At 46.0% G+C, this 72,089-nt stretch overlaps 1 protein-coding gene across 1 annotated transcript; it reads left to right on the top strand.

Annotated features, from left to right (window-relative positions):
• Positions 1–22,521: 22,521 nt before the first annotated feature.
• Positions 22,522–63,828, top strand: AHCY (adenosylhomocysteinase). Its single transcript, XM_063960229.1, has 8 exons — positions 22,522–22,604; positions 23,235–23,387; positions 24,113–24,225; positions 25,285–25,492; positions 29,648–29,735; positions 31,017–31,134; positions 60,845–61,039; positions 63,391–63,828. Exons 2-8 carry the CDS (start codon positions 23,321–23,323, stop codon positions 63,520–63,522), a joined length of 921 nt encoding a protein of 306 aa, XP_063816299.1. The 5' UTR covers positions 22,522–22,604; positions 23,235–23,320; the 3' UTR covers positions 63,523–63,828.
• The last annotated feature ends 8,261 nt before the right edge of the window (positions 63,829–72,089 follow it).

Below are 72,089 nucleotides of genomic sequence, written 5' to 3'. Positions count from 1 at the left end.
CACAGGAACCAAAGTCCTCCCCGGCTGCTCCAAAACCCACAGCATGACGCTGGGGCTCCCCTGAGGGAGTCGGCACCGGTGGGGGCACGTCTTCGACTTTTCAGTCGGGCCTGGGTCAGTTCTGACCTGAATCCCTGGGTGTTGGAAATAGTTTCCCAGGGTTACGAATTGGAATTCGAGGAGGTGCCCCCGCGCCGATTTTTCAAATCGGCCCTACCAGCTTCCACGTCGGAAAGGGATATAGTGTTAGCTGCAATTCAAACGCTGTGTATACAGCAAGTGATAATCAAGGTTCCCCTGCACCAGCAGGGAAGAGGTTACTATTCAACCCTATTTGTGGTCCCGAAACCGGACGGTTCGGTCAGACCTATTTTGAATCTGAAATCCCTAAACCTGTACATAAGAAGATTCAAATTCAAAATGGAATCTCTCAGAGCGATAATAGCCAACATGGAGGAGGGAGTTTATGGTGTCTCTGGACATAAAGGATGCGTACCTTCATGACCCCATATATGCCCCCCATCAGGAATACCTGAGATTCGCTGTACAGGATTGTCATTTTAATTTCAGACGTTGCCGTTTGGACTCTCCACGGCCCCGAGGATTTTCACCAAGATAATGGCGGAAATGATGGTGGTCCTGCGCAAGCATGGAGTCACAATTATCCCATACTTGGACGATCTCATGATAAAAGCGAGATCAAGGGAGAAATTGCTGAACAGTGTGGCGCTCTCGTTGAGAGTGCTCCAGCAACACGGTTGGATTCTAAATCTACCGAAGTCACAGTTGATTCCGACAACTCGACTACCGTTCCTAGGTATTATACTGGATACGGAACAAATGAAGGTCTTCCTCCCAATAGAGAGAGCCCAAGACATACAGAATATGGTCAGAGACCTGCTAAAACCGAAAAGGGTGTAAGTTCACCAATGCACTCGAGTTCTGGGGAAAATGGTGGCGACCTACGAGGCCATTCCCTTCAGCAGGTTCCATGCAAGGACTTTTCAATGGGACCTTCTGGACAAGTGGTCCGGGTCCCATCTGCACTTACATCGGAAAATAACTCTGTCCCCAGGGACCAGAGTGTCCCTCCTGTGGTGGTTGCAAAGTGCTCACCTCCTGGAGGTTCGGAATTCAGGATTGGACCCTGGTTACCACGGACGCGAGCCTCCGAGGATGGGGAGCGGTCACACAGGGAAAACATTTTCAGGGTCTTTGGTCAGACCAGGAGTCCTGTCTACACATCATTGTGTTGGAACTCGGGGCCATTTACAACGGCCTTCGACAAGCGGAGAGTTTTCTTCGAAACCTACCGGTTCTGATTCAATCAGACAATGTCACAGCAGTGGCTCATGTGAACTGCCAAGGCGGGACAAAAAGCAGGGTCGCGATGGCGGAAGCCACAAGGATCCTTTGCTGGGCGGAAAATCATGTAAGCGCTCTGTCGGCTGTCTTCATTCCGGGAGTGGACAACTGGGAAGCAGACTTCCTCAGCAGACACGATCTCCATCCAGGAGAGTGGGGACTTCATCAAGAAGTCTTTGCAGACGTAACACGTCTTTGGGGAACTCCTCAAATAGACATGATGGCGTCACGCCTCAACACAAAACTTCAGAGGTACTGCGCCAGGTCTCGGGACCCTCAGGCAATAGCAGTGGACGCTCTGGTAACACCGTGGGTGTTCAAATCGGTCTACGTGTTTCCTCCTCATCACAAAAGTGTTGAGGATCATAAGACGAAGAAGAGTACGAACGATACTCGTTGTCCCAGACTGGCCTCGAAGGGCCTGGTATTCGGATCTACAAGAGATGCTCACAGGAGATCCCTGGCCTCTTCCTCTGAGGGAAGACCTGTTGCAGCAGGGGCCCTGTGTATTGCAAGACTTACCGCGGTTACGTTTGACGTCATGGCGGTTGAACGCCGAATCCTAGCGAAAAAGGGGATTCCTGGAGAGGTCATCCCTACGTTAATAAAGGCTAGGAAGGAGGTGACGATAAAACATTATCACCGTATCTGGCGAAAGTATGTGTCTTGGTGTGAGACCAAGAATGCACCTACGGAAGATTTTTATCTGGGTCGTCTTCTACACTTCCTACAGACAGGAGTGGATATAGGCCTGAAATTGGGCTCTGTTAAGGTACAGATTTCGGCCCTCTCGATTTTCTTTCAGAAGGAATTGGCTTATCTTCCAGAAGTCCAGTCGTTTGTAAAGGGAGTGCTGCACATCCAGCCCCCTTTTGTGCCTCCAGTGGCACCATGGGACCTGAACGTGGTGTTGCAGTTCCTAAAATCACACTTTGAACCGCTTAACAAGGTTGAGTTGAAATTTCTTACCTGGAAGGTGGTCATGTTGTTGGCCTTATCAGCAAGGCGAGTGTCAGAATTGGAGGCTTTGTCACACAAGAGCCCCTACTTGATTTTTCATGTGGATCGAGCTGAATTGAGGACAAGTCCGCAATTTTTGCCTAAAGTGGTTTCTTCGTTCCATATGAATCAACCTATTGTGGTGCCTGTGGCTACAAGTGACCTGGAGGATTCCAGATCCCTGGACGTAGTCGGGGCCTTAAAAATTTATGTAGCCAGGACGGCTAGAATTAGGAAAACAGAGGCTCTGTTTGTCCTGTTCTGCGGCCAATAAGATTGGCGCTCCTGCTTCGAAGCAGACTATTGCTCGCTGGATCTGTAATACGATTCAACAGGCTCACTCTACGGCTGGATTGCCGGTACCAAATTCGGTTAAGGCCCATTCCACTAGGAAGGTGGGCTCTTCTTGGGCGGCTGCCCGAGGCGTCTGCATTACAATTTTGTCGAGCGGCGACTTGGTCGGGGTCAAACACTTTTTTGCTAAATTCTACAAGTTTGATACCCTGGCTGATGAGGACCTAGCGTTTGCTCAGTCGGTGCTGCAGAGTCATACGCACTCTCCCGCCTGATTGGATGCTTTGGTATAAACCCCATGGTCCTTACGGAGTCCCCAGCATTCTCTAGGACGTAAGAGAAAATAAGATTTTAAACCTACCGGTAAATCTATTTCTCCTAGTCCGTAGAGGATGCTGGGCGCCCGTCCCAGTGCGGAAACTCTGCAAGACTTGTATATAGTTGTTGCTTACCTAAGGGTTATGTTACAGTTGACATCGGTCTTGGACCGTTACTGTAGTTTGTTCATACTGTTAACTGGTTATGTATGTTCCAGGTTACATGGTATGATTGGTGTGGGCTGGTATGAATCTTGCCCTTGGATTGCTGAATCCTGCCTTGTATTGTCCATCTCCTCTGGGCACAGTTCTCTAACTGAGGTCTGGAGGAGGGGCATAGAGGGAGGAGCCAGTGCACACCCATAGTCAAAGTTCTTTTTAGGTGCCCTATCTCCTGCGGAGCCCGTCTATACCCCATGGTCCTTACGGAGTCCCCAGCATCCTCTACGGACTAGGAGAATTAGATTTACTGGTAGGTTTAAAATCTTTTATTTTTCGGGGGTTTTATCGCATTTTCGTATGTACACCCGGCCGCCACGTTTTCGCCCATGAGGGTGGCGATAGCCTATATAAACCTGTGGGCTTCTTATCGCCAGACGCTAACTAAATATTCTACGAAATACTAAAATGAATAAATTCCACTTATTTAAAGGTATTTTTTAAAGTTATTTTAGTTTTCAGTTTTGCTTACTGTAATAAACCCAGCCGATAATATGCCGCTTCAGATATGCCCTTTTATATGCCGGCCACAGACCCCCTCAGTCATAACCCTCTATATGCCTCGGAGTACTTAAATGCAACCTTGAAGCATTTACATTTAGAAGGGTGGAATGCAGTTTGGCTGCCCCTGCTGTATGCTTTCAACAATCTATAGAATCTGTACCCCTACACTCTGCTACCTCTTGGGCATAATTCCCAGAATAACCCCTGAGATGCGTTCAACACTAGTGGTGTTCCATAAAGTTTCTGCAGCATCGTACAACGAATATACATAGTAACAGTGTAATTTCACATCTCATCGTTACCATGTAATGTAAAGGTACATATCGTTTAACAATATAAAATGACAGACTAAGTAGGACGCGGATAAGGAGAGAGGGTAGGGCAAGTGGGTGAGGCATTCGGCACAAGGTAAGGGTGAGCGTTCAGTATCATGGTTAAAATGCAATCTGCTTATAGGATTATCAGAGCACTAGCCTGCAGTTTCCTGTATGTATGTATGTATGTATGTATGTATGTATGTATGTATGTATGTATGTATGTTCAATAGCTTGATTTTACACAACATACATTTAAACCATAACTCCCATTTCTCTGACGTCCTAGTGGATGCTGGGAACTCCGTAAGGACCATGGGGAATAGCGGCTCCGCAGGAGACTGGGCACAACTAAAGAAAGCTTTAGGACTACCTGGTGTGCACTGGCTCCTCCCACTATGACCCTCCTCCAGACCTCAGTTAGAATCTTGTGCCCGGCTGAGCTGGATGCACACTAGGGGCTCTCCTGAGCTCCTAGAAAAGAAAGTATATTTTAGGTTTTTGATTTTCAGTGAGATCTGCTGGCAACAGACTCACTGCTACGAGGGACTAAGGGGAGAAGAAGCGAACCTACCTGACTGGAGATAGTTTGGGCTTCTTAGGCTACTGGACACCATTAGCTCCAGAGGGATCGAACACAGGACCCGACCTCGATCGTTCGGTCCCGGAGCCGCGCCGCCGTCCCCCTTACAGAGCCAGAAGCATGAAGATGGTCCTGGAAATTGGCGGCAGAAGACTTCGGTCTTCAACAAGGTAGCGCACAGCACTGCAACTGTGCGCCATTGCTCCTCATGCACACCTCACACTCCGGTCACTGATGGGTGCAGGGCGCTGGGGGGGGGGGGGGGGCGCGCCCGCGCCCTGAGCAGCAATATGAATACCTTGGCTGGCAAAAAAATCATAATATATAGTCCCAGAGGCTATATATGTGATAAATACCCCTGCCAGAATCCATAAAAAAAGCGGGAGAAAAGTCTGCCGAAAAAGGGGCGGGGCTATCTCCCTCAGCACACTGGCGCCATTTTTTCTTCACAGTGCAGCTGGAAGACAGCTCCCCAGGCTCTCCCCTGTAGTTTTTAGGCTCAAAGGGTTAAAAAGAGAGGGGGGGCACTAAATTTAGGCGCAATATTGTGTATACAAGCAGCTATTGGGGGAAAAATAACTCTCAGTTATAGTGTTAATCCCTGCATTATATAGTGCTCTGGTGTGTGCTGGCATACTCTCTCTCTGTCTCCCCAAAGGACTTTGTGGGATCCTGTCCTCAGTCAGAGCATTCCCTGTGTGTGTGTGTGTGGTGTGTCGGTACGGCTGTGTCGACATGTTTGAGGAGGATATGTGGAGGCGGAGCAGATGCCGATAAATGTGATGTCGCCCCCTGTGGGGCCGACACCAGAGTGGATGGATAAGTGGAAGGTATTAACCGACAGTGTCAACTCCTTATGTAAAGGGCTGGATGACGTAACGGCTATGGGACAGCCGGCTTCTCAGCCTGTGCCTGCCCAGGCGTCTCAAAGGCCATCAGGGGCTCAAAAACGCCCGCTACCTCAGATGGCAGATACAGATGTCGATACGGAGTCTGACTCCAGTGTCGACGAGGTTGAGACACATACACAATCCACTAGGAACATCCGTTGCACTCTGCAATGAAAAATGTGTTACACATTTCTGACATTAACCCAAGTACCACAAAAAAAGAAAAAAAAAGAAGGGGTTTTATGTTTGGGGAGAAAAAGCAGCCAGTGTTTAGTTCCCCCATCAGATGAGTGAATGAAGCGTGGGTTCCCCCGATAAACTGGTAATTTCTAAAAAGTTACTGATGGCGTACCCTTTCCCGCCAGAGGATAGGTCACGTTGGGAGATATCCCCTAGGGTGGATAAGGCGCTCACACGTTTGTCAAAAAAGGTGGCACTGCCGTCTTAGGATACGGCCACTTTGAAGGAACCTGCTGATAAAAAGCAGGAGGCTATCCTGAAGTCTGTATATACACACTCAGGTACTATACTGAGACCTGCAATTGCCTCAGCATGGATGGTGCTGCTGCAGCGTGGTCTGATACCCTGTCAGATAATATTGATACCTTAGACAGGGATACTATTTTGCTAACTATAGAGCATATTAAAGACGTCGTCTTATATATGAGGGATGCACAGAGGGATATTTGCCGGCTGGCATTCAAAGTTAATGCAAAGTCCATTCTGCCAGGAGGGTATTAGGGACCCGGCAGTGGACAGGTGATGCTGACTTTAAAAGGCACATGGAGATTCTGCCTTATGAGGGTGAGGAATTGTTTGGGGATGGTCTCTGGGACCTCGTATCCACAGCAACAGCTGGGAAGAAAATATTTTACCTCAGGTTCCTCACAGCCTAAGAAAGCACCGTATTATCAGGTACAGTCCTTTCGGCTTCAGAAAAGCGAGCGGGTCAAAGGCGCTTCCTTTCTGCACAGAGACGAGGGAAGAGGGAAAAAGCTGCACCAGACAGCCAGTTCCCAGGATCAACAATCTTCCCCCGCTTCCTCTGAGTCCACCGCATGACGCTGGGGCTCCACAGGTGGAGCCAGGTGCGGTGGGGGCGCGTCTCGGGAACTTCAGCGACCAGTGGGCTCGCTCACAGGTGGTTCCCTGGGTTCTGCAAGTAGTATCACAGGGATACAAGCTGGAGTTTCGGGGCGACTCCCCCTCGCCGTTACCTCAAATCAGTCTTACCTACTGCCCTCGAGGATAGGTAGTACTGGCGGCAATTCACAAGCTGTACTTCCAGCAGGTGATAATCACGGTACCCCTCCTTCAACAATGCCAGGGTTACTAGTCCACAATGTTTGTGGTACCGAAACCAGACGGTTCGGTGAGACCCATTCTAAAATTGAGATTCTTGAACACTTTTATATACGAAGGTTCAAGTTCAAAATGGAATCGCTCAGGGCGGTTATTGCAAGCCTGGACGAATGGGATTACATGGTATCACTGGACATCAAGGATGCTTACCTGCATGTCCCCATTTACCCTCCTCACCAGGAGTACCTCAAAATTGTGGTACAGGACTGTCATTACCAATTCCAGACGTTGCCGTTGGTCTGTCCCCGGCACTGAGGGTTTTTACCAAGGTAATGGCCGAAGTGATGATACTCCTTCGAAAAAAGGGAGTTATAATTATCCCGTACTTGGACGATCTCCTTATAAAGGCGAGGTCCAGGGAGCAGTTGTTCGTCGGTGTAGCACTATCTCGGGAAGTGCTACAACAGCACGGATGGATTCTGAATAGTCCAAAGTCGCAGCTGGTTCCTACGACGCGTCTACTGTTCCTGGGTATGGTTCTGGACACAGAACAGGAAAAAGGGTTTCTCCCGGAGGAGAAGGCCAAGGAGTTGTTATCTCTAGTCAGAGACCTCCTAATACAAATACAGGGTCGGTGCATCAATGCACGCGAGTCCTGGAAAAGATGGTAGCTTCTTACGAAGAAATTCCATTCGGTAGGTTCCATGCAATGGGATCTGTTGGACAAGAGGTCCGGGTCGCATCTTCAGATGCATCGGCTGATAACCCTGTCTCCAAGGGCCAGGGTGTCGCTGTTGTGGTGGCTGCAGAGTGCTCATCTTCTAGAGGGCCGCAGATTCAGCATACAGGACTGGGTCCTGGTGACCACAGATGCCAGCCTTCGAAGCTGGGGGGCAGTCACACAGGGAAGAAACTTCCATGGACTATGGTCAAGTCAGGAGACTTCCCTACACATAAATATTCTGGGACTAAGGGCCATTCACAATACCCTAAGTCAGGCTAGATCCCTGCTTCAACACCAGCCGGTGCTGATCCAGTCAGACAACATCACGGCGGTCGCCCATGTAGACCAGCAGGGCGGCACAAGAAGCAGGATGGTGATGGCAGAAGCCACAAGGATTTTCCGATGGGCGGAAAATCATATGTTAGCACTGTCAGCAGTGTTCATTCCCGGAGTGGACAACTGGGAAGCAGACTTTCTCAGCAGGCACGACCTCCACCCGGGAGAGTGGGGACTTCATCCAGAAGTCTTCAAAATGATTGTACACCGTTGGGAAAGGCCACAGGTGACGTGATGGCGTCACGCCTCAACAAAAAGCTAAAAAGATATTGCGCCAGGTCAAGGGACCCTCAGGCGATAGCTGTGGACGCTCTGGTAACACCGTGGGTGTACCAGTCGGTGTATGTGTTCCTTCCTTTGCCTCTCATACCCAAGGTATTGAGAATACTAAGAAGGAGAGGAGTAAGAACTATACTCGTGGTTCCGGATTGGCCAAGAAGAGCTTGGTACCCAGAACTTCAAGAAATGATCTGAGGACCCATGGCCTCTGCCGCTCAGACAGGACCTGCTGCAGCAGGGGCCCTGCCTGTTCCAAGACTTACCACGGCTGTGTTTGACGGCATGGCGGTTGAACACCGGATCCTAAAGGAAAAAGGCATTCCGGAGGAGGTCATTCCTACGCTGAAAAAATTAAGGCTAGGAAAGATGTGATCGCAAAAGATTATCACCGCATATGGCAAAAATATGTTGCTTGGTGTGAGGCCAGGAAGGCCCCAACGGAGGAATTTCAACTGGGTCGATTTCTGCACTTCCTACAGTCAGGAGTGACTACGGGCCTAAAATTGGGTTACGTTAAGGTCCAGATTTCGGCTCTGTACATTTTTCTTCCAAAAAGAACTGGCTTCACTGCCTGAAGTTCAGTCTTTTGTTAAGGGAGTGCTGCATATTCAGCCCCCGTTTGTGCCTCTAGTGGTACCGTGGGATCTCAACGTGGTGTTGGATTTCCTGAAGTCGCATTGGGTTAAGCCACTTAAATCCGTAGAGCTAAAATGCCTCACGTGGAAAGTGGTCATGCGATTGGCCTTGGCGTCGGCCAGGCGTGTATCAGAATTGGCGGTTTTGTCATGCAAAAGCCCTTATCTGATTTTCATATGGATAGGGCGGAATTGAGGACTCGTTCTCAATTCCTTCCTAAGGTGGTATCAGCTTTTCATGTGAACCAACCTATTTTGGTGCCTGCGGCTACGTGGGACTTGGAGGACTCCAAGTTACTGGACGTAGTCAGGGCCCTGAAAATAGATGTTTCCAGGACGGCTGGAGTCAGGAAAACTCTCTCGCTATTTATCCTGTATGCACCCAACAAGCTGGGTGCTCCTGCTTCTAAGCAGACTATTGCTCGCTGGATCTGTAGCACGATTCAACTTGCACATTCTGCGGCTGGACTGCCGCACCCTAAATCTGTAAAAGCCCATTCCACGAGGAAAGTGGGCTGCTCTTGGGCGGCTGCCCGAGGGGTCTCGGCTTTACAACTTTGCCGAGCTGTTACTTGGTCAGGTTCAAACAATTTTGAAAAAGTCTGCAAGTTTGATACCCTGGCTGAGGAGGACCTTGAGTTTGCTCATTCGGTGCTGCAGAGTCATCCGCACTCTCCCGCCCGTTTGGGAGCTTTGGTATAATTCCCATGGTCCTTACGGAGTTCCCAGCATCCACTAGGACGTTAGAGAAAATAAGATTTTACTCACCGGTAAATCTATTTCTCGTAGTCCGTAGTGGATGCTGGGCGCCCATCCCAAGTGCGGATTGTCTGCAATACTTGTGTATATAGTTATTGCCTAACTAAAGGGTTATTGTTATGAGCCATCTGTTAGTGAGGCTGTTATATTTCATACTGTTAACTGGGTATAATATCACGAGTTATATGGTGTGGCTGGTATGAGTCTTACCCGGGATTCAAAATCCTTCCTTATTGTGTCAGCTCTTCCGGGCACAGTATCCTAACTGAGGTCTGGAGGAGGGTCATAGTGGGAGGAGCCAGTGCACACCAGGTAGTCCTAATGCTTTCTTTAGTTGTGCCCAGTCTCCTGCGGAGCCGCTATTCCCCATGGTCCTTACGGAGTTCCCAGCATCCACTACGGACTACGAGAAATAGATTTACCGGTGAGTAAAATCTTATTTTTATACAATAAAAGAACACCACATATGTTAATTGTAATGTAAATGTTACAATAAAGAACTGAAAAGTAAACCGCATACAGTGTCATCGTCTTGTGAGCACGACCTTGAAAGATACATACATAGGTCCCTGACAGAACCTTATAATATAACAAAAGCGCCATTACGCTAGTACAGAGCCGATAACCAAATGGAAACTAAATCAGGGATTGCTAGTTCTGCATAAATGGCAAATCCAACCATCTTACAAATTTTGTAATTTATCTCCGCCTGCCTAGAGATATACACACACTTTTCATGTTTAACCACTTCGTTGGTTATTTTAATCCATTCTGCAATCCTAGGGCCTTTCGCAGTCTACCATTATCTGGCCAGACAAACATTTACCCACGTACACAGGTTAACAATGTATCTTTGAGTGGATTTATCCAGAATGTCATCCTCAAATGCAGCTAACAAGCACACTGACTGGGTACACGCATCTCATGGAATTCCAGTGGAGACAATGATCCGTATGGATTCAGACCATAATGAAGCAACTACTGGGCATGCCCATAATAAATGCCAGGACGTACCTTCCGAAGAGTTGCATTTTGGACATTGAGTCCTCCCTAACCCCCAATCTTAAGCAGTCATTCAGCCATCAGGTACACTCTATGAAGGGTAAATAGTTGGATTTGTTGAAACCTGGTGCAAGTGGAGGATATATGGGGACCAGTTAAGGCAGAGTCCCAGGTGTCCTGGGATAAAGAACCAAAGTTGGCCTCCCATTGAGCCCGCAGGTGTGGCATGTCATCATTATGGGGTGCAGCAAACAAATAAGAATAAATTTCGAGCGACAAGATGTGAGTCACCCAGCGATTGTAACAATTGTTTAATAGACTACTGTAAGCTAATAGAATTGTTAGGGAATTGGGTATTACCTAAATCTGTAGTTTAACGTATCTGTCATTTTGGTGCTCCCAAGCAAACCATGCATCTGAGCCTTAACTGTGCCATGTATCTTTTGCAGCTGTAGTACTCAGTTTGTGAGGTTATGCATGACTTTCAATTTACAATGTTCAGTTTAAACGAGTACTATGTCACATTGTCATTATATCCTATGCTTTCTCCATTGCAACTACCCCCTCCCACCCCCCACTTCAATTTCTTACATTTTTGGTTTACATATAAAGCACCAGCCCATATCGGACATTGGATGATCACAGGGAGGAGAATTCAACTGAAGGTTTTTCCCGTAGCCACTGGGTTTTGCTAGTCAGTTAGTGACTAAAAATGAGATGCCGTGACTTTGCAACTCTTTTCAAGCCCCCTATGGGTAAATCACTGTTATTTTTAAGAATAATCATCTGGACTTGCTCCAGCACACCATACACCCACCCCCTCTTCTAAGAGGACTAAGTAAGCAATTTGAGGTTTCCAATTGGCTTAATTGGTCATTAAAATACTCTCCTTCTGGAGTGGTCTTCTCCTCCAGTGTCAGGATTCAGACTTCAGCAGCATTTGAGTGTGATGTTCGGGAGAGCATCTAGCTCTGCTGTTGGTCTGTTCTGTCCCCCCATTTTGTTAAATATTAACTTTTTCTTATATAGTAGAGCATTGCGCTTCACAATAGGAACAGTAATAGAGCAAGACTGGGCAAAAAAAGCAGACCTATAGGTAGGAAGGCCCTGCTTGCAAGCTTACAATATATAAGGAAATGGGTATTAATACACAAGGATAGATGCTGCCTATTGCATAATGGACCACCAGATTGCGAAGGTTCTTAATGGGCTGCATGACATGATTACCCAGAAATGTTGGCCAAGGGTCAGGAAAGTGTGAAGGTGAAGACAAAATATGTGAGGTTGTGTGGACTGTACAGAGGGGATGTGATTAGATAGGGAGACATTAAAGGTTATGTGGGTGGGTCCAGAATTTGGTAAGCTTATCTGAAGAGATGAGTTTTCAGGAAATATTTGGAGACTAGAGGTGAGTCTTATTGTGCGTGGGAGGGCATCCCACAGAGTGGGAGCAACCTGGATAAAGTCCTGTAATTTTGAGTGGGATCAAGTAATGCATGTGGATGAGAGATGCAGATCTTGTGCAGAGAGGGCGGGTAGGGAGATATGTTAAGATAAGTGATGAGATGTATGTTGGTGCACTTTGGTTAATAGTCTTGTATACAAGTAAAAGTATCTTATACTGACTACGTTAGAATACCGGTAACCAATGGAGGGACTGACAGTGGTTCTGCAGACTATGAACATCTAGCGAGGGGAAAATTGGTCTCACAGCTGCATTCAAAGTGGATTGTAGTGGTGAGAGACTATTTTTAGGAAACCGGTGAGGAGACTATTGCAATAATCAATGCGGGAGATAATGAGAGCATGGATTAGAGTTTTTACTGTGTCTTGTAAGAGATGGTTGTATTTTGGGTTTATATCTTAGATGTATGTAACATGATTTTGAGACTGATTGGACTGTCCTTTGTTCCTCACATTCAATCGGAGTCGAGAATGACGCCAAAGCAGCGAGCTTGTGGGGTAGGGTTGATGGGTTATCAACAGTGATGGAGATATCAGCTGGGTAACTATATTATTGTTTAATTATAATTAATTCTGTTTTGGAAATATTACGTTTGAGGTGGTGAGATGTCATCCAAGATGAAATGGCAGAAAGCATTCAGTGAAGCAGCCAAATATGGTGACCTATCTGGGGAAGATAGGTAGACTTGATTATCTGCATACAGATGATACTGACATCCGAAGGAGCTGATTGCTCTTCTCAAACTAATCTATACAACCTCTTGGACCCAAGACTGAGCCTTGCGGTATTCCAACTGATAAAGGTAGTGAAGTGGATTCAGAGAAACCAACACTGACAGTGATTAGATAAGTAGGATGAGAACCAAGAAAGGTATGTGCCCTTGGGACCTAGGGATTGTAGTGTTTATATCGGTGTTCAAAAGCAGCAGTGAGTAATGGCCTTTAGATTTGGCAGTGACTAGATCATTCACTACCTTAGTCAGTGCTGTCTCTGGAGTGTTGGGCACGAAAGCTTGACTGAAGTGGGTCCAATAAGTTGTGTGAGTTAGTGTGTGAAGTGACTATAGGCAAGTCTCTCAAGTAGCTAGGAGGGGCATGGGAACTGAGAAATAGGATGGTGATTTGAGCAAGCGTTAGGGTCAGAACTCGTTTTTTAGAGTAGGAATTATGTTTGGCAGTGTCCAGTACATTACGATGAGTGGTAAATGGTGTTATATGTGAGAGTCACTTGAACTGTGAGATTTACACCACTGACGTTCTACTTTCCATGAATGGGTTTTGTAGGTGTCTTGTAAATTTAGAGTGCCACGGTTGTCATGTAAGTCTATGTGGAGTGTGATGGGTAGTTGCAGCCACTTCGAGTGCTGTTTCTAGAATTTGGTTAAGGTGCGACACAGCAGTCTCAGGACAGGTGAATGTAGATATTGGTGAGAATAGTTGTTGCAGAGAGGTGGATAGTTGTTGAAAATGAATAGCATTAATATTTCTGCTCATTAGAGGAGGTTTGTTAGACTTCAGTGACATTGAGTTTGAAGTAATGGAGGAAAGCAGCAGGTGATAAGATTGTGGTATGAGAGAGGCAAAGAAGTGTTAGTGAATTCAGAAACGGAGCCTAGTCTGAATACAAGATCAAGGCAATGGCCCTCCTGATGCGTAGAGGAGTCATTCTGTTGGGAGAGGCCTAGAGAGGAGGTTAGAGAGAAGTTTGAAAGAGGTGGTTTTCAGGTTGCTGAATGTCGGGATCCTGGCACACAGTATACCGGCGCCGGAATCTCGACGCCTGGCATACCGACAGATATTCTCCCTCGTGGGGTCCATGACCCCCCTGGAGGGAGAATAAATAGCGTAGCGTGCCAGCAGCGTGGTGAGCACAGCGAGTCCGCAAGGGGCTCGTTTGCGCCCGTCACGCTGGCGGTCGGGCTCCTGGTATGTTGGTCGCCAGGAGCCCGGCCAACGGCATACCATACTACACCCGTTTGAAAGCATGGGGAGATTGTGGACTGTAAATAGCGATATTGAAATTGCCCATAATGATTCTTATGTCTGAGGATAAGAAGTGAGGGAGCCAAGCAGAAAAATCTTCCAGAAACTTCTTGGGTTGGCGATGGCAGCAACACGCAGAGAGAAAGGAGTGAAAATCCTAATACTGTTTCAAATGAAGTATATGTGAGTGATGGTACCGGTGGTAGAACTGTGTATGTGTTAAGATTTGGACAGTAATATTTCAACCCCACCACCTTTACTATTACCAGGCCTCGTGGTGTGTGTATAAAGTGGAGCCCACCATGTGACAGTGCTGCAGGGAAGGCCATGTCTGATTGCATGAGCAAGTTTGAAAGTATTTGGACAGCCACCGATTGTGCCAGTTGACCCACTTAAAAAGATGAGGTCTGTAATTTCCATCATAGGTACACTTCAACTGTGAGAGACAGAATCTGAAAAAAAAATCCTGGAAATCACATTGTATGATTAAACAATTTATTTGTGTAGTCTTGCGGAAAATAAATATTTGGACAAAGTTTAACTCCATACTTTGTAATAAAACCTCGGTTGGCAATTAGAGGTCAAATGTTTCCTGTAGTTCTTGACCAGGTTTGCACACTGTAGCAGGACTTTCAACTCCCTCCACAGATATATATTTTTTTTTTTTTTAATTGGGTTGAGGTCTGGGGACTGGATGGGCCACTCCAGTACCTTGAAATGCTTCTTACGGAGCCACTCCTTAGTTGCCCGGGCGGTGTGTTTGGGGTCTTTGTCATGTTGGAAGACCCAGCCACGGTCCATCTTCAATGCTCTTACTGAGGGAAGGAAGTTTTTGCCCAAAATCTCACGATACATGGCCCCATTCATCCTCTCCTTAATACGGATCAGTCATCCTGTCCCCTTTGCAGAAAAGCAGCCCCAAAGCCTGATTCCATCCCCATGCTTCACAGTGGGTATGGTGTTCTTGGGATGCCATTAATCATTCTTCGCCCTTCAAACACAGCGAGTGGAGTTTATACCAAAAAGTACAATTTTGCTCATCTGACCACATCACATTCTCCCAATTCTCCTCTGGATCATTCAGATAGTCACTGGCAAACTTAAGATGGTCCTGGACATGTGCTGGCTTAAGCAGGGGGACCTTTCAGGCGCTGCAGGATTTCAGAAAAAGGTGGGGTGAAGAAGAAGATGGCGCTAATGTGTCTAAAATGAGGAATGGGTGAAAAGCCAAAACGGATACTTATCCTATGGGTATGGTTCTGTCTTCCCAATGAAACTCTTCTTTGATGGATGTTCTCAAATTTGGGTGGTATATGAAAGATATAATAGGGAAAGGATAATGTGTAGAAACTTTTTGATTAATGATTCTACAAATGTATTCGTAAAAATGTCTCTGCAAAAATAGTGTAATTGGGCTTTCTTATTCTCAACCAGAGTTTTCTAACGAATACCTATATAAACATCCTCTCATCTGTATGTTTATAAAATATACAGTGAACAATGAATTTCGCTTACACAAGCAAGATGTAAAACGAAGGATATTCTTTAGCCAAATGTATTAATCTAGATGGCGTACCTCACTTACACAGTGAGGAATTGATTGACATCGAAAAAGGTTTCTTTATCAGATTTTTGCAATGGTATTGTTGGGCACTCATTAGCGTACCTCACTTACTTAGTGAGATGCTATGTAGCACACATCACTGTTTCTTTATCCTATGGTGCAAAAATATAGCATACCATTACTCACGGTGTAATAGCTTTGGTCCCTCGTATCAAGGTTTCTTTTCATCAGCCAGGCACAGGTGATTAGTGTAAAAATCACGAATTTATTGGTACATAAAATATGGTATTAAAATCAAAACAAAGACTGAAATTTACCAGCATTGATTCATAGGGGTGTGTGGTCCTAGGAAAGGGGACCCCTTAAGGGAGCAAAGTTCCGGTTCAGTGCTCCACAATCGAATTGAAAGTCTCAAAAGACTCGAAATGCGTTGGGTCTAAGGAGGCATTGACTTTGGACTTGGTGTGTGACCCTGGAAATGTAAGATCCATTTTTCCTATTTACAACACATTTTTCAATTCGATTGTGGAGCACTGAACCGGAACTTTGCTCCCTTAAGGGGTCCCCTTTCTTAGGACCACACCCCCCCATGAATCAATGCCGGTAAATTTCAGTCTTTGTTTTGATTTTAATTTTATTACCATATTTTATGGACCAATAAATTCTTGTGATTTTTACACTAATCGCTTGTGCCTGGCTGATGAAAAGAAACCTTGATACGAGGGACAAAAGCTATTACACCGTGAGTAATGGTATACTATATTTTTGCACCATAGGATAAAGAAACCGTGATGTGTGCTACATAGCATCTCACTAAGTGAGGTACGCTAATGAGTGCTCAACAATACCATTGCAAAAATCTGATAAAGAAACCTTTTTTGATGTCAATCAATTCCTCACTGTGTAAGTTAGGTACGCCATCTAGATTAATACATTTGGCTAAAGGATATCCTTTGTTTTACATCTTGCTTGTGTAAGTGAAATTCACTGTGTATATTTCATAAACGTACAGATGAGTATGTTTATATAGGTATTCGTTAGAACACTCTGGTTGAGAATAAGAGAGCCCAATTCCACTATTTTTGCAGAGACATTTTTACGAATACATTTGTAGAATCATTAATCAAAAAGTTTCTACACATTATCCTTTCCCTATTATATCTTTCATATACCACCCAAATTTGAGAACATCTATCAAAGAAGTTTCATTGGGAAGACAGAACCATACCCATAGGATAAGTATCCGTTTTGGCTTTTTTTTCACCCATTCCTCATTTTAGACACATTAGTGCCATCTTCTTCTTCACCCCACCTTTTTCTACATTTATTTGGACTACCTGGGATAAGTCCTATGGAAGTAACGAGGCTGCCATATAGTCTATTGAAGCGCCAAGTAAACCCCAAACAAAAGCTCGCTGCAGGATTTCAATCCATGACGATGTAGTGTTACTTGTGACTGTGGTCTCAGCTCTCTTGAGGTCATTGACCAGGTCCCCCGTGTAGTTCTGGGCTGATTCCTCGCCGTTCTCAAGATCATTGATGCAGGGCCGGATTAACAATGGGGCGGAAGGAGCTGCAGCTCCAGGCCAACCATTGAAAATAGGCCCACAGAGTTCCCTGCAGTGCTGACAGGAATTTTTTTTCCTGTCACCACGACCAGTCCAGCTTACTCCCCACTCGGCCACCCGATTACATCACCTGCATATCACTGTCTCCAGCGGGCCGATGGAAGCTCCTCCTACATCAGACGCAGGAACAGTCGAAACCCCGCCCCCGGACTCGTCATAAGCCCCACCTTCCGGATTCGCCATAAACCCCGCCTCCCCATGTGAAGCCCTGCCTTCCGCACCTATCTGAAGCTCTGTACAAGGTCCTGCCATAAGCCCCGCCCCATCTGAAGCCCCGCCTCCCAGATCCATCAGATGCTCTGTTTCTCTCAGAACTTTTGGAGTCATTTTTTAAGCATGAGCTATTCACATGAACTTTGGGGGAGTTGATAGACTATTTAGGCCTATTCCAAGGGATTTAAAATGCAGCACACAGGAGTCGCAGCTTTTCTTGTATACATGGTGCGCCCCCTGACCCCATTTCTGCTCCTCCCCCTGCGCTCTGCTGCTTTTTTTTTCCCAGCCTAGATGCTCTTACTGAATTGATGCCACTCAGAGGAGCACTGGGCTTGGTGTTCGGAAGGATGTGCCACTTACACTAAATGGCCTGGGACTTCATTCATGCCACTGCCCCCTTACTATACTGTATGTCCCGCTTTACTTTTATCACCTGTGTATTTTACCCCTCCCATCCTATGTTCTGTCCCTTCACATCTGTGTCACTGCTTCTTTTACAATCTATGCCTCTGCTCCCTCTCTACCTGTATCTCTACCCCATCCCCACCTGTGTCTCTGCCCCCTTCACTATGGCCGGGATGTACTAAGCTTACCCGCAGCACTAAATGCCCTCTTAACGCTCCGGGCACTTCTCCATGCTTACCTCCCTCCCCTACCGCCGGGCGCTGCCTTTCTCTTTCCGATGTTTTCTCTGCGGTATGAACTAACAGTAGCCCGCTGGCTCGGTGTTGATGGATGCTGCGCTCTCCCTAGATACCCTCCTGCGCATAATTCAGGACCCTGTCAAAGAAGGGAGGTTAGCGGTCCCGTATGTTGGTGCATATGGAGCCAGAGAAGCACCCATAGGCGGACAATGGGAGAAGGTTATGTGACGAAAACAACTGAAGAGAAAGGCAGCGCCAGGTGGCAGGGGAGGGAGGTAAGCATGAACAAGTGCCCGGAGCGATAGGAGGGTATTTAGTGCCGCGGGTAAGCTTAGTACATCCCGCCCTATGTGGGCTTCGCCCAGCCTCTCTACCTCTTTCTCTGCCTCCCACTCCGAACTGTATCTCTACCTCCTCCCCACCTGTGTCTGCCCCTTCTCTCTACCTGTGCTTCCACCTCCCTCTTCACATGTCTCTGTCACCGTCACTACATGTGTTTCTGCTCCTCTTGCCACCTGTGACTTCCTACTTGTGCCTTTGCCTCATTGCCCACTTGTGTCAATGCCCCTGCGTCTCTGCCCTCTACTTGTGTCCCTTCCCCCTTCACCACCTGTGTCTCTGCCACTTCTCCACCTATATCTCTGCTTTTTCTCTACCAGTGTTTCCACCTGCCTCACCACCTGTGCCTCTGCCTTCTCTCTAATTGCGCTTCCACTACCCTCTCCAAATGCATCTCTGCCTCCCTCCCCACCTGTCTCTGCCCCTTTCCATCTGTATCTCTGCGCCCTTTTCATCTGTATCTCTGCCCCCTCTTTACCTGTTTCTCTGCCCCCCTCTCAACCCCTTTCTCTACCTTCCTCTCCACCTGTATTTCTACATTCTCTCTCTATCTGTGCTTCCACTTCCCTCTCCAAATGCATCTCTGCCTCCCTCCCCACCTGTATCTCTGCCTCCCTTTCCACCTGTATCTCTGCCTCCCTTTCCACCTGTATCTCTGCCTTCCTATCCACCTGTGCCTCTGCCTTCTTCCCATCTATGCTTCCGCTTCCCTCTCCAAATGTATCTCTGCCACCCACCCCACCTGTGGCTCTGCTCCCTTCACCACCTTTGCTTGCGCCCCTTTCGCCACCTGCGCCTCTCACCAACTGTGAAGAAAAGAGGTTCTTTCAGCAGCAGTTTCTTCATGAAGACATCATAGTGCCTGACATGAGTCATGCAAGGGAGCCCTGAACAGGATGAGAAGATCAGGTCAGTAGTCTTGTGTTGGGCTGGGCCGTAACTAGCACTGTGCCAGTGGTGCCTGGCACACAGCGCATATGCACTGTGCACACAGAACCATCAGCAACACCCACGTGGCCGCACCACTGCTGTACTAGTTTTGTCCATTCACCGACCGCTTGCTAGATTCAGCGCCCAGCTACTTCTCACATAGGTATCCAGGCAGTGCTTCAGCTTCCCATCCATCGTCATGCTATGCCCCTCTCGGCTTCCCCTTCTGTGTCTGCAGTGTCTTCTGGGAGAGACGGCATCTCTCCCAGCCCACCCACAGTGCCATGCGCCATGAAGTGCTGCAGCGTTTGGGAGGGAGAGGAGGATACTGAGCCTAATCCACAATCACTGGCAGGCACTGAGTCACTGAAAAACAGGCTGCAGAAGAGGTCCACCGTCCAGCAGCAAGGCAGGTCAGTGAGCCCAGCAGCAACAGGTGCAGCAGTATAGTGCACACACCTGACAGTGACTGGCTCCACCTCGCCCTCAGTCACCGAGATTGGCGTGTGGGGTATGATGATGATTAAGAGGAATGGGGGCTCTACAGTGGAGTGATTTGCATAAGGGGCTGTACCTGGCATTGTGTATAAGACACTATTTTGCAGTGAATACCTGACATTACTCTGCTGTGTAATGTGACTAATGGACACTAGTGTGCAGTGTAATATGAATATCGGAATACTACTGTGCGGTGTAATGTTAAATTCTGTGGCCACATCCCTAACCTATAAAACCATGCCCCTATATTTTTGGCACACGTCTTCGGGGCGCACAATCCCTACTTTAAATATGGGGGTACCAATTCTGTTTCTCTATCAGGGCAGGAAACTATTTAGATGGTGTTGGGGAGAGGTGTGTGTGTGTGTCCCCCCCCCCCCCCCCCCCCAAATTTCGAGATCCTGCGCATGCCTAAGCCAGCCACCCATGGACTGATGCACTGTAGTCAGTAGTCATCCAGAGTAGTCTGAAAGTCTGCATCCTTCCTGCTCCTATACCCGACTGTACCTTTTATATCTTCTACTCCTCCCATCTGCATCCTCAGGCCCATCCCTCCTTTCCCTCTATCCTGACTGTACTGCCTCACTCTAAACTTCTTCCACCTCTGGGCAAAGAGACAGAGACAAATGTAGTGTGGGGAGGCAGAGTAGTGATGTAGTGTGGGGATGTTGTGCAGTGTGGAGGTAGTGCAGTGATTTTGTATAGGAAGGTAGTGCAGTGATGTCATGTGGGGAGGTAGTGCAGGGTTGTAGTATAGTTATATATTTCAGAGATTCAGTCTGTGGAAGTAGCATTGTGATATAGTGTGTGGAGGTAGTGCAGAGATGTGGTATAGTGACATAGTGATAGGATGTAGTGTGGGGAGGCAGATCAGTTATACTATATAGTGCATGTATAAGGTATGAGTAGGTAACAGTAATATAGTGTTGGGAGATAGTTTGAGTAGGTGTAGTGTGGGGTGGTAGCAAAGTGATATACTGCGGATATGTAGTACAGGGAGGTAGTGTAGTGTGGAGATTTAATTTGGTTATACAGTAGTGCACGGATGAGGTGTAAGTAGGTAACAGTAATGTAGTGTTGGGAGGTAGTTTGGGGATGTATAGTGCGGATATGTAGTGTAGTAGTGATATAGTGAAGAGATGTAATGTGGAGAGGAAGTGAAGTGATGTAGTATTCCACCACTCCCCACTGCCCATGCAGGAAGAAATTCTCTGAAGCACTAATCACACCCACTGCGCAACACACAATAGGCCCATAAAAAAAGTTCAGCTCCAGGCCCATGTAGAACTTAATCTGGCACTGCATTGATGCCCTACGAGGTGAGATCTTGCATGGAGCCCCAAGTTGAGGGAGATTGTCAGTGATTTTTTTTATTTTTTTTATAAATAATTGCACTAACAGTTGATCTCTTCTCGGCAAGCTGTTTGCCTATTGTCGAGTAGCTCATCCCAGCCTTGTGCAGCTCTACAACTTTGTCCCTGGTGTCCTTAGACAGCTCTCTGGTCTTGGCCATGGTGGAGACGTAGCATTCTGACTGCTTGAGGGTGTGGACAGGTCTCTTTTATAAAGAGAACCAGTTCAAACAGGTACCATTAATACAGGTAACGAGTGCAGGATAGAAGAGCTTCTTAAAGTAGTAGTAACAGGTCTGAAAACCAGAAATCTTGCTGCTTGGTAGGTGTCTAAATGTTTATTTTCCACAAGAAATATACAAGTGTGTGATTTTTTTTTTTTTTAAACCATTTTAATGTGATTTTGTATGTAGGTTGTGTGGTGGGGTTGGTGGGTTTTTTGTATTGAAAAGCTCACGGATAGATGGTAACTTGTTGCAAACAGTGTGCATTCCATAAGGCATATTTTAGTGACTTAGATGGAGACGGGGGATGTGACGTTTATAAATTTGTTGCATTTACATTCCATTGTGAATCAGCTGAATGGGAGTGTGATGTGGCTGGGACTTGGATTTGGGGATATGTCACCAGCTAGAATATGGAAAGAGACTTAAGTATAGTTGGAGGAGGGGTGTGATTGAGGATGTTCTAGTCTAGTGTATATAGATAGGTTAAAAGCTCATGAGAGGGAGGGGAGTGGATTAGGAGGCTGCAATGTGCACAGAGCAATGAGTTGCAGTGATAGTGAAGGATGTTACTACTTTATAGAGTATAGCATGAAGTGTTATTAGAAAAACCAGTTTGTTGTACATGGTGTTTGAAATAAAAGTATCAATATTTAGTTAGTGCATAAGAATTTTTTTAAAGTTTATATGGTGAATATACCTGGGGGTAAATTTACTGTGATGGGAGTTCTATTTAAGATAAGATGTTGCCCATAGCAACCAATAGGATTCTACTTCTCATGTATCTAGCACCTTCAAGAAGATAATACCTGGAATCTGGTTGCTATGGGCAACATCCCATCTTAAATGGAACTCCCATCTTAGTAAATGTACCCCCTGGTCTACATTGTTCAATGTTTGCTTAATTATTGGTTTAACTTTTATTTTAAAAATGTTCACGCTTTGTATTTTCCACACTTCAGATGTTTTTAAGTCTGACAACTGCCCTGTAACTGAATGTTTGCTGCAGCACTGCATAGGGTAGAAGTGGGTATGGTTTCTTGGTCTTTATAACCGTTTCTCCTTCATACACTGGGGGACACTTGTGATACACTGGAATTAAAATTACCTGTAGAATTGGGAGGAAGGAATTTATTTGTACCAAAATTCTGCTTTTTTGCTTAGGTGCAGTGGTCCAGTTGCAACATCTTTTCAACACAAGATCATGCTGCTGCAGCCATTGCCAAGACTGGTGTTCCTGGTGAGTGAGCTGAATGAACAGTACTTCCTTTGCACAGGGTTTCCCTAACTTGGTCCTCAAGGCACCATAATGGTCCAGGTTTTACAGATATCCATGTTTGTGGGTATATGGTAAAATCAATTAAGGTACTAAAGTCGTCTGCGCTTAAACAGGGATATTCTTAAAGCCTAACCTGTTAGGGTGCGTTAAGGACAGAATTGTTGATGTGTTAAGTAGTGAAAAGTCTATAATTTTCCCATAGCAACTAAGCCACTTCAAGGAAGGATTTATGTACAGTGTAAAATGATTGGTTACTATGGGCAACTTCTCCACCGCTAGATATGTCAACTCCTGACTTTGGTGACCACTGCTACAGCCAATGAAGATTTATCAAGTATGACTTCAGTTTGGTTGGAGCATGTTATCATATGTGTGAGGCCTTTTTAAAGTCTATTCCACGTGTTTGACTGAATTACAATCACATTCATAGGGTCATTATGCAGACTAGTTGTGCTTGTGAGCATTACTGTTGAAAGAATTCTTCCAGATCTGAATTATGCCATTTAGGGAGAAGAAAACAGACCTGATCTGCACATTTGTATATGAGCTGATAATGTAATATGGTGTTGATCCAAAACTGCTTATTTATAGTGTATGCCTGGAAGGGAGAGACTGATGAAGAGTACCTCTGGTGTATTGAGCAGACCCTGTTCTTTGCTGATGGCAAACCACTCAACATGATCCTTGATGATGGTGGTGACCTTACCAACCTTGTCCACAGCAAACACCCAGAGTTACTAAAAGGTAAGAATATTTGACTATCATCCAGATTTCTGGTCTTTCCCTTGTAGATCACCATATTATAGCTAGATGGCACCATTGTACAGGCTAACTGGTTGCATCGTTCGTTTTTTTTCTCTATACTTTTTTTATTTTTTTGCACTTGCACCACTTACAGATGTTTTTATAAAACCATTTAATATGTAATCAGTTTGCTGTTATCTAGTTGCCCACTTATAAATTGACGTGTAAAGAAAAAAAAAGGTGTTTTGACTTTTTTTCTATTAGAAATAAAAAAAAAAACCTGTACAAATGTAACAATCTACAAATGAGAAAATATAAACTTGTTCTTGAAATGGCTGTACACTTTGTTTTTGATTTTTTTGTTTATGATTGGGTGTGCAAGGCCAGAGGGATCCCGCTAATGCGCTTCTTGCGACTATTTATATATAGACGCAAGGGTGGTGTGGTGACACAGAATGAACAGATGTAACCGTCAAATTTAAAGTACAAGACCTTCTGATAACTACAAAACGGATTAAAAAAAATAAAAAAAAATTCTTTGCATTCTTGAAATGTTGCTATGCGTAATAAATACTTTTATTTTAGTATCTTCATCCTAAGTGGCATGCTATTTCTGCTATAAAAAAAACAAAAAAAAAAAGCCTGACACTTCAAAATGCTTGTTAGTACACTGATTATGAGGAAATCTTGTCTAACAACCTTACTCTATGATCTGCTTTGTTCAGGCATTAAAGGAATCTCTGAGGAAACCACAACAGGTGTGCACAACCTGTACAAAATGAAGACTGAGGGGACCTTAAAAGTACCCGCTATTAATGTCAATGACTCTGTGACTAAGGTATTGTATGAAGTCTAAATGCATCCAAATATATAATATACATAATTAGTATAATTTTCATTCCCCCCCAGTTTAATGAAAGTATGTCCTATAGTAATGCACCTGGGAAACTGTCTGTGGCCTTTGAGGGACACAAACTCCTCCCCACAACCCCCCCCCCTCCCCCACCTCCCTCTCCCGATAGCTCTGAACCTTGCAAATAGAAGGGAGTAAAAAAGAACGTTGGATGAAATAAACTTCTCTCTATCCCACCATTACAAAAATGTTTCGCGGGGCACTTCTTGCACTCCTCATACAGACCTGAGCATAAATTACAAGCCATCTGTTTTTCATATAACGTTGATCTCACTAAATTCTTCATCCTTTACACCCCTCCACATGATTACCTTGCCTTTTTTATTCCTCCTTCTCTTAGAAGGTATTTTATCCACACTAGAAGGTGCTATTAGACTGCCATTTCAGCCAACAAAAAAGCCGGCATAGCTTTTATATTGAAAATGCAGTCTTAATTTGCAACAGATGTTTTAGTTAATGAAGCCATTTGCTGCAAATGTACAGGGAGGCTAAAGGTGCTGAGTACATGCCTGACAGATATATCTGCTGGAAACTTTGCTAAGCATACACACTTACTGATAGGCCGCTAGATGTGTCATCTTTTAAACTTGGCCACCCAGTTGAGATGTCAGTCACTGGTGGTCCCTGCAGCAAGTGTACGATTTGGCACGTTTGCCCATAGTCCAGCCAAATGCGCCAATTTATCAGGCATCTGCTGTGCTGCGGGGCCGACGCTATAGGTCTGTAACAACGTATCGGGTGTACACACCTGCCAAGGATGATATCATCCAGTCTGTACCTCCAGCCTTTGCAGTGAGGATGGAGATCGTGCTGCCCATCATACCAGACACTGCAGGAGCCTAGTGACAACTCTTTTATATTGTAAGTTGGACAACCCGAATCTAGATCTCTTTCTTACTGGCTGAAGTGTGGCGGTAATCCTAATGAATATATTTTGTATCTGCTAATTTGCAGTCTCTGATTTATATTTAATTTTTCCCGCAGAGCAAATTTGATAATTTGTACGGATGCAGAGAGTCGCTGATTGATGGTATAAAGCGAGCCACTGATGTTATGATCGCAGGAAAGGTTGCAGTGGTTGCTGGATATGGAGATGTTGGGAAAGGTTGTGCTCAAGCATTAAGAGCTTTTGGAGCCCGGGTTATTGTTACAGAGATTGACCCGATCAACGCTTTACAGGCGGCCATGGAAGGTGATGCTTTGACCATCAGGTTTTTTTTTTTATTGTTATTAAATTGATTATAGTTACGGTATATGATAAAACGTAGTACCGGTATACAAACTTAAAACAATGACCTACAACAAAAAATGAGCAGAAGTCCACTAACTGACTCCTACACGCTGGATGCTTGGGAGCCTGAGTCGGTATGCCGTATACCCACAATGCAATGTTTTAACCTGTCCACAAATATATATTTGAAAAAAAATCTTTTGCAATGTAGAAATCTGCCCTCCTGCAGGGTTTGGCAGCCTCACAATATAGCGAGTGTAGGAAGGCAGCACTCGGACTTGGTTAACGTGCAAAAAAATTCAAGCGTGTTTATTGTGAAAACATAATCAATGTCCTGGCTTCTGCACTCCCGGTTGTGGCTGAATCCCGTGGCCATAAGCATGGGAACCAGGACCGACGTACCAGCGGGGGCTGAGACATGGCTGGGTAATGTATTTTAGTCTCTTCTTTTGCACTTGTTTGGTGCATCCTGAGGAAGTGTGTGTGTGTGTTTGTCCCGAAACGTTTATTTCACAATAAACACACTTGGACTTTTTGCACGTTAACAGTCTGAATGCTGCCTTCCTACGCTTGAGATATAGCTTCTTTTGTAAAAATGTCACTTTTGGAGAGCGCTGGTTTGTATAGGAATGGTTTATCCTATTAATCAGCCACCCCACATGGCGAACGCAGCCTACTTCTGATCCTTTCAACTAAATAGATTTTTACAAATTTTAAAGCCTTTTAAATGGCATATAATACAAAAGACTATCGTCGTGGACACAAAAAAAAAAAAAAAAAAAAAAAAATATATATATATATATATATATATATATATATATATATATATATATATATATATATATATATATATATATATATATATATATATATATATATATATGTATTATCCGGCACTCTGGATGAAGAATAAAGTAATTATGCCCGGGTGCCCTCCTCGTTGTGCATATAGACAAAAGAATCCTTCCCACTGACCAATGTGGTACTGGGTGGAAGAAAAACAGGCGGCACTCCAAGGTCTTTCAAAATAAACTTTGTATTGAAAGGTTACAGCTTGGTGCAAAAGCAACGTTTCAAGACCATTGCGGTCTTTTCGTCAGGCTGTGCATTGTGTTAATTGTATTTTTTTTCTCACAATGCACAGCCTGACGAAAAGACCGCAATGGTCTTGAAACGTTGCTTTTGCACCATGCTGTAACCTTTCAATACAAAGTTTATTTTGAAAGACCTTGGAGTGCCGCCTGTTTTTCTTCCACCCAGTACCACATTGGTCAGTGGGAAGGATTCCTTTGTATGTGTATATATGTGTGTATATATATATGTGTGTGTATATGTATATGTATATATATATATATATATATATGTATGTATATATATATATATATATATATATATATATATATATATATATATATATATATATATATATATATATATAATCACACATGTTGAGTATCCCTTATCCAAAATGCTTGGGACCAGAGGTATTTTGGATATCGGATTTTTCCGTATTTTGGAATAATTGCATACCATAATGAGATATCATGGCAATGGGACCTAAATCTAAGCACAGAATGCATTTGTTTTATATGCACCTTATACACACAGCTTGAGTGTAATTTTAGCCAATATTTTTTATAACTTTGTGCATTAAACAAAGTGTCTACATTCACACAATTCATTTATGTTTCATATACACCTTATATACACAGTCTGAAGGTCATTTAATACAATATTTTTAATAACTGTGTGTATTAAACAAAGTTTGTGTACATTGAGCCATCAGAAAACAAAAGTTTCACGATCTCACTCTCGCTCAAAAAAGTCCGTATTTCGGAATATTCCGTATTTCGGATATTTGGATATGGGATACTCAACCTGTGTGTGTGTGTGTGTGTGTATGTATGTATGTTGTCAAAGTCAGAAAAATATCCCTATACACGCTGCCATATTTGCACCTCACACTGGTCCGCGCTGCGCATGCGTGCGCTTTCCCGTGATAGCGCATACCCGTTGTTGCGTGCACCCGCTCGCACTCGGTATGCGTATTTACGGTAAAGAGTATGTAGTCGTAGCGTGCGACCCAATCGTTACATATTTTCACTATTAATGTAGTTTATAGATCATGGTCCCTTTGATAGATTCTGAAAGTTTGGTTAATATAGAATGTCCCTGAACGGAGGAATCCCTCTTTGCATTGTACGAAGGGTCTAACAGGAGTCATACGGCAGTGCTTGGTACCCATCGGAAGAGTATTTAAATAGCAATATTCCGGTGTTGGTTTGGAGCGGATCAATCGCTCGTGCGAATAGTTATGAACATAAGAAGTTTGTTCATTTACTATTATTTGTTCTTACTTAATCATGCGGCGGGAAACCTAGTTTCCCACCCACCTGAACAGTTGGAAACAGTCACAGCCCACCTGTATGAAACAACCTATGACCTTTTGTTATAATGCGAAGCCGAATTCCTGTGTCCAATGGACGATAAGATTGTAGGGACCATTAGATTGCATTGTGTGTGGAGCATAAAAGACGGGCCTGTGGCATCCAGCTTACACTTCTCTTCAAACGGTTCTCATTGCTGATAATCGGGAAGCTGGATGTCCAGAGGCGCTTGCGATCGTTTCCCCTTGTGCGTAAGTTTTCTCCGTAATCATATTGTCTTACTGTGAGCCATCTTCTCTCTCTTCTCTCTCTCTCCCCTCTCTCTCTCTCTCTCTCTCTCTCTCTCGTATATCCCTTTAAGTATATTGTATTATATTATATTTCCTGTGCAGTTATCTGGTTAGTTGGTTTATGTTATACTGTAGTGTATGCTTTGTACTGTGATTCTTTTTGCAAGTAATAGTCATAATACATATAATAGGTTTCGGACCCTAAGCCAGGTATCTGTGTATTCTTTATAGTGTTAAGTATTCTCTGAGCGTCGGTGACGCTCAAGCAGCTTTGTAGGTAATCAGGTTACACAAGGTTGCACTTACACATTGTCTCCACACTAAGGTTTACTGTGTATTTCATTGCTGAAGGTATAGCTATAAAGGTTTAACGTTGTGAGCGTCTGCATCGCTGGTGATCTCCTCGTGGTCCCGAGCGTCCGCTACGCTATAGCTAATCATTACGTTAGTCGGCAGCCAATAGCGTGCCTGCCTGTGATCACTAAGCCGTAAGCGAACGTGACGCTTGAGCGTCTCGACTACGGCTGAGCGATCGCTACGCAACTTGCGTACCCTTACGGTACTTCTTACGTAGATAGCGTACAGTGTTCTTAGACCTCTTAAAGGATATTATATAAGATAAAAATTCAGCTTTATCAATGTATATGTATGTGTGTGTATATGTATATATATATATATATTTATATAATATATATATATATATGTATATATATATATATATGTATATATATATATATATATATATAATATATTTATTTATTTATTATATAGGGTGGGCAAATATGGTCCACTGCTTAACAAGCCACAGGCTAACAAAATGGAGCTCCTATGAGCAGCATGTAACTACACACTCATGACTCTACCATTGCATATACTGACTGCTCCAGAACTCGCCACAATCTCTTGTGGCGCACAGACAGGCAGCTAATCTAGTGACTTTTATTTAATGTTGCTATTCTACCATACATAGCAAATACATGCTTGGTTAATATGTGTTGCTGTTGTAATGCTAGTACTCTGCTTTTCCCTCCCCTCCCTACTTCCTGCCATTACTCTTCCTAGTTCTAGTGCCTACACACTGGATAATAATTTGTATTGTAAAACTGTTTTTTTCCAGTATGACTTGTATAAAGATTTGAAAATCTTTTTATATAATGTATGTGTATAAAACATAATAAAAAAATAAATAAAAAAATAAATAAATATATATATATATATATATATATATATATATATATAATATATATATAATCTCTCTCTATATCTATATATATATATCTCTCTATATCTCTCTCTATATCTCGCATGTGGCCAACCCAGCAAAAATAGCCTCACCTCTGGTTTAAGTTTAAACAGATGCGGGTTTTATTTTAAATTTTTTTTTGGGCAAAAATCCCCCATTTGCTGGTCTGAGTAATGTATTGCTTATACTTTGTTAGGTTATGAAGTCACCACAATGGATGAAGCCAGCAAAGAAGGGAACATATTTGTTACAACAACAGGATGTGCAGATATTGTGGAGGGAAGGTGAGAGCTGCTTGTGCTACAATCTTCAGCAGATGGACACCTGTACATGGCAGAATGAGCTGTATTACTGAGCAGAGTACTGCATGGATCATGTAGATACTACATTGTCTCTGTAGTAGCAAAACCAAAATCCCCAGCACATCAGTTCTTCAGTGTCTTTTGGTTGCAGTATTTTGTCAGATTTGCATTAATGTTTCATGTGCTTACAGGAGTCTGTAGCCCTCTCCCTCTCCCTTTATTTTTGTCACTTGGCTATCCGCCTCCCATCCGCAGCCCTTGGATGGGGGGGGGGGGAACAGCCTTGGGCTTCACCCCTGGCCCCCAGGGTACCCCGGCCAGGGGTGACTAGTTAGTGATTTAATGCCACGGCCGCAGGGACCGATATAAGTGTCCCCCCGGCTGTGGCATTATCTCTCTGACTAGTGGAGCCCGGTGCTGGTGTTAAAAATACGGGGACCCTTATGTTTTTGGCACCAGGACCGGACGCAGAGCCCGGTGCTGGTTGTGAAAATACGGGGGATCCCCTGTCTTTTTATTTTTTATTTCTCCCCCCGTATTTTTACAACCAGGACCAGCTCAAAGAGCCCAAGGCTGGTTATGCTTAGGAGGGGGGATCCCACGCATTTTTCTTTTTTCAGGATTTTTAACCCATTCCCACCCCTTCCCACTGAAAAACATGCTCTGATCTCTCCATATTATTTTAGTCGGTAAAAAAAATATATATATATATATATATATATATATATATATATATATATATATATATATATATATATATATATATATATATATATATATATATATATATATATATTCTTTTAAAAAGTATATAAATTAATACTTGTGGCTCCTAATAGACATACCAAGTACATAATCCCTTCTAATATAAATAGATATGCTATTAGCAATAAAAAAAACACAAAAAAACATTTTTAAAATTTATTAGATCCCGCCAGCAAAATGTGGCGGACTGAAATTGACGAAATAACTGTCGAAAAGCACTGTTGTCGAATCGACATTGAATATACTTTTGTCGAAAAGCCGCATTTTTACCATTGCAGACATGTCGAATTTGACTACTGTCGAATTTGAAACTGCCGTTTTTTTGTCAAAGTACTGTATTGCATTGTCAAATCATTTTTGTCAAATGCCCCGTTTTTGGACATTTGTGGCAGTTCGACCGCAGTTGCATATACCCCATAGTCCCCATTATAAGAAACTGTTAATAAATTATTGCTATTGTGCCAAATACAATCAACATCTCTTTATTTGATTGCTCAGACACTTTGACCAGATGAAAGATGATTCCATTGTCTGCAACATCGGCCACTTTGACGTTGAACTTGATGTAAAATGGCTTAACGAAAATTCTGAAAAGAAAGTTAACATCAAACCGCAGGTAAACAATGATTAAATCTATGCTGTATGTTTTTAGGTTAGTTAAATGTATTATAAATCTTATGAGGTTTCCCATGAAGTCTTTCCAAAGCCTGACAGATCTTGAGATCCTTAACAACATTATATAGTCATAAGACTTCTGTAACTGCTTGGAAGCGTGTGTGTGTTTTTTTTTTTTTTTTCTTGGATTTGTATATACAAATCCATTGCCCCCTCTCATTGAACGGAATACCATTACTTATGATACTCCGTAATTAATCAAATGCAGCTGCATATGGCTCAGTGAGAACAAGATAGCCAGTTACCAATTGATGCTATAGTGTTCACAAGGTCGCCTTCTATTATTGATACACAGTATCTAAACACGTGTAACTATCTAGAATGCATTACAGCCATGTACTGAGTATTTAAAACGGTTACCTTCCACAATGTGAATAGGAGGACGTTACATACTACACTTGTTACATGCAGCTGCTCAGGATATAGATCGAGTAACAGTAGAGGGAGGCAGAAGTTAAAATTTATTCACTGTCAGGCTTCACACGAAGCATAGATATTTGCAGTCCAAAAGTTACTATAGTAAAGTTTTCTAGACAATACTATTTACTACATTAAGAGTGATTATTCTAATTCACTACCAGCCTAACTGCGACGATAGTGCAGTGAATCCCCTTCAAGAAATCTCCACACTAAATATATATAAGAAACAATTTGAGACAATATACTGTGTGAAGACATGAAGAGGGTACACGAGCCAGCAGTTAATGAACTATCTGAATACTGCTCATTATTGATAAATAACAACATAATTGCAATACAATAGTGCACTGGATCCCCTTCAGGAAATCCCCCACAGTAGTAATAATATATATAAATATAAATAAATAAATAAATATATATATATATATATATATATATATATATATATATATATATATATATATATACATACATACATACATACATACATACATACATACATACATACATACATACATACATACATACATACATACATACATACACCGTATTTGCCGGCGTATAAGACGACCCCCAACATTTCCACTCAAAATATAGAGTTTGTTATATACTCGCCGTATAAGACTACCCCCTTCCACACACCAAATAAAACTTAAAAGAACATCAGATTTGTGACATACTGTATATTATGACCTGATAAGAGATTTGGATAGGGAGTATTTATCAAGGTATGCATAAGAAGGGGGTGAGGAGAAAGTTGTAAAATGTATAAAAGTATACCCCTGTGTGCATTTAGTGTTATCGGTTTCACATGAGTGCCATTAGTATTAGTATCAGTGCCATTACAGTACCTGTCATTGTCACCATTGTACGGCCACAACGCGACTGCAGCGCCTCCGGCCAGTCCCTGCATCTCCCTGTAATTGGCACTAGTGACCCGCCGCGGCCGCACTGGATATCGCGCGATACTGGATGGTGAGTAGAATGAGGTGGGCGGGCATCGGGAGGCCACTATGGGCACCGGGCGAGTATCGGAAGGCCACTATGGCAGCTATGTCTATCCCAACTGAAGTGCACCCGGCGTATAAGACGACCCCCCCACTTGGAGGCATGCTCGGCGGCACTTTTATCAAGATTATCAGACAGCATAAGAAACCATTGTGTATACACCATATAAATAGCATCAGTGAAACCACACGTTGCACGTCAAGTCCCACCCCACTTCCAATCAACGTGGTGACGTGCAGGCAGCTGAATCAAATTAACATTTACAAGAAATGCACGTTATAAACATCACAGTGATCAAAGATATAAAAATCACAAAAGTTACACATACAAACAAAAAACACATCTAAATAAAACATGTGAAAAAATGACCAGAATAAAAACCAATGACGAGCACTAGACTTTTAGAACAAATATTTCTCTGACGTCCTAGTGGATGCTGGGAACTCCGTAAGGACCATGGGGAATAGCGGCTCCGCAGGAGACAGGGCACATCTAAAGAAAGCTTTAGGATCACCTGGTGTGCACTGGCTCCTCCCCCTATGACCCTCCTCCAAGCCTCAGTTAGATTTTCTGTGCCCGACGAGAAGGGTGCACACTAGGGGCTCTCCTGAGCTCTTTGTGAAAGTTTTAGTTTAGGTTTATTATTTTCAGTGAGACCTGCTGGCAACAGGCTCACTGCATCGAGGGACTAAGGGGAGAAGAAGCGAACTCACCTGCGTGCAGAGTGGATTGGGCTTCTTAGGCTACTGGACATTAGCTCCAGAGGGACGATCACAGGTTCAGCCTGGATGGGTCACCGGAGCCGCGCCGCCGGCCCCCTTACAGAGCCAGAAGAGCGAAGAGGTCCGGAAAAATCGGCGGCTGAAGACTTTCCTGTCTTCAGATAAAGGTAGGCGCACAGCACCGCAGCTGTGCGCCATTGCTCTCAGCACACTTCACACTCCGGTCACTGAGGGTGCAGGGCGCTGGGGGGGCAGCGCCCTGAGACGCAATAAATCGTTAGAAAACCTTTTATGGCTAAAATAAATGCATCACATATAACTCCTGGGCTATATGGATGCATTTAACCCCTGCCAAAACATACAAGAAAACGGATGATAGGCCCCGCCCCTTTCTCGGCGTCCTTATCTCCTCAGCACACTGGCGCCATTTTCCCTCACAGCTCAGTTGGAGGGAAGCTCCCTGGCTCTCCCCTGCAGTCACTACACTACAGAAAGGGGTTAAAAAAGAGAGGGGGGCACAAATTAGGCGCAGTATAAACAATACAGCAGCTATAAAGGGAAAAACACTTATATAAGGTTATCCCTGTATATATATAGCGCTCTGGTGTGTGCTGGCAAACTCTCCCTCTGTCTCCCCAAAGGGCTAGTGACAGATTCCACGCAAGACTTTCCAGTGGAACCTACTGGACAAATGGTCCGGGTCGCATCTTCAGATGCTTCAGCGGATAACCCTGTCACCGGGGACAAGGGTATCCCTCCTGTGGTGGTTGCAGAGTGCTCATCTTCTAGAGGGCCGCAGATTCGGCATTCGGGACTGGGTCCTGGTGGCCACGGATGCCAGCCTGCGAGGCTGGGGAGCAATCACACAGGGAAGGAATTTCCAGGGCTTATGGTCAAGCCTGGAGACATCTCTTCATATAAACATTCTGGAACTAAGGGCCATTTACAATGCCCTAAGTCAAGCGAAACCCCTGCTTCAGGGTCAGGCGGTATTGATCCAATCGGACAACATCACGTCAGTCGCCCACGTAAACAGACAGGGCGGCACGGGAAGCAGGGGGGCAATGGCAGAAGCTGCAAGGATTCTTCGCTGGGCGGAGAATCATGTGATAGCACTGTCAGCAGTGTTCATTCCGGGAGTGGACAACTGGGAAGCAGACTTCCTCAGCAGACACGACCTTCACCCGGGAGAGTGGGGACTTCACCCAGAAGTCTTCCACCTGATTGTAAACCGTTGGGAAAAACCAAAGGTGGACATAATGGCGTCCCGTCTAAACAAAAAACTAGACAGATATTGCGCCAGGTCAGGGGACCCTCAGGCAATAGCGGTGGACGCTCTGGTAACACCGTGGGTGTACCAGTCAGTGTATGTGTTCCCTCCTCTGCCTCTCATACCAAAAGTACTGAGAATCATAAGAAGGAGAGGAGTAAGAACTATACTCGTGGTTCCGGATTGGCCAAGAAGGACTTGGTATCCGGAACTTCAAGAGATGCTCACGGACGAACCGTGGCCTCTACCTCTAAGAAAGGACCTGCTCCAGCAGGGGCCTTGTCTGTTCCAAGACTTACCGCGGCTGCGTTTGACGGCTTGGCGGTTGAACGCCGGATCCTGAAGGAAAAAGGCATTCCAGATGAAGTCATCCCTACCCTGGTCAAGGCCAGGAAGGACGTAACCGCAAAACATTATCACCGCATTTGGCGAAAATATGTTGCGTGGTGGGAGGCCAAGAAGGCCCCTACAGAGGAATTTCAACTGGGTCGTTTCCTCCATTTCCTGCAAACAGGACTGTCTATGGGCCTAAAATTAGGGTCCATTAAGGTTCAAATTTCGGCCCTGTCGATTTTCTTCCAAAAGGAACTGGCTTCAGTGCCTGAAGTTCAGACATTTTGTAAAAGGGGTACTGCATATACAGCCTCCTTTTGTGCCTCCAGTGGCACCTTGGGATCTCAATGTTGTGTTGAGTTTCCTAAAGTCACATTGGTTTGAACCACTCACCACTGTGGACTTAAAATATCTCACATGGAAGGTGACGATGCTGTTAGCCCTGGCTTCAGCCAGGCGTGTGTCAGAACTGGCGGCTTTATCATATAAAAGCCCTTATTTAATATTTCATTCTGACAGGGCAGAATTGAGGACTTGTCCTCAATTTCTACCTAAGGTGGTTTCTGTATTTCACATGAAGCAACCTATTGTGGTACCTGCGGCTACTAAGGACTTGGAGGATTCCAAGTTGCTTGACGTGGTCAGGGCCCTGAAAATATGTTTCCAGGACGGCTGGAGTCAGAAAATCTGACTCGCTGTTTATCCTGTATGCACCCAACAAACTGGGTGCTCCTGCTTCTAAGCAGACGATTGCTCGTTGGATTTGTAGTACAATTCAGCTTGCACATTCTGTGGCAGGCCTGCCACAGCCAAAAATCTTAAAATGCCCACTCCACAAGGAAGGTGGGCTCATCTTTGGCAGCTGCCTGAGGGGTCTCGGCTTTACAACTTTGCCGAGCAGTTACTTGGTCAGGAGCAAATACGTTTGTAAACTTCTACAAATTTGATACCCTGGCTGAGGAGGACCTGGAGTTCTCTCATTCGGTGCTGCAGAGTCATCCGCACTCTCCCGCCCGTTTGGGAGCTTTGGTATAATCCCCATGGTCCTTACAGAGTTCCCAGCATCCACTAGGACGTCAGAGAAAATAAGAATTTACTTACCGATAATTCTATTTCTCGTAGTCCGTAGTGGATGCTGGGCGCCCATCCCAAGTGCGGATTGTCTGCAATACTGGTACATAATTATTGTTACCAAAAAATTCGGGTTATTGTTGTAGTGAGCCATCTTTTATAGAGGCTTCTCTATTATCATGCTGTTAACTGGGTTCAGATCACAAGTTGTACAGTGTGATTGGTGTGGCTGGTATGAGTCTTACCCGGGATTCAAAATCCTTCCTTATTGTGTACGCTCGTCCGGGCACAGTATCCTAACTGAGGCTTGGAGGAGGGTCATAGGGGGAGGAGCCAGTGCACACCAGGTGATCCTAAAGCTTTCTTTAGATGTGCCCTGTCTCCTGCGGAGCCGCTATTCCCCATGGTCCTTACGGAGTTCCCAGCATCCACTACGGACTACGAGAAATAGAATTATCGGTAAGTAAATTCTTATTTTCCTCATATAGCTACAAACAAATGTAGCTACACATCTGACAAAACAGAATGCCTGTGCTATTTAAATTTATAACCGCTAAATAATCTGACAATTCCTTACCTATAGATGGCTTGCAAAATAGCATTCTGTAGGTCCATATATAACAATGTATTAAAGAGGCAACAATCTTTGTCACAGAAAGCAGTGTAACCCTAGGGATTCATTTAACCCTCAAGGGGAAAGTGTACCTAGCCTGTCAATCCACTGTGTCTCACGCTGTAACAGCAGTTTATTTTCTATCACCTCCTCTACTAAGGACAGGTATATGATCAATTATTCTATATTTAATTGCTGTTAAGTTATGTTTAGCAGTTGCATAATGGCGAGCTAAAGGCTGATCACTAGTGCCTTTGAGAATTGCGGCTTTGATGGCCGATCTGTGGAGTGCCATTCTCTTTTTAAATTGGCGCTCCGTCTTCCCCACATATTGTAAAGAGCAAGGGCAAGTGATCACATAGATCACATATTGGCTTGAACAGGTAAGGTGATGCCTAATAAACTTTTTACCAGAATAAGGATGATTAAATACCGCGCCTGTTTGTAAAAAACCACACGTAGTGCAGTTCGGGCAGCGAAAACAGCCATGTTTGGGGGATCCCCAAAAGGTTGTACCCCGTACTGTATTACCACCCATACCTGTGCTATCCGTACGAACCAAAACATTTTTAAGATTCTTGCCCCTGCGGTAGCAGGGCATCAGTGAGGAGTTAGACAGGTTTAAGTCACTGTCGGTCTGAACGAGAGGCCAAAGCTTCTTGGCCGTTTTGGTCACCAGTGGACTTAGGTGAGTATATTATTTACGTCATTATTTACGAAAGCTACTGACAGAAACAATCTTTTGTTGGCTTCAAGTGCACACCCTAAGGCGTTAAAAGATTCTTTGCCTTATAGTTAATTTTTAAGGGTGCTACGTATTTCTAGTAATAGAACTGAAGCTCTGATGCAGGTCGATCTAATGTATAAAAAATTCTTGGAGAGAGGTTATTATCCCAAGAACCTTGATATGCTGAAACGTAAAGCTTTAGCAATACCTATTGATAATTTACTAGTTGGTAATAAGAAGGCAATTAAGGCCACTAAACCTTTTACGTGGCCTAACACACATACTCCCCTAAGTCCACTGGTGACCAAAACGGCCAAGAAGCTTTGGCCTCTCGTTCAGACCGACAGTGACTTAAACCTGTCTACCTCCTCACTGATGCCCTGCTACCGCAGGGGCAAGAATCTTAAAAATGTTTTGGTTCGTACGGATAGCACAGGTATGGGTGGTAATACAGTACGGGGTACAACCTTTTGGGGATCCCCCAAACATGGCTGTTTTCGCTGCCCGAACTGCACTACGTGTGGTTTTTTACAAACAGGCGTGGTATTTAATCATCCTTATTCTGGTAAAAAGTTTTTTATTAGGCATCACCTTACCTGTTCAAGCCAATATGTGATCTATGTGATCACTTGCCCTTGCTCTTTACAATATGTGGGGAAGTCGGAGCGCCAATTTAAAGAGAGAATGGCACTCCACAGATCGGCCATCAAAGCCGCAATTCTCAAAGGCACTAGTGATCAGCCTTTAGCTCGCCATTATGCAACTGCTAAACATAACTTAACAGCAATTAAATATAGAATGATTGATCATATACCTGTCCTTAGTAGAGGAGGTGATAGAAAAAAAACTGCTGTTACAGCGCGAGACAGTGGATTGACAGGCTAGGTACACTTTCCCCTCGAGGGTTAAATGAATCCCTAGGGTTACACTGCTTTCTGTGACAAAGATTGTTGCCTCTTTAATACATTGTTATATATGGACCTACAGAATGCTATTTTGCAAGCCATCTATAGGTAAGGAATTGTCTTAGATTATTTAGCGGTTATAAATTTAAATAGCACAGGCATTTTGTTTTGTCAGATGTGTAGCTACATTTGTTTGTAGCTATATGAGGAAATTGTTCTAAAAGTCTAGTGCTTGTCATTTTGGTTTTTATTCTGGTCATTTTTTCACATGTTTTATTTAGATGTGTTTTTTGTTTGTATGTGTAACTTTTGTGATTTTTATATCTTTGATCACTGTGATGTTTATAACGTGCATTTCTTGTAAATGTTAATTTGATTCAGCTGCCTGCACGTCACGCCCGGCACCACGTTGATTGGAAGTGGGGTGGGACTTGACGTGCAACGTGTGGTTTCACTGATGCTATTTATATGGTGTATACACAATGGTTTCTTATGCTGTCTGATAATCTTGATAAAAGGGCCGCCGAGCACTGAAACGTTGATTTAATCCAAGATGACGTTGTAGTCTCCAATTTATTCGTCCGGAGTGCCGCCGAGTGGTGTGAGGATATAGATATATAGATATATAGATAGAGATAGATAGATATATATATTTTATTTATTAATTTCTCTGACGTCCTAGTGGATGCTGGGAACTCCGTAAGGACCATGGGGAATAGACGGGCTCCGCAGGAGACTGGGCACTCTAAAAGAAAGATTAGGTACTATATCTGGTGTGCACTGGCTCCTCCCTCTATGCCCCTCCTCCAGACCTCAGTTAGAATCTGTGCCTGGCCAGAGCTTTGTGCTCCTAGTGGGCTCTCCTGAGCTTGCTAGAAAGAAAGTATTTGTTAGGTTTTTTTATTTTCAGTGAGATCTGCTGGCAACAGACTCACTGCTACGAGGGACTGAGGGGAGAGAAGCAAACCTACCTGCGTGCAGCTAGCTTGTGCTTCTTAGGCTACTGGACACCATTAGCTCCAGAGGGTTCGAACACAGGGCCTGACCTCGATCGTCCGTTCCCGGAGCCGCGCCGCCGTCCCCCTTGCAGAGCCAGAAGACGGAAGAAGGAGATGAAATCGGCGGCAGAAGACTCCGGTCTTCATTAAGGTAGCGCACAGCACTGCAGCTGTGCGCCATCTCTCCCACTGCACACCACACACTCCGGTCACTGTAGGGTGCAGGGCGCTGGGGGGGGGGGGGGGGGGGGGGCGGGCGCCTGGGCAGCAATAAGAATACCTTTTGGCACTAAATACACATAATACAGTCTGGAAAACTGTATATGTGTAAAAAACCCCGCCATTAAGCTATACAAAACGCGGGAGAAGCCTGCCGCTGAAGGGGCGGGGCCTTCTTCCTCAGCACATCAGCGCCATTTTCTCTTCACAGCTCCGCTGGAAGGACGCTCCCCAGGCTCTCCCCTGCAGTATCCTGTACAAGAAGGGTAAAAAAAGAGAGGGGGGGCACATAAATTTAGGCGCAAATAGGATAATAAGCAGCTATTGGGAAAAATCACTCATTATAGTGTAAATCCCTGTGTTATATAGCGCTGTGGTGTGTGCTGGCATACTCTCTCTCTGTCTCCCCAAAGGACTTTGTGGGGTCCTGTCCTCAGTCAGAGCATTCCCTGTGTGTGTGCGGTGTGTCGGTACGGCTGTGTCGACATGTTTGATGAGGAGGGTTACGTGGAGGCGGAGCAGGGGCAGATAAGTGTGGTGTCGCCCCCGACGGGGCCGACACCGGATTGGATGGATATGTGGAAGGTCTTAACAGACAGTGTCAACTCCTTACATAAAAGGTTCGATGACGCAGCAGCCTTGGGACAGCCGGGATCTCAGCCCGCGCCTGCCCAGGTGTCTCAGAGGCCATCAGGGGCTTAAACGCCCGCTAGCTCAGATGGTAGACACAGATGTCGACACGGAGTCTGACTCCAGTGTAGATGAGGATGAGACAAATGCACAGTCTACTAAAGCCATCCGATGCATGATTACTGCAATGAAAAATGTATTGCACATTTCTGATATTAACCCGGTTACTACCAAGAAGGGTATTATGTTTGGGGAGAAAAAGCAGCCAGTGACTTTTCCCCTATCTGATGAATTAAATGAATTGTGTGAGGAAGCGTGGAGTTCCTCCGATAAGAAACTAGTGATTTCTAAGAGGTTACTGATGGCGTACCCTTTCCCGCCAACGGACAGGTTACGTTGGGAAACATCCCCTAGGGTGGACAAGGCGCTCACACGCTAATCAAAAAAGGTGGCACTGCCGTCTCAGGATACGGCCGCCCTAAAGGAGCCTGCGGATAGAAAGCAGGAAGTTATCCTGAAGTCTGTGTATACACACTCAGGTACTATACTGAGACCTGCTATTGCTTCAGCATGGATGTGTAGTGCTGCAGCAGCATGGTCTGATTCCCTGTCATACAACATTGATTCCCTCGACAGGGATACTATTTTGCTAACCATAGAACATATAAAAGACGTCGTCTTATATATGTGGGATGCACCGAGGGACATTTGCCTGCTGGCATCTAGAATTAATGCAATGTCCATTTCTGCCAGGAGAGTATTATGGACTCGGCAGTGGACAGGTGATGCTGATTCTAAAAAACACATGGAGGTTTTGCCTTATAAGGGTGAGGAATTGTTTGGGGACGGTCTCTCGGACCTCGAATCCACTGCAACAGCTGGGAAGTCAACTTTTTTTTATCTCGGGTTCCCTCACAGCCTAAGAAAGCACCGTATTATCATGTACAGTCCTTTCGGCCTCAGAAAGGCAAGCGGATCAGAGGCACATCCTTTCTGCCCAGAGGCAGGGGTAGAGGAAAGAAGCTGCACCAGGCAGCCAGTTCCCAGGAACAAAAATCCTCCCCCCGCTTCCACTAAGTCCACCGCATGACGCTGGGGCTCCACAGGTGGAGCCAGGTGCGGTGGGGGCGCGTCTCCGAAACTTCAGCAACCAGTGGGTTCGCTCACAGGTGGATCTCTGGGCTGTACAAATTGTATCTCAGGGATACAAGCTGGAGTTAGAGGCGACTCCCCCTCGCCGTTACCTCAAATCAGCCTTGCCAGCTGCTCCCAGGGAAAGGGAGGAGGTAGTGGCGGCAATTCACAAGCTGTACCTCCAGCAGGTGAGAATTAAGGGTCCCCTCCTTCAACAGGGACGGGGTTACTATTCCACAATGTTTGTGGTACCGAAACCAGACTGTTCGGTGAGACCCATTCTAAATTTGAAATCCTTGAACACTTATATAAGGAAGTTCAAGTTCAAAATGGAATCGCTCAGGGCGGTTATTGCAAGCCTGGAAGAGGGGGATTTTATGGTGTCGCTGGACATCAAGGATGCTTACTTGCATGTCCCCATTTACCCACCTCACCAGGAGTACCTCAGGTTTGTGGTACAGGATTGTCATTACCAATTCCAGACATTGCCGTTTGGTCTGTCCACGGCACCGAGAGTATTTACCAAGGTAATGGCCGAAATGATGATACTCCTTCGGAAAAAGGGAGTTATAATTATCCCGTACTTGGACGATCTCCTTATAAAGGCGAGGTCCAGAGAGCAGTGGTTAGTCAGCGTAGCACTCTCTCGGGAAGTGTTGCAACAGCACGGCTGGATTCTGAATATCCCAAAGTCGCAGCTGATTCCTGCGACGCGTCTGCTTTTCCTGGACATGATTCTGGACACAGATCAGAAGAAGGTGTTTCTCCCGGTGGAGAAGGCCCAGGAATTGTCATCTCTGGTCAGGGACCTCCTGAAACCAAAACAGGTGTCGGTGCATCACTGCCCGCGAGTCCTGGGAAAGATGGTGGCTTCTTACGAAGCAATTCCCTTCGGCAGGTTCCATGCAAGGATCTTTCAGTGGGATCTGTTAGACAAATGGTCCGGATCGCATCTTCAGATGCATCGGTTGATCACCCTGTCCCCAAGGGCCAGGGTGTCTCTGCTGTGGTGGCTGCAGAGTGCTCATCTTCTTGAGGGCCGCAGATTCGGCATACAGGACTGGGTACTGGTGACCACAGATGCAAGCCTCCGAGGATGGGGGGCAGTCACTCAGGGAAGGAACTTCCAAGGACAGTGGTCAAGTCAGGAGACTTCACTACACATAAATATACTGGAACTAAGGGCAATTTACAACGCCCTGAGTCAAGCAGAGCCCCTGCTTCAAAACCAACCAGTGCTGATTCAATCAGACAACATCACGGCGGTCGCCCATGTAAACCGCCAGGGCGGCACAAGAAGCAGGATGGCGATTGCAGAAGCCACAAGGATTCTTCGATGGGCGGAGAATCACGTGCTAGCACTGTCAGCAGTGTTCATTCCGGGAGTGGACAACTGGGAAGCAGATTTTCCTCAGCAGGCACGACCTCCACCCGGGAGAGTGGGGACTTCATCAAGAAGTCTTCACGCAGATTGTAAACCGTTGGGAACGGCCACAGGTGGACATGATGGCGTCCCGCCTCAACAAAAACCTAAAAAAATATTGCGCCAAGTCAAGGGACCCTCAGGCGATAGCTGTGGACGCACTAGTGACACCGTGGGTGTACCAGTCGGTTTATGTGTTCCCTCCTCTTCCTCTCATACCCAAGGTACTGAGGATAGTAAGAAAGAGAGGAGTAAGAACTATACTCATCGTTCCGGATTGGCCAAGAAGAACTTGGTACCCAGAACTACAAGAAATGATCTCAGAGGACCCATGACCTCTGCCTCTCAGACAGGACCTGTTACTGCAGGGGCCCTGTCTGTTCCAAGACTTATCGCGGCTGCGTTTGACGGCATGGCGGTTGAACGCCGGATCCTAACTGAAAAGGGCATTCCAGATGAAGTGATTCCTACGCTGATAAAAGCTAGGAAGGATGCGACAGCAAATCATTATCACCGCATATGGCGGAAATATGTTGCTTGGTGTGAGGCCAGGAAGGCCCCAACAGAGGAATTCCAGCTGGGGCGATTTCTGCACTTCCTATAGTCAGGAGTGACTATGGGCCTAAAATTGGGGTCCATAAAGGTCCAGATTTCGGCCCTATCTATTTTCTTTCAAAAAGAACTGGCTTCACTGCCTGAAGTTCAGACGTTTGTTAAGGGAGTGCTGCATATTCAGCCCCCGTTTGTGCCTCCAGTGGCACCTTGGGATCTTAACGTTGTGTTGGATTTCCTGAAATTCCACTGGTTTGAGCCAATTAAGGTACTGAGGATAGTAAGAAAGAGAGGAGTAAGAACTATACTCATCGTTCCGGATTGGCCAAGAAGAACTTGGTACCCAGAACTACAAGAAATGATCTCAGAGGAACCATGGCCTCTGCCTCTCAGACAGGACCTGTTACAGCAGGGGCCCTGTCTGTTCCAAGACTTACCGCGGCTGCGTTTGACGGCATGGCGGTTGAACGCCGGATCCTAACGGAAAAGGGCATTCCAGATGAAGTGATTCCTACGCTGATAAAGGCTAGGAAAGACGTGACCGCACAACATTATCACCGTATATGGCGAAAATATGTTGCTTGGTGTGAGGCCAGGAAGGCCCCTACAGAGGAATTCCAGCTGGGTCGATTCCTGCACTTCCTACAGTCAGGAGTGACTATGGGCCTAAAATTAGGGCCGAAATCTGGACCTTTATGGATCCTATCTATTTTCTTTCAAAAAGAACTGGCTTCACTGCCTGAAGTTCAGACGTTTGTTAAGGGAGTGCTGCATATTCAGCCCCCTTTTGTGCCTCCAGTGGCACCTTGGGATCTTAACGTGTGTTGGGTTTCCTGAAATCCCACTGGTTTGAGCCACTTAAGACCGTGGAACTAAAATATCTCACGTGGAAAGTGGTCATGCTATTGGCCTTAGCATCGGCTAGGCGTGTGTCAGAATTGGCGGCTTTGTCATGTAAAAGCCTTATCTGATCTTCCATATGGACAGGGCAGAATTGAGGACTCGTCCCCAATTTCTCCCTAAGGTGGTATCAGCGTTTCATTTGAACCAACCTATTGTGGTGCCTGCGGCTACTCGGGACTTGGAGGACTCCAAGTTACTGGATGTAGTCAGGGCTTTGAAAATCTATGTAGCCAGGACGGTTGGAGTCAGGAAAACTGACTCGCTGTTTATCCTGCATGCACCCAACAAGCTGGGTGCTCCTGCTTCAAAGCAAACTATTGCACGCTGGATCTGTAACACGATTCAGCAAGCTCATTCTGCGGCAGGGTTACCGCATCCTAAATCGGTAAAAGCCCATTCCACAAGGAAGGTGGGCTCTTCTTATGAGGCTGCCCGAGGGGTCTCGGCTTTACAGCTTTGCCGAGCTGCTACTTGGTCGGGTTCAAACACATTTGCTAAGTTCTACAAGTTTGATACCCTGGCTGAGGAGGACCTTGCCTTTGCTCATTCGGTGCTGCAGAGTCATCCGCACTCTCCCGCCCGTTTGGGAGCTTTGGTATAATCCCCATGGTCCTTACGGAGTTCCCAGCATCCACTAGGACGTCAGAGAAAATAAGAATTTACTCACCGGTAATTCTATTTCTCGTAGTCCGTAGTGGATGCTGGGCGCCCGTCCCAAGTGCGGACTCTCTGCAATACATGTATATAGTTATTGCTTAACTAAAGGGATATTGCTTTGAGCCATCTGTTACTGAGGCTCAGTTGTTGTTGTTCATACTGTTAACTGGGTATGGTTATCACAAGTTGTACAGTGTGATTGGTGTGGCTGGTATGAGTCTTACCCTGGATTCCAAATCCTTTCCTTGTTGTGTCAGCTCTTCCGGGCATAGTTTCCTTAACTGAGGTCTGGAAGAGGGGCATAGAGGGAGGAGCCAGTGCACACCAGATAGTACCTAAGCTTTCTTTTAGAGTGCCCAGTCTCCTGCGGAGCCTGTCTATTCCTATATATACACATACACATACACAAAGTATGCTTGGCACTCACGCTTGTCTATGAACAGCAGGGTCCGGTGCGCAACCTCTCAGATGAGTATGTAGATTCCAAACAATGGAGGCACTCAGACGAAAATAATGGATAACACCTTTGCCGGTACGCCAACGTTTCGGGGATCTCTCCCCTTTATCAAGACACAACCAGCCATTACAAACATTGCAGTATAAATACACAAACATATGCTTACCCAACACCAATCCGAACAGGAAGCCCGCTTTCCCGCCGCCACCAAGCCACACAGGTGAAACACCTGTCTCCGTGGTCCGCGTAGAGGGGTGGGAGCGGGGCGGGAGCGGCTATCTCCAGCTGCGCTCCGGTTGCCTAGCAACTACCAAAGCCGGATGCCCTAACTGCTTCATCCGGTCCGTGACGCCGCGAGTGATTCACACACCACGTGATCACGATCCGGAGGAGTGGCATCGGGCGGGTCTATCATAGCGTGGGGTTGCCAGGCAACCGCTCCAAGCCAGATATGCACACAAATAGAATATATATGCACCCAAAAAGAACATAAAAAAGATAAAACGCCAAAATTACATAAACATCAAATGTACTACCTATACATAATGTTAATAAAGAAGCATCCCAATAGTCAATAAAAGCACTGCATATCCACAGACATACATTAAGGTGGACAAATCGATATTGCTATATGGAACCTCCGCCCAGGACTACCTCAGTAGCTAAGTTAATAAAAAGCTACTGAATCCTACAGAACGAAGACGACTAAACAGTAATAATATTCCATAACAAACCACTGTTAGCTCATATCAGTATCATGCAAAAAAACAATATTGCACTATAGACTCTGCGGTTCAAACAACTCGTGGATGATCGGCATCGGATGGTGTGGACACAGGACTATACTTTGGCTAGTAAACAGTTGTACAGTAGGGCCAAAGGTATTTGGCCTGTAATTTCGAGAGATAAAGAATTAACCTCTTCGAAAGATACCTCATTGATGGCTTCTTACAGACGGGGACGTAACATCAAGGATATGGTAGTCCATAATGATATTTCAAATTTAGGTCCTGAGAAACCCCTTCACTTCTTATCCCGTAAACCAGGCAACTACAAATGTACAGGATGTACTACGTGTAGTTGCCTGTAAACAGGTGATGTGTTCCACCATCCCAGATCGGGAAAAATCTTTAAGATTAAATATGCCTTGACGTGTACCAGCAAATTCATCGTATATTATATTAAGTATCCATGCGGTCTCTTATACGTTGGTAAAAGTGTAAGGCAGTTCAAAGAACGAATAGCCCTGCACCGATCCAGTATTCGTGCTGCATTAGAGGGGAAAGGAAGTGACCTCCCGGTGGCCAGATACTTTAGGAATTGTAATCATACTCTGGCCACTATCCGTTACAAGATTATTGATCATGTTCCGGATAGAACAAGGGGCGGTGACGGGGGTAAAATTCTGTTACAGAAAGAGGCATGGTGGATACACAAACTACAGACGGTGTATCCACTTGGCCTCAATGAGGCATTAAGCTTCAATTGTTTTCTATAGTGCAATATTGGTTTTTTGCATGATACTGATATGAGCGAACAGTGGTTTGTTATGGAATATTATTACTGTTTAGTCGTCTTCGTTCTGTAGGATTCAGTAGCGTTTTATTAACTTAGCTACTGAGGTAGTCCTGGGCGGAGGTTCAATATAGCAATATAGATTTGTCCACCTTAATGTATGTCTGTGGATATGCAGTGCTATTATTGACTATTGGGATGCTTCTTTATTAACATTATGTATAGGTAGTACATTTGATGTTTATGTAATTTTGGTGTTTTATCTTTTTTATGTTCTTTTTGGGTGCATATATATTCTATTTGTGTGCATATCCGGCTTGGAGCGGTTGCCTGGCAACCCCACGCTATGATAGACCCGCCCGATGCCACTCCTCCGGATCGTGATCACGTGGTGTGTGAATCACTCGCGGCGTCACGGACCGGATGAAGCAGTGATTGGTTAGGGCATCCGGCTTTGGTAGTTTCTAGGCAACCGGAGCGCAGCTGGAGATAGCCGCGCCCGCCCCGCTCCCACCCCTCTACGCGGACCACGGAGAAAGGTTTCACCTGTGTGGCTTGGTGGCGGCGGGAAAGCGGGCTTCCTGTTCTGATTGGTGTTGGGTAAGCATATGTTTGTGTATTTATACTGCAATGTTTGTAATGGCTGGTTGTGTCTTGATAAAGGGGAGAGATCCCCGAAACGTTGGCGTAAAGGCAAATGTGTTGTCCATTATTTTCGTCTGAGTGCCTCCATTGTTTGGAATATATATTTCTCTATCGTCCTAGTGGATGCTGGGGTTCCTGAAAGGACCATGGGGAATAGCGGCTCCGCAGGAGACAGGGCACAAAAGTAAAGCTTTCCGATCAGGTGGTGTGCACTGGCTCCTCCCCCTATGACCCTCCTCCAAGCCAGTTAGATTTTTGTGCCCGGCCGAGAAGGGTGCAATCTAGGTGGCTCTCCTAAAGAGCTGCTTAGAAAAGTTTAGCTTAGGTTTTTTATTTTACAGTGAGTCCTGCTGGCAACAGGATCACTGCAACGAGGGACTTAGGGGAGAAGAAGTGAACTCACCTGCGTGCAGGATGGATTGGCTTCTTGGCTACTGGACATCAGCTCCAGAGGGACGATCACAGGTACAGCCTGGATGGTCACCGGAGCCTTGCCGCCGGCCCCCTTGCAGATGCTGAAGTAAGAAGAGGTCCAGAATCGGCGGCAGAAGACTCCTCAGTCTTCTAAAGGTAGCGCACAGCACTGCAGCTGTGCGCCATTTTCCTCTCAGCACACTTCACACGGCAGTCACTGAGGGTGCAGGGCGCTGGGAGGGGGGCGCCCTGGGAGGCAAATGAATACCTATTTTGGCTAAAAATACCTCACATATAGCCTCCGGAGGCTATATGGAGATATTTAACCCCTGCCAGAATCCGTTAAGAGCGGGAGACGAGGCCGCCGAAAAAGGGGCGGGGCCTATCTCCTCAGCACACAGCGCCATTTTCCCTCACAGAAAGGCTGGAGGGAAGGCTCCCAGGCTCTCCCCTGCACTGCACTACAGAAACAGGGTTAAAACAGAGAGGGGGGGCACTAATTTGGCGTTAGAAATATATAAAAAAGATGCTATAAGGGAAAACACTTATATAAGGTTGTCCCTATATAATTATAGCGTTTTTGGTGTGTGCTGGTAAACTCTCCCTCTGTCTCTCCAAAGGGCTAGTGGGTCCTGTCCTCTATCAGAGCATTCCCTGTGTGTGTACTGTGTGTCGGTACGTGTGTGTCGACATGTATGAGGACGATGTTGGTGAGGAGGCGGAGCAATTGCCTGTAATGGTGATGTCACTCTCTAGGGAGTCGACACCGGAATGGATGGCTTATTTAGGGAATTACGTGATAATGTCAACACGCTGCAAGGTCGGTTGACGACATGAGACGGCCGACAAACAATTAGTACCGGTCCAGACGTCTCAAAAACACCGTCAGGGGTTTAAAACGCCCGTTTACTTTAGTCGGTCGACACACACAGACAGGGACACTGAATCCAGTGTCGACGGTGAATAAACAAACGTATTCCTTATTAGGGCCACACGTTAAAGGCAATGAAGGAGGTGTTTCATATTTCTGATACTACAAGTACCACAAAAGAGGGTATTATGTGGGATGTGAAAAAACTACCGTAGTTTTTCCTGAATCGGATAAATTAAATAAAGTGTGTGATGATGCGTGGGTTCCCCCCGATAGAAAATTATGGGCGGTATACCCTTTCCCGCCAGAAGTTAGGGCGCGTTGGGAAACACCCCTTAGGGTGGATAAGGCGCTCACACGCTTATCAAAACAAGTGGCGGTACCGTCTATAGATAGGGCCGTCCTCAAGGACCAGCTGACAGGAGGCTGGAAAATATCATAAAAAGTATATACACACATACTGGTGTTATACTGCGACCAGCGATCGCCTCAGCCTGGATGTGCAGAGCTGGGGTGGCTTGGTCGGATTCCCTGACTAAAAATATTGATACCCTTGACAGGGACAGTATTTTATTGACTATAGAGCATTTAAAGGATGCATTTCTATATATGCGAGATGCACAGAGGGATATTTGCACTCTGGCATCAAGAGTAAATGCGATGTCCATATCTGCCAGAAGATGTTATGGACACGACAGTGGTCAGGTGATGCAGATTCCAAACGGCACAAAGGTGTATTGCCGTATAAAGGAAGAGGAGTTATTTGGGGTCGGTCCATCGGACCTGGTGGCCACGGCAACTGCTGGAAAATCCGCCGTTTTTACCCTAAGTCACATCTCTGCAGAAAAAGACACCGTCTTTTCAGCCTCAGTCCTTTCGTCCCTATAAGATCATATCTGCCCAGGGATAGAGGAAAGGGAAGAAGACTGCAGCAGGCAGCCCATTCCCAGGAACAGAAGCGTTCCACCGCTTCTGACAAGTTCTCAGCATGGCGCTGAGACCGTACAGGACCCCTGGATCCTACAAGTAGTATCCCAGGGGTACAGATTGGAATGTCGAGAAGTTTCCCCTTCGCAGGCTCCTGAAGTCTGCTTTACCAAGGTCTCCCTCCGACAAGGAGGCAGTATGGGAAAAAATTCACAAGCTGTATTCCCAGCAGGTGATAATTAAATTACCCCTCCTACTACAAGAAAAGTGGTATTATTCCACACTATATTGTGGTACTGAAGCCAGAAGGCTAGGTGAGACTTATTCTAAAAAAATTTTTGAACACTTACAAAGGTTCAAATCAAGATGGAGTCACTCAGAGCAGTGATAACGAACCAGGAAGAAGGGGACTATATAGTGTCCCGGGACATCAGGGATGCTTACCTCTATGTCCCAAATTTGCCCTTCTCACTAAGGGTACCTCAGGTTCGTGGTGCAGAACTGTCACTATCAGTTTCAGACGCTGCCGTTTGGATTGTCCACGGCACCCCGGGTCTTTACCAAGGTAATGGCCGAAATGATGATTCTTCTTCGAAGAAAAGGCGTCTTAATTATCCCTTACTTGGACGATCTCCTGATAAGGGCATAGTCCAGGGAACAGTTGGAGGTCGGAGTAGCACTATCTCGGATACTGCTACAACAGCACGGGTGGATTCTAAATATTCCAAAATCGCAGCTGATCCCGACGACACGTCTGCTGTGCCTAGGGATGATTCTGGACACAGTCCAGAAAAAGGTGTTTCTCCCGGAAGAGAAAGCCAGGGAGTTATCCGAGCTAGTCAGGAACCTCCTAAAAACAGTGCATCATTGCACAAGGGTCCTGGTAAAAATGGTGGCTTCCTACGAAGCAATTCCATTCGGCAGATTTCACGCAAGAACTTTTCAGTGGGATCTGCTGGACAAATGGTCCGGATCGCATCTTCAGATGCATCAGCGGATAACCCTATATCCAAGGACAAGGGTGTCTCTCCTGTGGTGGTTATAGAGTGCTCATCTTCTAGAGGGCCGCAGATTCGGCATTCAGGATTGGATGCTGGTGACCACGGAGGCCAGCCCGAGAGGCTGGGGAGCAGTCACACAAGGAAAAAATTTCCAGGGAGTGTGATCAAGTCTGGAGACTTTTCTCCACATAAATATACTGGAGCTAAGGGTAAATTTATAATGCTCTAAGCTTAGCAAGACCTCTGCTTCAAGGTCAGCCGGTATTGATCCAGTGGGAAAAACATCACGGCAGTCGCCCACGTAAACAGACAGGGCGACACAAGAAGCAGGAGGGCAATGGCAAAAACTGCAAGGACTTTTCGCTGGGCGGAAAATCATGTGATAGCACTGTCAGCAGTGTTTCATCCCGGGAATGGAAACTGGGAAGCAGACTTCCTCAGCAGGCACGACCTCCACCCGGGAGAGTGGAAACTTCATCGGGAAGTTTTTTTCCACATGATTGTAAACCGTTGGGAAATACCAAAGGTGGACATGATGGCGTCCCGTCTGAACAAAAAACGGGACAGGTATTGAGCCAGGTCAAGAGACCCTCAGGCAATAGCTGTGGACGTTCTGGTAACACCGTGGGTGTACCAGTCGGTGTATGTGTTCCCTCCTCTGCTTCTCATACCTAAGGTGCTGAGAATTATAAGACGTAGAGGAGTAAGAACTATACTCATGGCTCCGTATTGGCCAAGAAGGACTTGGTACCCGGAACTTCAAGAGATGCTTACAGAGGTCTTATGGCCTCTGCCGCTAAGAAGGGACTTGCTTCAGCAAGTACCATGTCTGTTCCAAGACTTACCGCAGCTGCGTTTGTCGGCATGGCGGTGGAAAGCCGGATCCTAAGGGAAAAAGGCATTCCGGAAGAGGTCATTCCTACCCTGGTCAAAGCCAGAAAGGAGGTGACCGCACAACATTATCACCACATGTGGCGAAAATATGTTGCGTGGTGTGAGGCCAGGAAGGCCCCACAAAGAAATTTCAACTCGGTCGTTTCCTGCATTTCCTGCAAACAGGAGTGTCTATGGGCCTCAAATTGGGGTCCATTAAGGTTCAAATTTCGGCCCTGTCGATTTTCTTCCAGAAAGAATTGGCTTCAGTTCCTGAAGTCCAGAAGTTTGTCAAGGGAGTATTGCATATACAACCCCCTTTTGTGCCTCCAGTGGCACTGTGGGATCTCAACGTAGTTCTGGGATTCCTCAAATCACATTGGTTTAAAACCAGTCAAATCTGTGGATTTGAAGCATCTCACATGAAAAGTGACCATGCTCTTGGCCCTGTCCTGGACCAGGCAAGTGTCAAATTGGTGGTTTTTTCTCAAAAAAGCCCATATCTGTTTGTCCATTCGGACAGGGCAGAGCTGCGGACTCGTCCCCAGTTCTCTCCCTAAGGTGGTGTCAGTGTTTCACCTGAACCAGCTTATTGTGGTGCCTTGCACCTACTAGGGACTTGGAGGACTCCAAGTTGCTAGATGTTGTCAGGGCCCTGAAAATAGGTTCCTGGACGGCTGGAGTCAGGAAAACTGACTTGCTGTTATCCTGTATGCACCCAACAAACTGGGTGCTCTTGCTTCTAAGCAGACTATTGCTAGTTGGATGTGTAATACAATTCAGCTTGCACATTCTGTGGCAGGCCTGCCACAGCCAAAATATGTAAATGCCCATTCCACAAGGAAGGTGGGCTCATCTTGGGCGGCTGCCCGAGGGGTCTCGGCTTTACAACTTTGCCGAGCAGCTACTTGGTCAGGGGCAAACACGTTTGCTAAATTCTACAAATTTGATACCCTGGCTAAGGAGGACCTGGAGTTCTCTCATTCGGTGCTGCAGAGTCATCCGCACTCTCCCGCCCGTTTGGGAGCTTTGGTATAATCCCCATGGTCCTTTCAGGAACCCCAGCATCCACTAGGACGATAGAGAAAATAAGAATTTACTTACCGATAATTCTATTTCTCGGAGTCCGTAGTGGATGCTGGGCGCCCATCCCAAGTGCGGATTATCTGCAATTCTTGTACATAGTTACAAAAATCGGGTTATTATTGTTGAGAGCCATCTTTTCAGAGGCTCCGCTGTTATCATACTGTTAACTGGGTTTAGATCACAAGTTGTACAGTGTGATTGGTGTGGCTGGTATGAGTCTTACCCGGGATTCAAAATTCCTCCCTTATTGTGTACGCTCGTCCGGGCACAGTACCTAACTGGCTTGGAGGAGGGTCATAGGGGGAGGAGCCAGTGCACACCACCTGATCGGAAAGCTTTACTTTTGTGCCCTGTCTCCTGCGGAGCCGCTATTCCCCATGGTCCTTTCAGGAACCCCAGCATCCACTACGGACTCCGAGAAATAGAATTATCGGTAAGTAAATTCTTATTATTATATTACTGCTGCCAACAACCCATCATACTATATGTAGTGCAAGTGTATACAACGCAACAGTGCCGATCTGCTATCAAATGAATATCATTTGAAGTCAGGGTATATACTCTAATCACTGTAGCAAAAGGCTGAGTACGCCAACGGTGATACAGGACATTGATTATACCCTGACAATAGATTAATGCATGTTACTGTCAAGCGCTGACCAGGAACTTAGATGTAATAGAATTTGAAGACTTTACACACTCTCCAGTAAATGGTATTTAACAGATCCAACTCACCTGTCAGAAGTGATAACTTGTACTCTCTATAGCAGTAAACTGGCATTGATTAAACATTTATTAGTTTGAGATGACCTTATGTGACGATATATATGAAGAGGGAACACGAGCCAGCAGTTAATGAATTGTCTGGATATTGTTCATTATTGGTAAATAACGTATAACTGCAATACAAGCATTGGAAATCAATCTTCATTCACATCAATAAATTGACAGTACATACAACACAAACAGAGGTCATAGTACCCATTAATTAATTATTATACGTGAGCAGTGCACGACACATGGAGTACAGCGTGTATTTTTATTATATGTAACACTGTCTTGTCATTGATTGTTGGTTTTTAATATTTCAGTTACATGTCTTATTAACAATTAAGAATTAAGCTATATTTTATGAAGTTAATTATTTTTGTGCGCCACCCAAGACCAATCCTTTCCCTTCTTTTGTAAAGCGCATACCACTATGCCTTGATAAAGACCCTATATAGGACGAAACGCATTAGCAGTGTGCATGATCAGACCAAAATTGCCAGCCAGGAGGATAAACTCCTTGGGGCCCGTCTCGCCTTTACTAAGCTATCACGAAGTTGCAGGGACCTGCTGTTATGCACACCAGTGCCAGCAGGAATGTACTGGTGTCTAAACGGAGAGGGATGCAAAACAAATGAACTCGCAGACAGACTGGGGAATATGACATTACATACATAGAAGGTGATAGGGTAACAAAATAAACACAAAGTAAACAGAGAAGCCCAAAGGCTAAAAAACTGGGTGTCTCCCTAGTATTAGGAATGCTAAGATGGAAAGAAGCGAGATGTTGTGATTTAATACGTAGAGAACCCGAAATGCTGTTGCTAAGGGCAACAGCAAAACCCTAAAGGGTTACCAACGGGTGTGGCAGTAAACTCCTTGGTCAGAGATGGAATAATAGACACAAGGAGAGTCTCCACAATCCTAGTCCTCACTTGCAGTGCACTGGTTCAGCTTACTGCCACTAAACTGACACCTGAACACCTTGCACAGTGAGAGAGGATTTTGGCAGGCAAGTCTGAGAATACAGCCGCAAACTTGCTAGGTTCACAGAGTAGCAAAAGAACCCCAGCAGGTTAAACGACTGACTCCAGTCTTACTGCTAGGTCTGGATTGGCAGAGTGTAATACCAAATCCCAAGGCCTATTTGCAGTAAGCAACAAACAAATACAAAGTTTACACAGTACTAGCTAGCTTTCAGGAACTGACTAACCAACAAAGATTCAGCAGCATTTGCCTAACCTGAGAAGAGTGTTTATATAGCAGGTGCTGTCCACGCCCACTCAGACCTCACAGACTGAGCACAAAAACCAGCACCGGATCCCCTGCCGTGCACAGAGCCTGTAACCACTGCACAGCAAAAGACCCGAACCGGAGTATCAGCTACGCTCAGGTTACTCCGCTAGCACTTGTCTCCCGGTTGCCATGACGACGTGGCAGCACAGAGCAGGAGACCCTAACAGTACCCCCCCTCTGACGAGGGGTCAAAGAACCCCTACCACCGGGTTTATCGGGGAACTGCGAGAAGAAAGAGCGTAACAGTCTGGGGGCATGAAGATCACAACTGCGCACTCACGACCGCTCCTCCGGGCCATACCCCTTCCAGTGCACCAAAAATGACAGCCGACCCCGAACCATCTTGGAGTCAAGAATCCTTTCACCAACAAACTCCCTCTGGCCACGTATCAGAAGAGGGGAAGGTCTTCCACTGGAAGGATTACTAATCGCCCGTTTTAAAAGGGAACAATGAAATGTTTTATTGATACTTAAAGAACGGGGTAGATATAACTGAAATGCCACCGGATTGATAACCCTAGTGATCTTATAAGGACTGATGAACCGGGGGCCTAATTTATGAGATGGCTGTCTCAACTTCAAATTCTTGGTAGACAACCAGACGAAGTCTCCTAATTTGAAGCTGCAGGGTCTTTTCCGCTTATCAAAAACCCTTTTGGTCACTAATGACACAGACACAAGGGCTTTCTTCACTTTCCTCCAAATACCTCTAAGGACCGAAACCACAGAGGAACCACCAGGCGTGGAGTCCTGGGGGTCAAAAGAATTGGCCTTAGGATGATGCCCATACACACAAAGGAAGGGAGAGATCCCTGTAGCAGAGTGAGCCGCGTTGTTATAGGCAAACTCCGCCATGGACAGATGAGCAACCCAGTCAGTCTGACACTTGGAGACATAACACCTGAGGAACTGCTCCAAGGACTGGTTCACCCTTTCAGTCTGCCCATTAGACTGCGGATGGTAGCCTGACGACAAGCTGACAGAAATCTGGAGATCGGAACAAAATGCCCTCCAGAATTTGGCCACAAACTGGGATCCACGGTCAGAGACCACATCAAGTGGCAACCCGTGGAGGCGCACAACATGCAGCATAAATAATTCAGACAGGTGTCTGGCCGATGGCAGCCCAACCAATGGAACGAAGTGCGCCATCTTCGAAAACCTGTCAACGACAACCCAGATGGCTGTCATCCCCGAGGATTTGGGCAAGTCCACCACAAAATCCATTGAAATGTGGTTCCATGGCTTAGATGGGATAGAGAGTGGATGTAATGGGCCAACAGGAATCCCTCTAGGAGTCTTATTTCGGGCACAGATGTCACATGCCCGAACCCACTGATCCACATCCTTAGCCACCGAGGGCCACCACACCGCCCTAGATAGCAACTCCCGAGTTCTGGCAATACCCGGGTGACCTGCCGACTTCTTGGCATGGAATTCCAGGAACACTCGCTGTCTTAACCTAGGAGGCACAAACAAAAGACCTACCGGAAGGTCTGGAGGAGCCTGCTCCTGTGCTCTAAGGACTAATGATAAGAGGTCCTGGGTAATGCCCACTTTAATACACGATGGGGACACAATGGGCAACGGCTCCTCGGTGGTCTCCTGGATTGGAGCAAAACTCCGCGAGAGCGCATCAGCCTTGATGTTTTTTGACCCAGGGCGATATGTTATCAAAAAGTTAAAGCGAGCAAAAAACAAAGCCCATCGTGCCTGCCTGGCATTGAGGCGCTTCGCTGACTCTAAATATGCCAAATTCTTATGGTCAGTGAGAATTGAGACCACAAACTTAGCCCCCTCAAGCCAGTGTCTCCACTCCTCGAGTGCATCCTTAATAGCCAACAATTCCCGGTTACCCACGTCATAATTCATCTCGGCAGGCGAAAATTTACGGGAAAAGTAAGCACAGGGATGAAGGCGATTATCAGACACCCCCCCCCCCCAATCTGAGAGAGCACTGCCCCAATACCCATCTCAGAGGCATCCACCTCCACCACAAAAGGACGCTCTGGGTGTCGCAGCACCTTGGCCGAGACAAATGCCCTTTTGAGACGGGCAAAAGCCGCTTTGGCCTCACAAGACCAGTGAGCAACATCCGCCCCTTTCTTAGTGAGTGCTACCAAGGGCGCCACTATAGACGAAAATCCAGCGATAAATTGTCTATAAAAATTCGCAAAGCCCAGAAAACGCTGAAGCGCCTTCAAACTAGTGGGCTGCACCCAATCCAGGACTGCCTGTACCTTGGAACCCTCCATTTGGAAACCTTCTGGGGAGATAATATATCCTAGAAATGCTATTTGCTGAACTTCAAATTCGCACTTCTCCAGCTTCGCCCCAAGCCGGTGGTCTATGAGTTTCTGGAGGACTAAGCAGACATGCTTCCGATGTTCCTCCAGGGAATGGGAGAAGATTAGGATGTCATCTAAGTATACAACTAAGAATCTATCCAAATATTCCCTGAGCACATCATTCATGAAGTCCTGGAAGACTGCCGGGGCATTACAGAGCCCAAAAGGCATCACCAAATATTCATAATGCCCTGAGTGGGTATTAAAGGCAGTCTTCCATTCATCCCCCTCTCTTATTCGGATTAGATTGTACGCACCGCGTAGGTCAATCTTAGAAAAAATGGTGGCAGTACGAAGCTGGTCAAACAAGACCGAAATGAGAGGCAGTGGGTATGAGTTTTTAATCGTGATACGGTTCAATTCCCTGAAGTCGATGCAGGGTCGCAACGAACCGTCCTTTTTACCCACGAAGAAGAACCCCAACCCAACTGGAGACTGAAGGTCTGATAAATCCCTTAGCCAAGTTCTCCTGAATGTACTCTGCCATAGCCTGAGTCTCAGGACGTGACAGGGAGTACAACCTGCTCTTGGGAAGCTTAGCATTCGGCAACAAATCAATGGCACAGTCATAGGGGCGATGGGGAGGTAGTACCTCTGCAACTCTTTTGGAGAACACGTCCGCAAAATCTGCATAACATCCTGGCAATCCTGGCAAACTTAGCTGCGAAAGCCTGACTGGAAGGCTCAAGCAACTCCTGAAACAATCAGTACCCCAACTAAGAATCTCCCCAGAGACCCAGTCAAATTGAGGATTGGGGGCCCTTAACCAGGGTAACCCCAACACCAATGGGGCAAAAGTACAGACAGTCACATAAAAGGACAATTTTTCAGAGTGTGTGGCTCCAATAAACAAAGAAATCTGGCTAGTGCAAGAGGTAATTTTACCCTGGGATAATGGTTCCCCGTTTAACCCACAAATCTCAATTTCCGATGCCAAGGGTACTAAGGGAACAAAGTGTTTCAGGGTGAATTGGCGGTCCATAAAAACCCAGTCGGCCCCACTGTCCACAAAGGCCTCAGTCTTGACAGTTTGACGAGGATCTTCAAGGTCACCGGAATGATAAGTCTTCTTGGGAAATTCTGACTTCTGGCCTGACAGGATATTTCCCATCACCCTCAGGCCCTGAAGTTTTCCGGCTTTTCTGGGCATGATACTACCACATGACCTTTATTCCCACAGTACAAACATAACCCCTGCTGTCTCCTCCGCGTCTTCTCACGCGAGGAGAGGCGGGTAGCCCCAATCTGCATAGGCTCCTCGGAAAATTCCTCAGTCTGAGGTTCCCTTGGGAAAGAAGGAAACCTCGGTCTCCCTTTCAAGCCTGCGCTCTCTCAGCCGTCTATCCACCCGAATGGATAACTGCATGAGCTGATCCAAGCTATCAGGCAAGGGATATTGTACCAGTTGGTCTTTTAACTGGTTAGAAAGACCTCTTCGGTACTGGTGTCTCAGGGCTGGGTCATTCCACTGGGTATCATGGGCCAACCTCCGAAACTCCGTACAGTAAACCTCAACTGGCCTTCGCCCTTGCTTAAGGATCGAAATCTGAGCCTCGGCTGAGGCCGTCTTGTCAGGGTCATCATACAACATGCCCAGTGCCGTAAAAAAAGCAACAACACTTTTAAGCGACAGTCAGGCTGCAACCCATATGCCCAGACCTGTGGGTCTTCTAGTAGCAAGGAAATCACTATGCCCACCCGCTGAATGTCCGACCCAGAAGACTGAGGCCTAAGCTGGAAATATAGCTTGCAGCTCTCCTTGAAACAAAAGAACTGCGAGCGATCTCCAGAAAAATGATCCGGGAGATTTACTTTCGGCTCCTTAACCCCTGAAGGCACTGCTGCTGCGGGAGCTCCGCCAGCGGCCTGCGAGTTGTGCATTTTAATGGACAAATCATTAAATTGTCGAGTCAGGACCTGCACCTGTTATTGCAGGGACCATGCGTGTTTCCGGACTTACCGCGGCTGCGTTTGACGGCATGGAAGTTGAGCGCCAAATCTTAGGTGGAGGTCACCCCTACTCTCCTTAAGGCTAGGAAGGAGCTTACGGCGAAACATTATCACCGTATTTGGAGAAAGTATGTTTCGTGGTGTGAGACCAAAACTGCTCCTGCGGAGGAATTTCACTTGGGTCGGTTTCTCTGTTTTTTGCAGGCAGGCCTGAAATTGGGTTCCATTAAAGTGCAGATTTTGGCTTTATCTATTTTCTTTCAAAAGGAATTGGCCGTCCTTCCAGAGGTTCAGACTTTTGTGAAGGGTGTGATGCATATCCATCCTCCGTTTTGTGCCCCCTGTGGTGCCATGGGATTTTGATGTGGTCTTGCAGTTTCTTAGGTCTTCCTGGTTTGAACCTTTGCGTAAGGTTGAGTTAAAGTTTCTCACTTGGAAGGTAGTCATGCTGTTGGCTCTGGCGTCTGAGTTGGCGGCCTTTTCTCACAAGAGTCCGTACTTGATCTTCCATTCGGATAGAGCGCAATTAAGGACTCGTCAACAATTTCTGCCGAAGGTGGTTTCTTCGTTTCACATTAACCAACCTATTGTGGTACCTGTGGCTACAGATGCTGTGGCAGTTCCAAAGTATCTTGATGTCGTGAGAGCTTTGAAAATTTACGTCGCCAGAACGGCTGTTGCCAGGAAAATGGAGGCGCTGTTTTGTCTTGTATGCTTCCAACAAGATTGGTCATCCTGCTTCTAAGCAGACAATCGCACGCTGGATTTGTAGTACGATTCAGCAAGCTCATTCTTCGGCTGGGCTACCGGTGCCGAAGTCAGTAAAGGCCCATTCTACTAAAAGTCTGCTCATCTTGGGTGGCTGCCCGAGGGGTCTCGGCACTTCAGCATTGCCGAGCAGCTACGTGGTCGGGTTCAAACACCTTTGCTAAGTTTTAAAAGTTTGATACCCTGGCTGAGGAGGACCTCATGTTTGCTCAATCGGTGCTGCAGAGTCGTCCGCACTCTCCCGCCCGTTCTGGAGCTTTGGTATAGACACCATGGTCCTTTTTGGAGTCCCCAGCATCCTCTAGGACGTAAGAAAATAGGATTTTAGTACCTACCGGTAAATCCTTTTCTCCTAGTCCGTAGAGGATGCTGGGCGCCCATCCCAGTGCGGACGGTTGCTTGCAGTGTATTCTTGCTGGTTAAATTAGTTTACACATGGGTTGTGTATTTGTTGTTTTCAGCTTGTTGCTGTTAATTCATACTGTTATCTGGTTTCTGTTACTCCGGTTGTACGGTAGGTTTGTGGTGTGGGCTGGTATGTTTCTCTCCCTCAGTTTAAACAAAAATCCTTTCCCCGAAATGTCTGTCTCTCCTGGGCACAGTTCCTATAACTGAGGTCTGGAGGAGGGGCCTAGAGGGAGGAGCCAATTCACACCCAGTCAGTCTTTTCAGTGTGCCCAAGCTCCTGTGGATCCCGTCTATACCCCATGGTCCTTTTGGAGTCCCTAGCATCCTCTATGGACTAGGAGAAAAGGATTTACCGGTAGGTACTAAAATCATATATTTATTATTTTTATTTTTTTGGGGTGGGGGGGCTTTTTAGGCTGCTTGGATTTACATATCTGTGCGCAAGGAGTGTCCGTCCACTGATTTTCACTTTGTATTGCAGAGACCTATAGCAGATAAGCAGCGCTATCGTAGGCTGCTATAGGGAAAGGATAAATACAAATACAGACTACAAAAATTCTCATTTAGTAGGAAGCGGCATCATGTCTACTAGACTATTATTTCAACAACCACAGATCTCAGACAGCATTGATTTCCTTAATTTATCACCTGACAAAAATGTCCATACAGTGATCAAGTAAAAATGTGAAATTATTTTTGTGTGGGAAATATACCTAATCCAGACTTGTCTTGTCTACAGGTGGATCGCTACCTCCTGAAAAATGGACGCCATATTATACTACTTGCTGAAGGGCGGTTGGTGAATTTGGGGTGTGCCATGGGTCACCCTAGCTTTGTTATGAGTAACTCATTTACAAATCAGGTGATGGCTCAAATTGAGTTGTGGACCAACAATGAGAAATACCCTGTAGGAGTCTATTTCCTTCCCAAAAAGGTATGTTTTGATGGTTTATATGCGTTGTTCACTCTGTCTAATGCAACAAATGAGGTTCAGACTGCAATCAGTCGATGTGGGGTGATGCTGTACCCTTCCCTGCTACATTGTTTAGCAACACCACATTAATATTGGTAGAGTGTTGCTTGAACGTGTTATAGTGGTTATAAAACATATGAAGTTGCACAAATAATTGTACTTTCTAAGTAAGATAAAGTATATGGTGCGCTTTCTCCACAGGGGGTCAGCCTAACAATGTTACAGACCCCTCTAGCAGTGCTTTCTTTGGTGTTTATTGGATCACTTGTAAATTTCCTAGAGCAGCTTTTAAAGTGAAGTTGATATTACTGAGGAATGGCAACAAAGGCAGATTTAGTTATGCTTCCTGAAACCAGCTGACTGTTTATCTTTGGGGTATTTCAATAAGCCGATCCATTTTATTTGAGGGCTGTCTGCCAGCATTTAAAATTTCTTTTTGTTGTCAAACGGTCTTAAAAGTAATTGGACACCTTGTGCAGCAGTAACTGGATCTGGTATTAGAGGGCAATAAAGGCTGGGGAGAATTGCCTGGATTATTACTCTGAAATGTAAAATGTGCTGTATGGCATTTGATACTAAGTGTCATATATTAAATAGTGTGTAAATATGAAATTGCATGGCAAGGAATAAAAACAAACCCAGCTACTTTTGTAGTATATTCAATAACTCCTTTTCAGGGATTTCCTAGATCACCTGTAGGGTATTTGTACAGAAAATGTAGGTATGCTGAGTATATTGCTGTAACAAAGATTGCTTTTAGTTCTTTTGTATAACCGTAGCAAACTCGGGAGTCATGTGGTTACATCCTCCTTATTATACCACAAGTAGGAACTGACTAAATTGTTTTTATAGTTGACGGTTGAACAAATTTTGTAGTCGTTTAAATCCTGTAGAAACCTGTTCACTCACTGTAAACCCTAAAATAGCTTGGTCTCTGATTGCATCATATAGATGAGGTTGTTGCATTCCAAATTCTCCCCACTGAACAATTTCTGTATCCCATAACTTCCCAGAATCTCCATAGGGGGAGATGTACTAAGCAGTGATAAAAGTGCAGAAGTTACCCATGGCAACCAATCAGCTGCTCTGTATACTTTTATAGTATGCAAGTTATAAATGTTATGTCAATGCTGATTGGTTGCCATGGGCAACTTCTCCACTTTTATCACTGCTTAGTACATCTCCCCTATAGTCTTCTAGGTGACTGGCATTTAGAGCTAGCATCACTGTGCGTATGAAAAATGTATTATCAACACCAAGTTATGAGACTAACTCTGCAATACTTCCTATGAGTGATGTCCATGATTTGAAGTACAGATGTTCCCTCATACAGTGGCTCTAGACATGCCACATAGCCCCTCTTCCGCACCATGGTCCTTGTGACTTGGCTATGCAAATGTCTTTTCTAAAGTTGCTAAAAACGGCAAGAAGCGCCAAAACTACATTTACTAGCGTTCACAATTGGGACTTGCAGTACTTGTACAGTCCCCAATCTGTAAAAAGGGTTATGATCTAAGGAGCCGTAACTATTCCTCCCATTATACTGAATCTGCCACTCTGTACATATGTTGTAGTAATTCCTTTGTGGCAACAAGAAGTTTAGTAACTGCTCTTATCCAATTAGTAATGTCATCCAGGTGCATGAAAGGGAGGGGTTATTCTGAGCAAGAAACATTGGTATCCCCAGGCAAACTGGATGATATCAGTAACAGGATTTGATAACTACATGGTCATCTCAGTTGCATACATTTGCACAGGTATGTCTGGCCCTTGCTGGTTTGTGAGGTGTCGCACCCTGGACTTAGACTTAATATTGGGTACCCCCAGTACTCGGACTCCTTTTTGAAGTGGCATGGGGGCTTCTCGTACCTTTGCAAATGTATGCAACTGAGATCTCTGCAATTTCTACCACCATGTAGTTATCAACTGTTGCTGATGTCATCCATTGTGCTGGGGGGATTCCAATGTTTCCAATTCCTTTGTGGAAATGTGCTCCCTAGCGTTTCTAGTACACGGAGTGCCTGTTAAGTGCAACTACGACGTGTTGGACGCAGTATTTTGTGAAATGGGTATATGAGGATAAATCTCACAGGTGCTGACATGCATTAAAATAAAGTATATTATTATTAATAATAATAAAAATAAAAATAAAAATAATAATAATAATAAATATAATAATAATAATAAATATAATAATAATAATAATAATAAATATAATAATAATAATAATAATAATAAATAATAATAATCTCCCTTAAACCGCACCTCTAGAGTTTTACTTAATACCTTTTTTTCCTTTTCTATTTCTGCAGCTTGATGAAGCCGTGGCTGCTGCCCATCTAGACAAGCTGGGGGTGAAACTGACTAAGCTTACAGACAAACAAGCCAAATACCTTGGGCTGGAGAAGGATGGACCTTTCAAGCCTGATCATTACAGATACTGAGGGCAGTCTATGATGAGCCAAAGACCAAAATGTACCTGTCCTCTCCAACGGTCAACATCCTGCTACTGTTTCAGTCTCTGTATCAAACATATACAGTGTTGTGTATGAAGATTATACCTCATAGTGCCTCTGTGCTCTAGAAGATGAAAACAATTTGCATTTCTGTTAAAAGGCAGATCTGTTTTACTGCTTTGTTATAAGATATCCAAAGACAATTGTCATCCTTTTACAGTGTAAACTCCTGGTGTATACTAATGTGGGTTTTCAATGGAGCACTTAAGTTATATAAAAACTTCTTATTTGTAATGGTGTCTTGTGGTTTTTGTTTTTTATTTTTCTATTACGTCCTAGAGGATGCTGGAGTCCACATTAGTACCATGGGGTATAGACTGGTCCACTAGGAGCCACTGTCACTTTAAGAGTTTGAGTGGGCTGGCTCCTCCCTCTATGCTCCTCCTACCAGACTCTGTTTAGAAAATGTGCCCAGAGGAGCCGGTAACAGCTAGGGGAGCTGTCCAGAGTTTCTCTAGTAAGTTTTCTTAGAGTTCATTATTTTACAGGGAGGCTGCTGGCAACAGCCTCCCTGCTTCGTGGGACTAAGGCGGGGAGTAGTGTCCGCCCTGCGGGGTCTGAGCCACTATCTCCGCTGACAGGACACTGAGCTCCTGAGGGTGCTGATCGTTATCCGGTCCAGGCGACCGCTCGCTCCCGCAGCATGCCGCCACCCCCTTACAGAACCAGACGACTTCGGTGGCGAGTAAGTCACCGGCCCCCCTGGCAAGCGGGGAGCCGGTGTGAAGATGGCGGTAACAGGGTAGGGAGTGCAGTACTAACAGCGCTCCAGGGCTCAGCGGTACATAGTGCGGCATCCTGAGCCAGCGCCTATACCCTACACTGGTCAGCAAGCCTGTTGGGGGTCCCTGGATCGCTGCCAGCAGAAATCCCCAGGCTAGTATAATATAATGGGAAGCGGCACCATGTTCGGGGGAGCGGAGCTTCTCAGAGAGGACCCAGCAGCATTCAGCGCCATTTTCCTGCCTGCAGTTCCTGTACAACAGATGCTGACAGAGAGCTGTCCCTCCAAGACACTCCAGCTATCCTGTGCGGTACCTAGGGGTTGTAGAAGTGGGGGGGGGAAGCTGTGCAAAGTCTGTGTAGTCTATTAAGGTACACAGACAGCGCTGGTAGTTTAATTAATTCTACCTCCAAAAAGCGCTGCGTGGGTTGGCGTTGGCTCCAATCTGTCTTTGTGGCATACTTGGAAGGGGGGGGGGGGACTGACATTTCCGTGGGTGTGTAATATCTCGCATAGCCATGTCTAGAGACTCTGTCATATGCTGCAGAAGATGTTTCCTCTCAGGAGGGATCCATTCCATGTACACAGGATTGTAATGCTTTGTCTCAGATCCCTATTGTTGAACCTGAGTGGTTAACCTCTATCGGTGGAATGATCTCTCATTTCTCTTACATCCTAGAGGATGCTGGGGACTCCGTAAGGACCATGGGGTATAGACGGGCTCCGCAGGCGACATGGGCACTATAAAGAACTTTAGAATAGGTGTGCACTGGCTGCTCCCTCTATGCCCCCCCTCCAGACCTCAGTTAGGTCCTGTGCCCAGAGGAGATTGGGTGCACTACAGGGGAGCTCTCCTGAGTTTCTCTGAAAAAGAATTTTGTTAGGTTTTCTCTGACGTCCTAGTGGATGCTGGGAACTCCGTAAGGACCATGGGGAATAGACTGGCTCCGCAGGAGACTGGGCACTCTAAAAGAAAGATTAGGTACTATCTGGTGTGCACTGGCTCCTCCCTCTATGCCCCTCCTCCAGACCTCAGTTAGAATCTGTGCCCGGCCAGAGCTGGGTGCTCCTAGTGAGCTCTCCTGAGCTTGCTAGAAAGAAAGTATTTGTTAGGTTTTTTGTTTTCAGTGAGATCTGCTGGCAACAGACTCACTGCTACGAGGGACTGAGGGGAGAGAAGCAAACCTACCTGCGTGCAGCTAGCTTGTGCTTCTTAGGCTACTGGACACCATTAGCTCCAGAGGGTTCGAACACAGGGCCTGACCTCGATCGTCCGTTCCCGGAGCCGCACCGCCGTCCCCCTTGCAGAGCCAGAAGACAGAAGAGAAGGAGATGAAATCTGCAGCAGAAGACTCCGGTCTTCATTAAGGTAGCGCACAGCACTGCAGCTGTGCGCCATTGCTCCCACTGCACACCACACACTCCGGACACTGTAGGGTGCAGGGCACTGGGGGGGGGGCGCCCTGGGCAGCAATAAAATACCTTTTGGCATAAAAATACACATAATAGAGTCTGACTGTATATGTGTAAAACCCCCGCCATTTTTCAGTCAAACTGCAGGGAGAAGCCCGCCGCTGAGGGGGCGGGGCCTTCTTCCTCGGCACACCAGCGCCATTTTTTCTTCACAGTTCCGCTGGAAGCAGCTCCCCAGGCTCTCCCCTGCAGTATTTCTGATACAAGCAGGGTAAATAAGAGAGGGGGGCACATAATATATATTTTCTCTATCGTCCTAGTGGATGCTGGGGTTCCTGAAAGGACCATGGGGAATAGCGGCTCCGCAGGAGACAGGGCACAAAAAGTAAAGCTTTTCCAGATCAGGTGGTGTGCACTGGCTCCTCCCCCTATGACCCTCCTCCAGACTCCAGTTAGATTTTTGTGCCCGGCCGAGAAGGGTGCAATTCTAGGTGGCTCTCAAAGAGCTGCTTAGAGAAAGTTTAGCTTAGGTTTTTTATTTTACAGTGATTCCTGCTGGCAACAGGATCACTGCAACGAGGGACAGAGGGGAGAAGAAGTGAACTCACCTGCGTGCAGGATGGATTGGCTTCTTGGCTACTGGACATCAGCTCCAGAGGGACGATCACAGGTACAGCCTGGATGGTCACCGGAGCCGCGCCGCCGGCCCCCTTGCAGAGAAGTAAGAAGAGGTCCAGAATCGGCGGCTGAAGACTCCTGCAGTCTTCTAAAGGTAGCGCACAGCACTGCAGCTGTGCGCCATTTTCCTCTCAGCACACTTCACACGCAGTCACTGAGGGTGCAGGGCGCTGGGGGGGGGCGCCCTGGGAGGCAAATGAAAACCTATTAAAAGGCTAAAAATACCTCACATATAGCCCCCAGAGGCTATATGGAGATATTTAACCCCTGCCTGGATTCACAAAATAGCGGGAGACTAGCCCGCCGGAAAAGCGGCGGGGCCTATCTCCTCAGCACACGGCGCCATTTCCTCTCACAGCTCCGCTGGTCAGGACGGCTCCCAGGTCTCTCCCCTGCACTGCACTACAGAAACAGGGTAAAACAGAGAGGGGGGGCAAATTTAATGGCAATATTTTGATATATATAAAGCAGCTATAAGGGAGCACTTATTATAAGGCTATCCCTGTCATATATAGCGCTTTTTTGGTGTGTGCTGGCAGACTCTCCCTCTGTCTCCCCAAAGGGCTAGTGGGTCCTGTCTTCGTGTAGAGCATTCCCTGTGTGTCTGCTGTGTCGGTACGTGTGTGTCGACATGTATGAGGACGATATTGGTGTGGAGGCGGAGCAATTGCCAAATATGGGGATGTCACCTCCTAGGGGGTCGACACCAGAATGGATGCCTTTATTTGTGGAATTACGGGATAGCGTCAACTCGCTTAAGCAGTCGTTTGACGACATGAGGCGGCCGGACAATCAATTAGTGCCTGTCCAGGCGCCTCAAACACCGTCAGGGGCTGTGAAACGCCCTTTGCCTCAGTCGGTCGACACAGACCCAGACACAGGCACTGATTCCAGTGGTGACGGTGACGAATCAACCGTATTTTCCAGTAGGGCCACACGTTATATGATTTTGGCAATGAAGGAGGCGTTACATTTAGCTGATACTACAGGTACCACTAAACAGGGTATTATGTGGGGTGTGAAAAAACTACCTATAGTTTTTCCTGAATCAGAAGAATTAAATGACGTGTGTGATGAAGCGTGGGTTGCCCCTGATAAAAAGCTGATAATTTCAAAGAAATTATTGGCATTATACCCTTTCCCGCCAGAGGTTAGGGAGCGCTGGGAAACACTTCCTAGGGTGGACAAGGCGCTAACACGCTTATCTAAACAAGTGGCGTTACCCTCTCCTGAGACGGCCGCACTTAAAGATCCATCAGATAGGAGGATGGAAAATAACCAAAAAAGTATATACACACATGCAGGTGTTATACTACGACCAGCTATAGCGACTGCCTGGATGTGCAGTGCTGGGGTAGTTTGGTCAGAGTCCCTGATTGAAAATATTGATACCCTGGACAGGGACAATATTTTACTGTCGTTAGAACAAATAAAGGATGCATTTCTTTATATGCGTGATGCACAGAGGGATATCTGCACACTGGCATCACGGGTAAGTGCTATGTCCATTTCGGCCAGAAGAGCTTTATGGACGCGACAGTGGACAGGCGATGCGGATTCAAAACGGCATATGGAAGTTTTGCCGTATAAAGGGGAGGAGTTATTTGGAGTCTGTCTATCAGATTTGGTGGCCACGGCTACAGCCGGGAAATCCACCTTTCTACCTCAAGTCACTCCCCAACAGAAAAAGGCACCGACTTTTCAACCGCAGCCCTTTCGTTCCTTTAAAAATAAGAGAGCAAAGGGCTATTCATATCTGCCACGAGGCAGAGGTCGAGGGAAGAGACAGCAACAGGCAGCTCCTTCCCAGGAACAGAAGCCCTCCCCGGCTTCTACAAAAGCCTCAGCATGACGCTGGGGCTTCTCAAGCGGACTCGGGGACGGTGGGCGGTCGTCTCAAAAATTACAGCGCGCAGTGGGCTCACTCGCAGGTAGATCCCTGGATCCTGCAGATAATATCTCAGGGGTACAGGTTGGAATTAGAGACAGATCCACCTCGCCGTTTCCTGAAGTCTGCTTTACCAACGTCCCCCTCCGAAAGGGAGACGGTTTTGGAAGCCATTCACAAGCTGTACTCTCAGCAGGTGATAGTCAAGGTACCTCTTCTACAACAAGGGAAGGGGTATTATTCCACTCTATTTGTGGTACCGAAGCCGGATGGCTCGGTAAGGCCTATTCTAAATCTGAAGTCCTTGAACCTGTACATAAAGAAGTTCAAGTTCAAGATGGAGTCACTCAGAGCAGTGATAGCGAACCTGGAAGAAGGGGACTTTATGGTATCCTTGGACATCAAGGATGCGTATCTCCACGTTCCAATTTACCCCTCACACCAGGGGTACCTCAGGTTCGTTGTACAAAACTGTCACTATCAGTTTCAGACGCTGCCGTTTGGTTTGTCCACGGCACCTCGGGTCTTTACAAAGGTAATGGCCGAGATGATGATTCTTCTTCGAAGAAAAGGCGTATTAATTATCCCATACTTGGACGATCTCCTAATAAGGGCAAGGTCCAGAGAACAGCTAGAGATGGGATTAGCACTATCTCAAGAGGTGCTAAAGCAGCACGGATGGATTCTGAATATTCCAAAATCCCAATTAATGCCGACAACTCGTCTGCTGTTCCTAGGGATGATTCTGGACACGGTTCAGAAAAAGGTTTTTCTTCCCGAGGAAAAAGCCAAGGAGTTATCCGACCTGGTCAGGAACCTCCTAAAACCAGGAAAGGTGTCTGTACATCAATGCACAAGAGTCCTGGGAAAAATGGTGGCTTCTTACGAAGCAATTCCATTCGGCAGATTCCATGCAAGAATTTTCCAAAGGGATCTGTTGGACAAATGGTCAGGGTCGCATCTTCAGATGCACCTGCGGATAACCCTGTCTCCAAGGACAAGGGTATCTCTTCTGTGGTGGTTGCAGAGGGCTCATCTATTGGAGGGCCGCAGATTCGGCATACAGGATTGGATCCTGGTGACCACGGACGCCAGCCTGAGAGGCTGGGGAGCAGTCACACAAGGAAGAAACTTCCAGGGAGTGTGGTCGAGCCTGGAAAAGTCTCTTCACATAAACATTCTGGAACTAAGAGCAATCTACAATGCTCTAAGCCAGGCGGAACCTCTGCTTCAAGGAAGACCGGTGTTGATCCAGTCGGACAACATCACGGCAGTCGCCCATGTAAACAGACAGGGCGGCACAAGAAGCAGGAGTGCAATGGCAGAAGCTGCCAGGATCCTTCGCTGGGCGGAGAATCACGTGATAGCACTGTCAGCAGTGTTCATCCCGGGCGTGGACAACTGGGAAGCAGACTTCCTCAGCAGACACGATCTTCACCCGGGAGAGTGGGGACTTCATCCAGAAGTTTTCCACATGCTAATAAACCGTTGGGAAAGACCAATGGTGGACATGATGGCGTCTCGCCTCAACAAAAAACTGGACAGGTATTGCGCCAGGTCAAGAGATCCGCAGGCAATAGCTGTGGACGCGCTGGTAACACCTTGGGTGTACCAGTCGGTGTATGTGTTTCCTCCTCTGCCTCTCATACCAAAGGTATTGAGAATCATACGGCAAAGCGGAGTAAGAACGATACTAGTGGCTCCGGATTGGCCAAGAAGGTCTTGGTACCCGGAACTTCAAGAGATGGTCACGGACGATCCGTGGCCTCTACCTCTGAGAAGGGACCTGCTTCAACAGGGTCCCTGCCTCTTTCAAGACTTACCGCGGCTGCGTTTGACGGCATGGCGGTTGAACGCCAGATCCTAAAAGGAAAAGGCATTCCAGAAGAAGTCATTCCTACCTTGATTAAGGCAAGAAAGGAAGTCACCGCGAAGCATTATCACCGCATTTGGCGGAAATATGTTGCGTGGTGCGAGGATCGGAGTGCTCCGACGGAGGAATTTCAACTGGGTCGTTTCCTACATTTCCTGCAATCAGGATTGTCTATGGGTCTCAAATTGGGATCTATTAAGGTTCAAATTTCGGCCCTGTCAATATTCTTCCAAAAAGAATTGGCCTCAGTCCCTGAGGTCCAGACTTTTGTCAAAGGAGTACTGCATATACAGCCTCCTGTGGTGCCTCCGGTGGCACCGTGGGATCTAAATGTAGTTTTAGATTTCCTCAAATCCCATTGGTTTGAACCACTAAAAAATGTGGATTTGAAATATCTCACATGGAAAGTGACTATGTTACTGGCCCTGGCTTCCGCCAGGAGAGTATCTGAACTGGCGGCTTTATCTTATAAAAGCCCTTATTTAATTTTCCATTCGGATAGGGCAGAGCTGCGGACGCGTCCGCATTTTCTCCCTAAGGTGGTATCAGCGTTTCACCTGAACCAGCCTATTGTAGTGCCTGCGGCTACAAGCGACTTGGAGGACTCCAAGTTGTTGGACGTTGTCAGAGCTTTAAAAATATAAATTTCAAGGACGGCTGGAGTCAGAAAATCTGACTCGCTGTTTATACTGTATGCACCCAACAAGTTGGGTGCGCCTGCTTCTAAGCAGTCGATTGCTCGTTGGATTTGTAACACAATTCAACTTGCACATTCTGTGGCAGGCCTGCCACAGCCTAAATCTGTTAAGGCCCATTCCACAAGGAAGGTGGGCTCATCTTGGGCGGCTGCCCGAGGGGTCTCGGCATTACAACTCTGCCGAGCAGCTACGTGGTCAGGGGAGAACACGTTTGTAAAATTCTACAAATTTGATACCCTGGCAAAAGAGGACCTGGAGTTCTCTCATTCGGTGCTGCAGAGTCATCCGCACTCTCCCGCTCGTTTGGGAGCTTTGGTATAATCCCCATGGTCCTTTCAGGAACCCCAGCATCCACTAGGACGATAGAGAAAATAAGAATTTACTTACCGATAATTCTATTTCTCGGAGTCCGTAGTGGATGCTGGGCGCCCATCCCAAGTGCGGATTATCGGCAATACTTGTACATAGTTATTGTTAACTAATTCGGGTTATTGTTTAGGGAGCTATCTTTCAGAGGCTCCTCTGTTATCATACTGTTAACTGGGTTTAGATCACAAGTTGTACGGTGTGATTGGTGTGGCTGGTATGAGTCTTACCCGGGATTCAAAATCCTCCCTTATTGTGTACGCTCGTCCGGGCACAGTACCTAACTGGAGTCTGGAGGAGGGTCATAGGGGGAGGAGCCAGTGCACACCACCTGATCTGGAAAAGCTTTACTTTTTGTGCCCTGTCTCCTGCGGAGCCGCTATTCCCCATGGTCCTTTCAGGAACCCCAGCATCCACTACGGACTCCGAGAAATAGAATTATCGGTAAGTAAATTCTTATTATTTGCGCATAAATTTAAGCAGCTATTGGGAAAAATCACTCATTATAGTGTAAATCCCTGTGTTATATAGCGCTGTGGTGTGTGCTGGCATACTCTCTCTCTGTCTCCCCAAAGGACGTTGTGGGGTCCTGTCCTCAGTCTGAGCATTCCCTGTGTGTGTGCGGTGTGTCGGTACGGCTGTGTCGACATGTTTGAGGAGGAGGGTTACGTGGAGGCGGAGCAAGGGCAGATAAGTGTGGTGTCTCCCCCGACGGGGCCGACACCGGATTGGATGGATATGTGGAAGGTCTTAACAGACAGTGTCAACTCCTTACATAAAAGGTTCGATGACGCAGCAGCCTTGGGACAGCCGGGATCTCAACCCGCGTCTCGGAGGCCATCAGGGGCTCATAAA

The sequence above is a fragment of the Pseudophryne corroboree genome, chromosome 3 (assembly GCF_028390025.1).
Source record: "Pseudophryne corroboree isolate aPseCor3 chromosome 3, aPseCor3.hap2, whole genome shotgun sequence".
NCBI lineage: Eukaryota > Metazoa > Chordata > Amphibia > Anura > Myobatrachidae > Pseudophryne > Pseudophryne corroboree.
Note: the sequence above shows the minus strand (reverse complement) of the source record. Positions and strands in the feature narration are given on the sequence as shown.

Coding starts and splice junctions, on each gene's coding strand:
- AHCY (XM_063960229.1), top strand. CDS start 23,321: ATGATCCTTGATGATGGTGGTGACCTTACCAACCTTGTCCACAGCAAA. Junction 23,388..24,112: donor ACACCCAGAGTTACTAAAAG/GTAAGAATATTT, acceptor TGCTTTGTTCAG/GCATTAAAGGAATCTCTGAG. Junction 24,226..25,284: donor TCAATGACTCTGTGACTAAG/GTATTGTATGAA, acceptor TTTTTCCCGCAG/AGCAAATTTGATAATTTGTA.